Raw genomic sequence first — 62,385 nt, forward strand, 5'->3', positions numbered from 1 at the left:
AGCTCCATGTGGACAAAAGCCTAAGAAATAGTTAGCGCACATAACCCCTTTAACATGGCTATACTTGCAGTTTGGACCTGTGGGAGATGATGATGATGACAAATGAGATATACAGTATTAGTCATTTGACTTCTAAACCCTTGGCTTGGTTATGTTCAGGTTGGTTAGTTTTAGAATCCCATGAAAACAAACAACCAAACAAAAAAAAAATAATTGTACAATTGTTTTAAATGCACATCTTAATTTTGATCCCAGTACCAGACAAGAACAACACTTAGGCAGGTTCATGTGGGGTGTGTGTGTGTGTGTGTGTGTGTGTGTGTGTGTGTGTGTGTGTGTATTATGGATTTACCATGGATGCAGAATCCTCTGCTGTACCATTGGCATTCTCCAGCTTCCCTTACAGACGTGCTGTATTGACTAGGTCCCTGCTGGTCGTCTAAAACAGGGACTCCCAAACTTTTTCCTAACAAGAGCCCCCAAATGAATATGCATTAGCTATTAGATCACACAATGATATGCTATCAGGCAACCCTACATTCTCTCACTGTGCTGACCTCTAGTGTGATAAGCTCTGAAATAATAGTGAGATAGTGGACCGCTGGAGCTCCCCAGACCCCACTGCTCTGACATAGGCTACTAATGATGATACAGTCTACATTTTCCCCGCACTAGATTTGAAAGTGGAATGAAATGGTCAGGACTGGATCTTTTCTTTGGAGGCCCTATTTACCTTTTTCTGATGGTTCTGCTCCTGCACAACACTGGGAACCTGGACATATCATCTCCCCCTTTAACCTATGGGTGGAAAATAACTTCAAGCTCAACACATATGCCCCTGAAATGTATGGGGTCTGTTGGTCAAGACTGCAGGCAGCATTTAGCAACCTCCAAATAGGCTACAGACATCCAGCAGTTGACGCTCGGTGAAAGAGGATTTGCACGAGCCCCTTCAAGATTCATCATTTTAAAATCTTACTTTTTCTTATTCTTTCTTTGCGTTCCATGCGCCGAGTTGGCGTTGTCTCCTTTGTCGTCAAACAACTTGCTGAAAACGAGTTGAATATCACGAACACAGATGGGCTGAGTGAATGTAATTATTGTAGTTACTTGGAAGCGACGCTAGAGGTCGACACTAGAACGTCACATGTCCCCTAAATTCTCTCTTCGCTGTTGTGTTATTCTTCCGCCAAGCAATTCTTGAACAGTAGCTAAACAATGTGGTTGCTAAGTGACACGTAAGCGCTGGTAACCTCCTTGGTATGAGTGGCCATGTTAGTTTAGTATTGACGTTTAAATAAACGGTACGCGGTCAAAGGTGTGTGTTTATTGGGTAATTTAACAGCTTCGAATGTGACTCAGCCAATCAGAAGCGATGAGCAGGACTACTCCGTTTTAAATAATCCATACAAATCTTGTGCGAGTGAGAAAATTACTTGAGTTAATCTTAAAATGTACCACTCAATTTAATATTTCATATAGGCCTAGTTTAGGGCAGTCTAAAATATTTGTGCTTGTTCTGAATTGCACTGACTTACAATGAGGATGAGGAAAAACACTGTAAACACACTAAATGTTATACTGTTCAAAAAATATCTAAACCCCTACTATTAAAAACAAAAAACACCACCTCACTGACAGTGAACTCTTCACATTTTGTCTAGTTTGCATTTGCTCATGAATTTTTGTGCCTGAGCAATAGATCTTGATGCTCTTCATAATAATAAATGCGCTATAATGCCTTCTACTCACACAACCTCACACTGTCCCGGGCACTCCACACTGCCACAAAGCAGGCATTGTGTGTGACAATGCTGACACAGACCCACTGGACAGCGCCTGGGTTCATGGTTCAGTCACATCAGGTGATCAGAGAGGGATGGTAATGGAGAAAATGTCAGCTCATGTTCAGGTGGCCATCAACTGCAAAAATTGGACTTGTACTGCTGTGATCTCTTCCATCTGTACCACGATTTCAGTGTTGTCATCTGAGCTTATGATTTATGCACCCGGTTTAATGCACATGGCCTCATCTTTATGCAGCCCAACAAAGCTAAATGGATGTTATATAGGGTGCCTTCATTCCCTGTCATATTTGTACTGTTATAATAGCAATGTCATGTCATGCCAACACACGTCATGTAAGCGGAGTGTGTTTGTGTGCTTTATACATCTTAATTTTTTAATAGCTAAGATTCTAAAGCTTTCAAAATCTTAACAAAATCAATGCCAGGCTTGCAGGGCTGTAATTATATGAGGCCTCACAAGACACATCTTGCCCATGATGAGGAATGTGTCAAAAATAACAAGGTTTTGATTTTCATTTGAGGTTTATTTATCTAGAATAGCAATCTAAGTTGATGTTGATTACTGACAAGCTGTGGATGGCTTGGTGGATCTCTTTCAACAGCTCTTTCAGTAAAGAAAATACTTGGGTCTAACTCAAGGTAACATTTCCTGTGTGTAAATCTGTCTTTTTTTTTGGAAGTAGAATGTGAATGAACTTGCGAAAGTGCTTTGTCAATGAGGCACCTCCTGTGGTGACAGACTTAACACAATAAGGAGATGAAATAAAAACACAGCACAGCCACAATTAAAGATTACCAGTTTTCTCTTTTATTGAAAAATATAGCTGTTATTTCAAAGAAAGGAAAGTGAGGGAGGTAAATATATATTAATATACAGTAAAACCAGAGAAATAAGAGAAAGAAAAGAAAATAGCACATACTTGGCATAACACTATAGCCACCGAATAGGAAAAAAAAAACACATTCTACGGCTGAACTTTGAGCCAGTTGTTTTTCCCAAGCCTTATCTTTTTTTACCACTCACCCAGCCACAGGCGTCAGGGCACTGAAAACTTTTTAGCAGACCTGGGGCAAATAGTACTTGCAAATTCCTTTAAAAGGTTTATTTTGGCCTACTTAGGGTGGAGTTTCCCACAGCAACACAATAAGCGCCAGAAACTTTAGACAAACACAAGAAAGTATTTCAAAGTCTATTTAGTATACTTTTCTATGACTGCCAACTTTCCTGACTATGTAAATTGTCCGGATGCCATAAACTCCACCCACCTGGCAACCCATGAGGATAAAAACAAATGCTAAGAATTACTTTCAAATACTATTTGACCGAAGTGTGCTACTTAGTGTTAAAGCCGCTGACCTTCTTGTGGTTCTTACACTAGCTCCACTAAGCCATAATGCTGATAACAAAGATTGTTCACTGTAATCATGGATGGCACAAATTATATTTACATTACTTAATTAAAACAACGGCAGATAGGAGTGTTCTCGTTCTTTTTAAGTGTCCATTTCTTGGTTATGAACATGAGGGACTGAGGGATTGCAGCTGCCCAAACAATCCACAATCCACTAACATGTTTTACAATGGAGCGAAAGAGTAGACACACAGATCAAATTTGGCCCATTTACATCAAAAATGTGAAAGAGGTCCGAGGCATGAAATCATACTGCAGCCCATACAAAAGTCAAAAATAAACAAAAATCCAATATCCTGCTAATGTTACCCAATAATATGGTTGTAACATACTTGGCAATTTCCACCAGACCCTTTTAGATTTCTGAACCGATCTTTCTTGCAACCTGTTCATGTAGACATGGTTCTAAAACACTGCATTAACACAAGGCTGAATGACATCACACCCTAGTGCGATGCCTCACCACACTGAGCCATGTGCCCTCCCCCTGCATCAGTGCCAAAAACAGCAAACTAATTCAACGCTCCCGTGTGTCACATATATGGCAAATATCATTTTCGCACACTAAAGAAAAAGGCCATACATTAATCAAGGATCCAGAAAGGAGTGTGAAAGTCTTTGTGACTAAATATAACTGATAGCAGTCTGGAGGAGCCTAGTAAATGAGTCAGTGGGAGCTCTCTGCATTGTAAAACCAACTGAACAACAAAACAGCCACAGAGAAACAGCCCACCTGCCTGTTCCCGCTCCTAACCCTGCCGCTCATGGAATAGTTCCAGCTGGTTAGAGGCCAGTCAGCCAGTACATTTAATGAATAAGAAGACTGGGAAAGGCCAGATGATTGGTTGATTCAATAATGTGTTCTTACAGGGTGATTCGGGTTACGAAGAGGAGGTGCACATTATCACTCATGGGGCCTGTTCACGAAACATCTTCTACTCTCATAGCCCCGGGACATCTTTGAAGTCCATCTAAAAGAGGCATATGGGTGAACGCTAATCCCACCTACTCCAGGTTTTTACATTCTTGCCCATTCCTTTTAGACAAGCGTGCACAGACGTCTAGAGAGAAGAGATGTTTTCGGATAGAGCCATATAACTACCGTTTTCCCTATACCCACCAACTCCCTTTCAGACATTTCTTCTGTCTCTCTGCTGACCTGCTGATCCTACCAACCTCAGTGATGTAGAATGAGATGTGACAACACAGAAATACACATCAGTTGTACAGTCATGTTTAGCCACAATCACAAACTCTGTCCTAGTCAGTTTTAAAACACTAGTTTAAAAAAAAGTATAGGACATGGAACACATACAAAAGGCCTCTTTTTTCCAATAATTCACATTTTTGTACACAGGTAAATTAAAAAGCATTGACTAACAGTGAGTGATTTTGTAAGAGAGACAGTAATTTGGAGTCGTTGTCAACTAATACAGCCACACCATAACAGTGCTAGCAGGAGTGACGCGACTTAGACAAGCATTGTGTCTATTTGAGTCCATTAACCAAGTGCCATGTAGCCAATTCAAGGTACCTAAGCAAAAAAGCTGGCTCACTGAGTAGTACCATAACTAATTATCATATTAACCATATCAAAAAATCCTCCAATCGAAAACTGTGCAGACATAACAGTGTGCATACATGAAGTATGATCTGTCCCTTATGAAAACTAACAAATAAAAGGTTTATGAGCTATCTGTGAATGTAAAGAATGAACGAGTGACCCTGCCAGAGATAGAAAGTGGCAAAATTATAAACTACCCAATTCAAATATAATGGGCCACTGTACACCAACTCCCCAATAATGTATGTACACAAATTAAAGTAAAAATAGGAGAAATTACCCCATAAAAGCAGAAATGGACAAACTTAACACCTATCTTATCTATTTAGTGTCTATGCCAAAACATTGTCATTGGCAATTGAAGCTCCATGGTCACTAGTACTCCCACGCACTGGGATTCAATTCTAACTCAGTTTCACTTCTTTTCCTTTCCCTCTTCCTTCCTCAGAATCTGTAGTAAACATCCAGTTTAGTGAGTGACCTCACATGTCCTCCTCCTCCTGACCTTACGCATCACACTCTCCGAGTGATCTCCATGTGATTGACAGTAGTGGTACAGTTCTCTAACCCCATGATCACCTCTTGCTTCTATTTCTAAAGAATGTGACGCTCATAACCACTGGCTTGGTGGTTTTCCCTCCTCCTTAATGCACCGTTCAGAAGGCCAGGATTTGAACATGAGGGCAAGTATGTGAGTAAGTGAGTTTGATATTCCAAAAAACAAAAAATACAAAATGCAGCAAAACCAAGACTTTTAGGAGTGTCAATTTGTTGCTGTGTGTAAAAAAAAAAACGTGAATGAGCCAGTAATTCAATTCTTCGGTCCATCTCTCAGCTTCTCTCAGTGGTCAACACTGGAATTCTGTTATGGGCTAGAATAAATGGACTCATGGGACTCACATCTTTATATCCATTCAATCTGGAACTCTAGCACACACACACAGCTCACAACTCCTGGCCACGGTAGGGTGAATAAGGCTTAATTGCAGGATTTTATTTATGATGCAGTAGGTATAGTTGAACAAAGTGCGAAGAGATTGAGATAGATCCATAAGTAGTGTAATGGGGGATGTGGCCCTCCCGTTTCACCCTGCCTCCAAATCCCTTCCCTCCCCTTCCCAGCTTGTGATAGCTTTCCAACTCATAGACAATATTTGTCTCCCTCGGTGTCCTCCAAGACTGTTCATGGTAGCGATACCAGGTTACACTCGAATCTCATCATCATCCTCATCCATGAAGGAGAAATCTCTGTCGTCCTCCCCTCGTGGCGAGCTGTACTTTGCACTGTCTGTGTCCCCGTCATGCAGATGGTTGTGAGGTTTCTCCTCCAGGGTGGCAGAGCCGGAGCTGGACACAGAGCAGCTGTCCAGGTGATGGTGGTTGTTCCTGGTGCGCAGCTCTGGGGTGTAGGGATCAACCATGGCCTTCTGCTGGTACATGCTGCGAGGGGGCCTCACCGGGGCCTGCTCCTCTTCCTCCATGGGGGGACTGAGGGAGGGCGACCCGCGGCCCTCGCTGCCCTTGCCTTCCTCATAGCCTAGGTCATCCTCCTCCCAGCCTTTCTTTTCCATCACACTCAGGATATCCCCCAGCATGGAGGGCCCCAAGTCAATGTGGAAGGACATGATCGACTCTGCGTGCTTCATGCCGCTTCCCTTGGGCATCGATGGAGGCAAATCTGTCAGCTCGCCAAAATTATGCTCCTCAAACTCCACATCCAGAGTTGCCATAGCTGCTGCTCCATTTACCGGCTTGCTGTCAATCTCTGACAGCTTCTTCATGGGGCTGGAGGAGACACTCTTCGGTAGCTGGTTGCCCCTGTTACTGTCGTCATCGTTTAGGTAAGGGAGGGATATGGCGTTTTTCACATAGTTGGATGAGCCACCAGAGGGCCCCATCATATTGGTGTCATACTTGTCCCCCCGGTTGACTGACTGGGAGCGTTTGCTGCTTCTGAAGGTGCGGGACAGCAGCCCTGGTTTGGGTCCCGGGGAGCCTTCCTTGGTTTCTGGCTCCCTAGGAGGTTCTCCTGACCGGGTGCTGAGAAAAGAAGTGTCCCCAAAGGCGTCTCCTCCCCGGCCCACGTGCATGGTGTGGCGGAAGTCCCCCAACGGAGCGCTGATCATCTCTGCAGTCAGGTCGGCCCGAGACCGCCGCTTAGACTGGTTAGAGTTGGACACCAGCTGCTTCAGGATAGGCATGATGGCAGTCTCTTACTTATAATCCACAGACAGAAATGAAACTGGTTCACAAGTTGATGCAGTGAGAGTTCAGTTGAGTTCCTTCCAGAGTTCAATGGAAACTGTGTGGGATGTTGTCAAAGCAAGTATAATTCCAGGTGTTTGATGTGTGCAGCCATTATGGTCCTCCAGAACAGCATCAGGCTCAGGTTCCAGCTCACTCTTGGATCAGCCTGTGGAGAAGAAGAATTGAGAGAATTTATGCCACATCATTATGTAAACCAAGCCCAACACTGAAACTTGGCAGGCAATGTGGAAACTAACAACTAATAACATCAGACAGGATATCTGATGTGCTAAATTATTCCGCAGGAGTTGTAACACCACTTTAACTGCTTCTCCAGTGAGCTACAGCTATTCACTTCTCATCCCTTTCTCTCCTGTCCTGATCTGCATCAACTATGGAAACTTTTGTTGCCAGGGCTTTGAAACGAAGCCTCACTTGAGCGGTTCCAAACTCTAGCAATAGCTTTTTAGATTCTGAGGTCTGTAAGGGTGTTATGTAATAGTGTTGAAAAGCTTTCTGGGATAAAGTTGACAGCACTTTCACTTTACTTCAACCCACTAATAATAACCCCAGTGAAATTTGTCATTGCAATACATCATACCATTCAAATGTTTTGGTCCAATAGCACTTCTGATACATTTTTGAACTCTTTCTAAAACTGCTGATAGGCTGTTACTGTGCTCCGATTTTGGAGGGGCTGCAGTGTCTGCTGTCACTGCTGTGCTTTAGTTCCCATTTGGGCCCCTGGCTGTTATATAACCAGCAAGACACAGGATACTGTGAGCCCAAACAGTTCAAGCTGCGAGGAATAAAAGAATGAAGAAAAAAGAATGAAGTGGAACAGCATTTCTTCAGCTTGGATCAACTTACAGCACAGCTCAGAAGTCCAGAGCTGCTACATTCTGCTCTAAACCTTCTATCATCAAGAGATCAAATGTCTCTACAGCTAGCGCTTCCTATTTTTCTCTCCATTTATGCCTCCATCTCTTCAGCCTTGAAGGCGATGTTTAAAGGCATCCAAGAGAATATCTTGTTCTATCTATCACAGTCTCATTATATCTCTTTTCTATTGAACACACATCCATGGATAACTCCAAATACAGTTGTACCTCAGCTCTAGTGATAGCACAGTGACAGATTACTGTGCGAGGCTGCTTTAATGTGAGGAACCCAGTGATAACGCTACACTAGGTGTGCATGATTTACTGCATGACTGATCTTGATTTCACCCAAGTCACTTTGATCTTCAACCTGCCGCAATGATCTATGACTCAGTAAGCTGATGATATGGGTCAGTTCAGCTGGGGCCAAACTGTCCTCAAGCCACCACTGACCCCGGCCTTGAAACATGATCTCAACACAGAGTGGCGTGGAGAAGCAGTTTAAACGCCCACGAGTAGGCCAGCCACAATCCACTAGGTGCATGTGTAAATGACATCAACAAGGGTTTCAATTGTTGCAGCCAGACAGCTATCCCATCATTGTCAGTGTTTTCAAACTGGAGCTGAAGCCCACGCTCTAGGCCTGTATGCATGCCCCCTGAATGAATGAGGCTTCAGGCAACAATATTCCAAAGAAACGTCACCCGTGAAAACATTTGCATCGCTGACAAGAGCCCATTCAATTGGAGAGGCAACTGTAGCACCAGAGAGAACAGAGGGGGTTTTGATAGATGATAAGCTAAAGCTGTTTTTTTTTTTTTACTCTTCTTTCAAAAGACGGATCATCCCTGTAGAGAACTGAACTCTCTCCATTGCCAAGGTTTTATCTTCTTTGTTCAGCAATTTCATACAAGCTTTCTTCAGTGTTTCTGGCTATCCTAATGGGGGAGTTGCGTTGCCCCCTCAACAAAAAAGACTATTTACACAAAAGAAGAACTAACATAGAGTAAATGCATTAACAATAGTACTTTAACAGGAGCTATTAAGGGTTCAAGTTTACACCCAGGCCCACAATAACTGGAAAGGGCTATCCGTTACCAAAGCACTTCATAGAAGCAACTGAATGCCAGCAAATTATGTCATTATAGCTCAGAGCAAACACTTATCAAGGAGGTCCCCCTAAGTAGACAGTGTTTAGATTAATCCAGGGTGATTTTCCATTAGCTAATATTAGCCAAACCCATAATTACATAACTTCCTTTGCTTGGCATTACAATCAGTAAAATGCTGGCACCTTCATTATGAGCTAATTTAGTGTAGAATACAATGTGTCACCTTTGTCCTTGGCTAAAATAACCAGCTTTCACACACAGAACTCAACGGCCAAACCTGCCTTTTTCTGTAATGTACTATCAACATCTTCCTTTTCAATCAGATTCAATATGTTAAGCGATCTTAGTCCAATTAAAATAAATATACCATCATCATCAGACATTTATAGTACCTGGCAACAAGGAGTCATGACATGTGGGGTAGATTTGTCAGCCTTTTGTCTAAATCAGGCTGTGACTGACCAGTCGAGACGACTCGTATGTTCCTCGCTGCTTCTAGCTCTCCATTTCTCTATGGCAACACACCACTGGCTACCCAGCGAGCTTCCTGTCTCTAAGCCGGAGAGAGAGGGCGTCCTTTATCCCCTACAGGGTGAGATCACCTCATTCAGATGGATTAACCCTTCCTCCTGGCCACATGGAGGGCAATAAGACAATCACCACAATGCCATAGTAGCAGGGGAATGCTTTTGATGTGCTTTGTCATTAGAAAACATTCAACTTCAGCATAAAAGACGTCGGTGGGTGCTCAAATATCAAAAGGTGCAAACCTCACACCTTGGGTCATTCTAGGAAATGGCCCATTTCATTTCTTATGGGGCCCCTTGGTGTTTGATGAGGAATAGTTTCAAACCCCCCAGGACCATCAAGACCCCATTATTGTGTGCATTACAAAAGAAGAAGAATAGCCCGCAGGCAGTGCTGTCATATTCAGTTCCAACCTTTCAGTCCTTTTTTAAAACACAAATCATGAAGAATGGCAGTGTCAAGTATATTCTACAGTTTCAAAACAACATTCCAGAGACCAGTGGTTTAAAGAGTCAGTTCTACTCTTGAGCCAAGGCACATAAAAATGCAGTTGTGTTCAGCGCTGTTTCACTTCAGCGTCTAGACAGCTACAAAAACACAAAATCAAAGCTCTGCCATTTATCTTTACTTAGACATTGTGCCTAAGTCAAAGTGGTCACCAGGGATTCCAGTCCCGCCTGTATGGCCCATAACGGGCTCTCAGTACAGAGCTGGGGGCAAAATTCCATCTCAGCACTCGTTCATGAGCTCCCAGAGCTGGACAGACAGGCAGGCCATACTATCCACAGCTATCAAAATCCAGACAAAAACACACACATAGTAAAGCATGTTGGTGTTACAGCTTGAATTATACACAGGGAGAAGTAATGAGCACTATATCACATGTTTGTAGTTGGGAATAGTTAGACTTTTTGCTTCAGCCAACGTGCCAGCCAGTGACGACGGCTTTATGTAACCGAGCACTGGAAGCGCCACATGACACCAGCTCAAACTGAGACAAGTGGCAACAGGGCCATGAATGATTAAGAGCATCTTATGTCGCCCACAGTCTCTGACTCGGGCAGAATGACATCACAACAACTGCCATGTTCGTCAACGTCAACTCTCACTCTTGTAATCCCATGGGTTGCATCATGCGCCACTCAATCCTCCAATATCCCACGCTACTTTCTCTCTCTCCTTCCAGCAGATGCACAGGCATACGGGGCCAGACTGCTGAGGCTATCCACTCTCAGCATACATACACTGACTGCACACATTTGCTGGTTTTATTTTAGATGCCATTTTAATTTTTCAACAGAAAGACAGAGAAAGAGTGTATCATTTATTCAAAAGGTGGAAGCTACCATGCAAGTATAATATGAAGCCAGTTATACAACAGTTGAAGAAATATAGCAATTGTCTGGTGGGTTGTATTGCTGCCTATTAGAAACTAGTTTGAATTGAATTTGTAAGAAAAATATGCTTCCTCATTTACTATTAATAGGCTTTGAACTTAAGTTAGAGCTCATTGTAGCTCCTTGTAAGCTTTTCTATGTTATTCCTTTATCATCAAAACAACCCTAACTGCACTAGTTTCCTGAAAACCTTAAGCTCCACTGGGCAACTTTGCACATTGGTGATTCCAACAAGAATTCAATACCTAGAAATAATGTAATGTGAAGTCAGTAAACTGCACACAGCATGCTCGTGTTTACCAACCCAGCCAGTCTGTGATCACTTTAAACCAAAGGATACCAAAGAGATGTGAGAGGCAAAAGATGTGATGTTGGTGAACTCAGCTTTCTCTCGAAAGAGCGCTGGCTTGCTGCTGTTTGTTTGTATTTCACTCTTAAGTTATGATTTGTCATTTTCTGTGGGCAGAGAAGTTTCCATACCCAACACCAGAATTTCATTTGGGCAACTAGGGCGCATCTAGGGGGGCCCAATTAGGAGGGATGGGATGCTCTTCTCTATTGCAGCAACACTTAGTGATTTTTAGGTCGATAGGATGGTTGTATTTTTACATAAAAATCTTGCCTAGTGCAGCTTTAAGTCCTCAGTTGTCCATTTTATCCAAAGATATCATGTGCAACACACAGGCTTCTCTGTCTGAGCAATAAGAAAACCTCTGCTTTGTTTAACCTTGAACTAGCTACAATCCCCTCCATTGTTCACACCGTTAACAATAGGACTGGGCTGTTCTATTGTTGGCAACATTGAGGTGCAAATGAAATTAGGAGTTACGGCATCAATAAGATTTCTAATCAATTAATCAATGGAGCTGCATAAGAATGGCAAGTTCTCAACTCTGACAAAGGAACTCGGCAAACTTCATTTGCCGCCACTTTGGGAGGCCCATGACCCTGAGCCCAAAAACCTGGTTCCCACGGGGTGAGAGGCACAAGAGCATTGAAATAACAATGCAGAAGGCCCAATATGTCCCTCAGTAGTATCATGAAGAAAAACACAATTAAACAACAAAATGCATTTATAGTGTTTATGTCTCTGCAAGTTATGCATGATCCATTGCTTAGGATGTATCATTATGAAATTAGTTGTGGAGGCAAAAAAGTGACTGTCACAGTGGCTCAAAGTAATGAGCTGCTTCATGCTTTCTTCTGGCCCAGTCTCAGAGTGCTCAGGGTCGATTCCCCATGAAATCCCTTACACAGTGCATCAAAGCAGCAGGGACGGAAAACAGAAAATGGCTTACAGTGGCACTAGAGCATGGCGTCGATGGCCATTATCACAATTAATTTTCTATATTTAGAGAAAATTCTACAAGGCTTGTCATATCCACATTTGCAACAGGCTGTAATTGTGAAGAATAAGGAAACCCAGAGGCCTCATCAACCTACATCCTGTAGCTGTCGCCTTGGTGTGAGCTTATTAGCAAAGCTCCCATCTCACCTCACTGTATGGTGCCAACTTATTTACCCATGCTCCTCAAAGTGCCTAGCAGTACAACATTTACTCATTTTCTTCAATTCACGTCTTAGCCTACAGCTAAAGAAATATCCAGTTTACATGGCGTGCAAGCTCATCCACATGCTTTGTCTACCATCTGAAACAGTGAATCTGAGGGATGTCAGTCGAAGATGTAAAGCAAGACAAGTGGCAGTTTGTAGCAGGTAGGACAATGAAAGTAATATGATATAATACTCTGGAACTGTGCACCAACCTGTCATTGTCAAATTTCTAAGTAATACATTGCATTAAACTGTCCATTGTTCTCTGTTAGTTACTACCTGCTACAGAAATAACCAGTTTTTCCTGTTTAACTTCATATCCGCTTGACTAGCCCTTGTATGACAAATGTCAGAAATATCTTGAACATCAGATGAAAGAAAGTGAAATATAAGAAGGAGATGGTGGACGGCCTCGTCACCACGTGTCCGGGAACACAACCACTGGGACACAGGTGTTACTCTAGCTATCAGCAAATATGATCCCTCAGTAAACAGATCCAGTGCATGTAAACACTGAGGGAGGGGAAGGGTAAATGCTGCATTGGGGGGGGGGGGGGGGGGGGGGGGGGGGGGGGGGTGTACAGTCACTTACGCAACACTGCCACAGCATGTATTTTGAGAGAGAAATTAACAAGATTAGCAACAACGGTTCCTACTTCGTTTTTGGAATTAGTAGATTGGACTATGGACTATAGCACTTTCTATACTGACTTGATGCAGCTGACCAAAGACAAACAGCTTAGATTACATGAAACTTTAATGGTTTGAGATAAGAATGAGAGAGAGAGAAACAAGTAATTACAACTGAACATGTTCAGAATAAAACTGAATTAACTAGAGGCACTGGAGCTGCCTAATGTCCCGCAATAAGAGACTTTAACAGATTTACAGGTTTACAGTAAATGTGCGAGTGTGCATCGCTAACTATTCACATTAGCATGTGTACAGATACAAGAACACACATACGGAAATGTCTCTAGATGTGCAAATATGCATGAGATTTACAGATGGCGGTAACAGCATGACCTGACACATGTAACATGGTGGGCGTGAACAGAGGTCAGGAGTGAGGTACTATCATTACTCTGGTCTGTGTAGTGAGTGCTTTATCCTCAGAAGAGGTTGACAACATGGTGAACACTCATCATGTTCACGTAAAAAGGCTTTGCCAGACAAGTTCGGACAGCTGAGCTGGGAAAATATACCCACCTCAGCAGGACTGCTGCCGGAGTACTACAGTAGGCCCTCTGTGTATGTGTGTGTGTGTGTATTTGTGTGTAAACTGGAGTGAACCAACCTCCAGGGCCCCAATGCCGCACAGGCAGAAACAAAACCACAGGAGGATTAAGGGCAACGCGTTCAACGTGAACAAATAAAGCCAGCATGCCTGAACCGGCCTCCGCACTGTGTGACGGGAGCTCAGGACCGCAAACACCACCCCTCCCCCGTCCCAAAAAACACAAACAAACCCTAACCCCCACCACCCATCCATCCCTCCTCTGTCATGGTCCAAATCCATCTTATATTCCACTGGTGTGTTGCACAAGCCCCTGTTAGCTGGGCGCGGCTTTGCCACTGCTGACCCCGTAACACCTATGTAACACACTCACCATGTGATCATGTGGACTGATGTTTTTTAATCTTTACAAATCCTAACGTCCCTCAGCAGAGGAGAGGCTTCCAAGTGATTTTTTTCCTCTGTTTCCAGCCTGTCATCATGCTGGCCCTTTATAAAGCTGTTACTCCTGCATGGTTGGACAAAGCGTGTGGTCAGATACCGGGTGGGCTGCCATGCTGCGCTTCAGCCGAGAGGGAGAAGAGGAATCCTGGCTAAGAACCAATTAGATGGATGATGAACATGTTTCTTACTTGTTGAATCTGCCTTCGCACATGACAAGTCTCCCGAGGGCTTGCCTTGGAAAAAAAAGGTTCCCCTCCCCTAGATCTATGAATAATATCCTGTGTGAAAATGTTGTGGCCTCTTCTTCCCCTTAAAGGGCCGATAGAGAGGAACCTGGAACCTTGCCAGGGAGGGAGGGGCACAACCTTTTCGCTTGTGGAGCAACATTACCACAGGGACTTTTGAAAAGGAAAAGCACAGACGGGGGTACTGAAGAGAAACACGCCCTCAGAGGAGTGGTGGAGGGTGGCACCGCTTTGGATTCACTCCCTGGTTATTCATGCCAACACGGTGACAGAAGTTCTTTCACAGAGTCCTGCTGCATGAAATGTACCCAAAGTCTCATTAGGCCTACAGAGTAAGGACAGAGGGGGAACTGTACTGTGATGTCTGTGTGTGTGCGCGTGCATTTGAGTGCATGTCCAATTAATCACTGAAGCCCTCTCTCCATCAGCCTCTGACGAACAGACAGCACTCTCGCCTAGTATCAAAGAGCAGAACCTGAGCCAAGAAGTTGAATCAACACTCCATCAGCTGCTGGACAGTAGAGCAAAGCAGAGTTTCTATTGAGGATTGCATTAAATAAGAGAGTCAGTACAAAACACTCTATTGGATAAGAGATGCCCACACAGCCAATATCATACTTCTTCATTCTAGTTAATAAGTGCAATAGTACGATGACAGTGTACAAAATTTGCCCGATCCCAGGAGTTCATTTACCGTAAAGGCTGTTGGTTTTCCCCCCAAAAGAGGGAGTGAGAGGCGGGCCCATGGAGAACATTCAGTGTGACTCAGAATGAGGCCTTGGGAAAAAAATGTGCCAAATCACCAGAAAGATAGGCGATATGCAGATAACAGTGTGGCAAACAGGGAAAAGCTAACACAGCAGTTGCTGCACACAAACACACGTGTGCACATGCAAACACGCAACCTCCGGGCTCCACGCGGAGAGGGCATTCACTGACACATACACACATGCACACACACGCTGCGGTGAAATCAGTTGGAGGCTTTTCACTGCGACTGGAAGATAAGTGTCTGTGTGGACCGTTTCTGCAATGTGTCAACTTCTCAACAGCTCCTGCTCTTTTATCAGTAGTTCCACTGAAGCCAAACACACTGGCTAGAGAGCGGCTATAAAGGCCCGGGGTACTGAGCCCTTACTGACAAGATGAGATAATAAACCCCATGATGCTAACTTTAACGACACCAAAGGCAGTCAACAAAACACTCACAGACAAAAGATCTACCGTCTAACAAAGAGCACACGGCCCAACAAACATGACCACTTCAACCCTATAATACCAACTCACACCAGTTGACGAGCTGAAAAGCTGAGAAAATAGGGCAGCGATAAAAGCTGACACGCGTACACAGCTCCTGTCCCCCGTAACACGCATTGTTTACGTAATTGCATCCTCGCTAAATGTACCTGCATCCACTAGGGGTCTGGTAAGTGCTGGGTGTGAGGAAGACACTGTGAGCGAGTGTGTGTGCGTGCATGGCCTCTCCGCAGTGACTCTTAGGGAATGTCCAGCTAAGCAGACGAGGATCAGTTACATCGCAGCTCACCTACACACACGGCAGGCTGTCACTTCGCCCGGATAGAGACAGAGTGGAGACGGGACGTTTGGCAGGAGGGGAGCCTGTTGTAATTGGATATAAGTGGTACCTCAAAATGATTCCCAACATTGTTCCAGCCAAGTCAATCAGTATATGCGCTATAATGTAATGTAGGCTAAACATAAGCATGAGCACAATTTTATGGAAATCTTCAGGGTAGCCTGGTTTGACAGCAGCATGCAAATGAGCTCTAACTGATATTACCAAAAGCATGGGAAGCAGATTACATCTCAGACTCACATCAGACTAAACCATATATAATACAAAGCTCTTTTAAAAGCTGTGGGTCTGTTGCCTAGATCCAATCCGATGATAAACATGCCCAATGTTTGAGAGCTTTCGGGAATCAAAGAGCTGCATCATAACCTGATTTAGACAGGAAAGTCCCTCTTAGAAGTCCGTGTCATCTCACCACCATCCAGGCATCGTCCTTTTGGTTTCCTTGAAGTCAGCTTTCTGTTATGGTTTACTATTTGGCATTGAAGTAGCAACTTAGATTTCTTCTTTCTTCTTTCCGTTTGCAAAGGGAGCGCATGCAGATGGCCTTCTGCTGTGGCTGTGTTTACATGTATGCAGTGTGTGTGTGTGTGTGTGTATGTGTTCTTGTGTGTGCGAGGGGACCAATAAGCTCAAAGTCCATTAACGGCTCTTCACTCAAACCGCCTTGCGTTGCCGACAGACGGGCGTGTTTGGGTTCAAGGGTCATCAGGGAGATTTGGCCCTGTTCCCCGAGTGTGTGTTCAGAGTCACATTTGGATACATCGGGCTTCTCTCTCATGGCTCAAACACACATACACATACACACACACACCCTGTCTGTTCCTAACAGCCAGACAAAAAGTCACCATAACTAAGCAACCTACATGTCACAATGAGCACAATGGAGAAGAAATAACAACAAACAAAGCAAAGCCTCTGATGTTAAGTAAGATAGGAGCCAAACCCTTCTGGCACACCCAAACCACATGCAAAAGGACAAGTACACATGCATTGCACACGCACACGCACACACACACAACAGGCCTGAGAACTGACCCACATGATATATAAGGACACCCGCTATTCACACCGATTCACAGTCACTTAATACAAAGAGACAAAGGGCTGCGATATTTATCTAAGTATCTAAGTATTGTTACCATTGACCATGTTCCATTCCCAGCACTAGACTGCTGGCCTGGGTCTGTCCTCCAGAGGCTGGAGCAGGATGCTGTAAATCCAGCCTTTATTCATAAAGAAGCCAGTAATTCTCACAGGATTAGAAGAACAGACAAAAAACCAAGATAGTAAGCTATAGTTTTGTGTTTCTGTTTCCCATCTCATGAACACCACTAGATTCCCCAGCTTGAATTTGTCCTCTAATGGGCACGGAGGTGACCGAGCCAGCATTCCTCCTTTGTCTTTTCAGCGGCAGTACGCTTGAGAGAGACCACCTGTTTCTGTGTCCATACAGAGCCGCAGAACAATGAAGGCTCACTGAACTGTGAACGGGCCAAAGCCCCGACCTGAGCGGCCAGCTGCACTCCGCCAGTCATGTGTGTTTTCAATACATATGACCCAGCCGGTGTCCGGTCCTCACATATTGCACAACCAAGCAAGCGGCAAGGCCCTGCTGTCAAAGCAATAGTGTGTCAGTGACTGTGGGTGGAGGGGGAGAGCTTAATGCAATCATACTTAGTTAATGCTTAACCACGTTTTCCACAGCCGCCTGCATTAGTGCTGTCACAGATGACAGAGAAGCTATTGAACTTTGATGTTGGATTTCAATAGAAATCTACAACAAAACCTAGCAGGTCCACTGACTCTTATATTATGTTTCACTTACACAGGTAAGGCTACACTGTTGAGACAATAAATCTGCCGTAATTATACATCTACTGCTGGGTTATTATCAATTCATTTGAAATGGTGTGAGCACTGCAGTTGCTCTGGTTTAATTACACGGGGAGATGACAATTTATTCTGCTTATAAAAGCAAAAATGTGAGGCTTTCTAAGGGAGCGCTCTTTCTACACAATGTTGTTCTGTTAGTGCCACTTATGTCAGCATACTGCCAAGTCCTCACCAGCATGTTGAAATCACAATGGAGCTATGACACACGTTTCAAAATATGTTTGTGTGTTCTGGTTACACAGAAGAAAGGATTCTGAGGATCTGCAGGGGAGGTGTGTCAGCTGATGGAGGACAAAATGTTGTTCTCCGGCGGTGAATTTCGGTCCAACAGAAACCGCTGATGATGTTTCGGAATGCGAGACCAACCCACGGAGCTGCCTCCCGTCCGGCTTCAGCTTCACTGCAGTTGGCTCATCTCCGACATGATAATAAGGTATTATCTCAACCGGTTTCACAGCTTTTAACAATACCCCGCAGCCATAAGCAATGAAGGGTGCTGAGAGAGTGCAAATTACATACTATAAGTGTACACTAACTCTTTGATTGTGATTATTTGTTCTGAGCAACAAGTTTTTTAAGGTGAATCATATGTTCTGGAGTTCTGCAGTCAGTCAAATAACCACTGGTCTCGTCAAGCAGGGGATGAGAATGTTTCAGTGTGGAGCATCGTTACACCACACAGGAACATGAGGCTTCCTGCTGAACCGGTTATTTACCACCACACATTACACTGACAGTAACCAAAACAAGCACATATCTGAGCAATACAGTGCCAGGTGCGTACAGGTCATCGCTAAAAAAAGGACGACTAGAGGAAGCGGCCCTTTTCGGGGAAGAGCCATGATATACAGTTGTCAACGGGACAGTTCAGGGCATGAGGGGCCATTGAAGCAGACTCTGCTAAGGTTTCACTTTGGGTAATAGAGTTACAGCCTAGCGACAATTGGACATGGAATGTCGATGGGTTTGCATTGGGGTTAGCTGCAAAGTCAACTGACAAAGTCTAGACCTCTTCCGAGTTTCATTCCAAAATTAGATATTCACTATTTGAAAAAACACAACACCTACTCTTACAACATGAATGATATCACAAAATGAAAACACATTAAGACACTTTTTTGAGAACAGTAAGGAACTTAATTCCTTGGTTGACTAAATGATAGCACTTTTACAGACTGGATCCTCTACATTTTAGAGATATTCAATGATGAACTTCAGATGATATTTTGTTTCCGAAATGGATACATAGCATTTTGGACTTGAACTCTTAACTTGTTTAAGTTCACAGTTAATTTTCTTCTGTGAAAAGGCTGAAGACAGTGAAGTAATGCTGCCTTTTGCTTTCCATGCAAAGAGGGTTCAAAGAATAAAGTCAAACATCCTCAGCATGATTGCTCTTCAGTTCAAAAACCTCTGTGCTTTCTTTTCAGGCTTGGTGGATCCTGTAATTGTCTGAGACAAAACAAGCCTCCGCAGGGAGTTCACCGTGAGCCTCAGTGCTGTCCAACATCAACAGCTGAAAAAGTGAGGCCTCCTTCAACCGGTGAAGTGATTAATACTTCACAGAAATCTATTATGCACACAGATATAGCCTTCACTCACTACTTCCACAGAATAGTGTTCAGCTTTGGTACTCTGGAGTCACTCAGTGGACTCTTGTATGTATTTATGATGTATGACAAGTGGACTCAGAGGCTGCCATTTTGAATTCTGACCAATGCAATTAAGACTTATCTTAATCTTATCTTAACCAAAATATGACCCTATAGCTTTGGGCAATGTCACCCTCTTTGTGTTATTTCTCAAAACAACACAATCAATTTTTCTTCAATTATCAATTATTGTCCACAGCTCAAATTCTTTCTATTATGGCTTTTATTATGGTTATGGCTGACCCTCTGTGCAGGTAAACCTAAACATGTTATCAATAAATGGTGCAAAGTGAGTTCTCATGTGCTGTTATTTTTGCTCAATTCTGTGACCTTTTCTGCGGGCCAAGTAATAGTAACAAGGCCCTTCAGAGACCAAATGTCAAGACATTCTCCCATCATTCCATCTCAGTCTCCTATGGAGCCTGGGATAAAGGTGGGTGGACTGCCAAGTCCGCAAACAATTTCCATAGGCATTTCCTCAAGCATGGGAAGCATGGGCAAATAAAACAGTCATAATATAGTCTATCTCATCTGACTCTAGTTAACTGATTCAGTCATTCACTGATGTGTACACAAACATAAACTCCATGCTTTTACAGTTATAAAGCGTCTCTCCACAGAAAAAAAAAATGTTGATTCACTGTTGATTCACCGGGGAGTTAATTGCCATCCAATGAAAACTCACTGCATGCAAAATTGCCTGAAGTCAGCGCTTTTATGAGAAACAGGCTGCAAATGAGTGGGAGGGACCCCCCCTCACCCCCCCTCACCCCACCGCCGCACTCCCCTCTCTCCGATGCAGACTGTGAGGAAATGACCTCAGAGCAGTCAGAGGCGGGCAGGTAGCCAGCGTCTTCACTGCAGCAGGATCCTCCAGAGCGAACTGAAATAGCCTCCGCCGTGAGCCCCGAGAAACAGTGTCAGAGATGAGACACGCTCTCCCTGCCCTCCCCGCCTCTGGAGGACACAATGGATCTTGATGGAGAGATAACCGTCTGGCAGCTCTGGGGAGCCCGAGACAATAAACTGAAGGAGCTGAAAGGTCTGGAGCGAGTGTGTGTGCCAACGCAGCGCATCGTCATAGGAAAGATGCAGGAAAGCAGGGGGGGGGGGGGGAGGCCAGAGAAGTCCAAAGAGAGAGAGAGGGTGTGTGAGTATGTGTCAATGCACTCCCACTCCATCAGACCAGCTGTTAGGCATGCTAATGGTCAGGCAGAGTCTGACCTTGGCCTAAATCTCTCTAGTCACTGTGACTGCAATAGCACTTTGTTCCCATTGCCTCCTTTCTCCTTATCTTATTAGAGCTACCAGTGCCGCATGGGGTAAAATGTTTCATCTAGCAAAAAGACAAATACTGACCTTGGGGCTTTTAGGGTTTGGTTGTGAGATGGTGTGTGTGTGTGTGTGTGTGTGTGTGTGTGTGGGTGTGGGTATGTATGTGTGTGTTGTGTGTTGTGTGTGTGTGATTCCCCATGGTGTCAGAGGGCAGGAGTCAGACAAAGACAAAGCCAAGCCCATTAGTCAAGATGTCCACACACTTTTGTCCAGAGTAACGGTTTTTACAGGAAGGGAGGGTTGATTACTGCACATAGAGGAGTGTGAGGGATAAAACTGAGCTGTAGACTTTATGGTCAGTGGAGTTAAAGTGAAACGCACACTTCTGCCTTCAATTAGAGCATGATTAATGAAGCCGGGAAGGTATTAGCTAAGATGGTAATGCTACAGTAAATCACCCAGTTCATCAGACATGATGACCACAAGAGCCAAGTGCCAAGTTTGTAAACACAAACAGGAACAATGACTTAATGAAGCGGAAAAACTGCCAATTTGAGGGAGGGGGAGGGTAGCAGTAGTTTGTTAAGCTTTTGATAAATGTCCAAACATATTAAAATACCATGTGTGCTTTTGTTTCCCCATTGCAGAGTATTGTTACGTAACTCTCATTGAGGAGCACTGATGCTTCTAAGTCCCATCTGGCCCACTCTGATTAAACCGTACACATCAGACTGTCCCATAGCTGGAGACAGTTATTCAGGACACCTATTTTGGACTCTGCAACCTGGAACCCCATTCTGGTGATCTAAAAGCTATATTAGTGGCTCCAGAGGTCTGGCGACCCCCAGGGGTCCTTAATGAGGGTTTCAGGGCGTCCCAGTAAAATGAGGAACAGTTTAATTTCACTATTGTTTCACTCCATAGAAGTTAGCATAATGGGAGAATGTATCATCTCATAACAATTCCATACTAACTCATACCTGACAGAATAAACTCTTCTCAGGCGAGCTCCCTTGGGACAAAATCTGATCAAATGGAGTCTGTGGTCTAATATTTGAAGGTCCATGGCATGAAAAACTTTGGGGGCCCCTGCGCTATTTCATGGCCCATATAAGACAGATTGGGTGGCTGCTTCAAAACTGGTGATTTTTTCTCATAGCAGACCAAATAGTAAAGTTCCCCCAGTGGCCCAGCGTTTATAAGACGAGGAATCAGCGTGAGTTAAATTTCCACATAACTCTCTATCTCCCAGATCTGGCAATCCAGGGATTTCCAAACTAGTTTGTAACAAAGAATCGCGCGCGTCGGCCAATATTTTAACCTTATCACTTTTAACCTGTTCAGGCAAGTCGAAGTTCAGTTGACATTGATGTGGTGACAAAGCAACTTCGATGATGATAGGGTCTTTTTCGTTTTTTATCCTAGGACTGGGTGATGGGGAGGGGAGAGGGGTCGTTGTTGTGCGGGCTGTTCTTGCTCCATATGGGACAGCCGACAGCCCGACTGAGACTGGCAGGCGCTGATTGTCCACAAGCAGATTTGACATTCAAATGAGATGCAGATTTTACACACTTGGCTATACTTCACCCTAGCTCTGTTTCCTGACTTCACAGAGTAGGACTTTTACAAAATTGCACCTGAAAGTTGCCTACAGCGAAATAATTATCCAAACTCGTCATATAATTAAATAAGTCTAACGCAAATAGGACAATACAATATCACATTTCATTTTCAGACTTAAAACAATGATCATTCATGGAGAAATGTTACCTTGCTGGTCCTTGCGATGGGGAAGTTTCAGGATATATTATTCCAATCGAGTTTCCCAAAGGCGCAGAACAAAACCGAAAGCCGCTGAAGTGAAGCCCGTCCGCTGAGACACTACGAGTTCATTTGGGTTAAACTTCACTCCGGAGCTGAAGAATCGCTGCCGGACGGTCCCGTGTTGGTGCGCAGTCCTCCTGCGTCCGTTCAGTTTGCAGCGCGGCGGCGCACAAAGCGGCCCTCCCCCTCCCCCCTCCCCCCTCCCCTCCTCTGCCTGAGATCACCACCTCCTGCCGCGGCTTAAAGGGCCAGAGCCGTATTTACCGCCGATAGTGACTCCTCACACAACAGGCAGCACTTCAGCTTGGGGCAGCGATAGCCTAGACTAGAGGTTAGACCGGATTTGAATGTAAAACACCCTCCTCCTCCCTCATCAACTACCGCCGAGGTGCCCTTGAGCAAAGCACTTAACACCCAGCTGCTGCAGTGGCGCTGCTTAGTGGCCTGCAGAGGAAGGCTGTGGTTGTGCTGGGCAGTCGTATGTGAATGTGTGTGTGAGGCAAGTTGGTGCTGGTATCAAAAAACATGCATCTTCCCCTGGATAAATAAATGTTACAAAACAATGTACAAAAAGGAAATTAGTCTTTTCATATACTCTTCATTTCCCTCCTATTCCTCTTCATCTTCATCCTCCTCCTCCTCCTCATCATCAACTACTCCTCCGACCATAAAGTACAAGTGCTTGATGCAGGATGTGTGTCTGTGTATGTCATCCTTTGTCCACTCCACAGTGCATGAATTGAGTTCAGATGGTTTATGTTAAGGCACAAGAACAGAAAAGACAGAAAATATTTCTCATTTATTTGCATTTTTATTTTTGAAAATAGCGTCTTTGTCATCATCAGATTGCCTCACTGCCATGTCCAGAACCACTAAAGCACTATAGAGCAGCTTCAACTGTGTTTTTGTTTTTTTCCCTCCAAATATGGTGAATAATATAGGCCTATTTGATCACACAGAATACATCCATATGGCACTAAAACACTCAATATATTACAATATGACCTACAGCAGAAAAGTCACACATTGTCACTTTGTAGGTCCATCATCGTCCAGCACTGGCGGCAGTGGAATAAGATGAATGTTCAAATGAATCAGTGCAAAAACATACAGCAGTATTTAGAATAAATTGATTAATTTAGAATTTCACCTCCATGGAGTTTGCTGGACTTTGACTGGATTGTTTATGCTGTGTTTCATATTTTGAAGCGATATGAACTCTGATTTCTTTTCATCATTTCTCCTGGAATAACTGATTACAATATAAATTTTGTATTCTTCCTTGTTTTGTATAAAAATATATATCAAGTTCCTTCCTTTAAATGATAGATATGGTAATTCTTTTTTCTTTTTTGTTGGTCAGTTTTGGGTTTTCATTTGACTATAGTTTAGATTTTAGTGCTAAAGGTACAAGTTAATAAGGTAATTACTGGAAAATATCACTGAAAATATGTGAGAAATGATAACTACTCCCACTCTTTCCCAAAACCACACACACACACACACACACACACACACACACGCACACACGCACACACGCACACACTTACATGCTGAAAGTGTAACTTCATGTAATTTTCTTTTATATGGCCTGATACAGCACATTCTGTCTTGGGCCTATTACACTGGCAAAAAATCAGGAATGTGTGGTCTGAACATGAACTTTAGATACCATGAAATTCAGAAGTAATGTCAGAAGTAATTTTCTAGCTTTGTAGCAAAGGGTAAATATACTGCACTGTACCTCATTATGCTAATTAAGGGCCCAGACATATTGATCTCTATCACTAACTCATGCCATCCATGAAATGTTTTGATCTACAGTAATTAGGGTGATCTTAGTGCCCTTTACTCAAATTATTGTTGACAACCTCCAGATTAAATTAAATAGTGGCCTTTAATTTCAGAGAGATCAGAGATAAATTTACAACCTCTGATGCGTAACACATTCAGATCAGGTAGAAATGGGCTCATGTCTGGCAGTATAATATAGTTACAACACGGTCACCTGGTCCTCATGTGTGAACTTTAACACTTGTTATGTCACTGACGCCCCCCTGTCTGTTACAGCCTGATTCGACCACCTGAAAATGTCATCAAGGTCCTAAACATTATATAATGGACCAATTAGTGGCGCAGAATTTTAGGGCCAGCTCATTTTGGGTCCTTCAGAACTTCAATAAGGCCGTATAGGAATACAAAACTTTGACGGCACATTACCCCGCAACAGGCCCCTTGTTAAATGATTACTTCCTTGTGTGCCTTTGTACCATTTGTTATATAATGCCCATAGCTTGTGTTGTGATACAGAAACATGAAGAGAATGGGGGGCAGAGAGGCCCTCTTTTCCAAATGGAAAAATATCAACTGGACTGACCCACATATGGACAACTGCTACTTCAAAAGGACCATAATGAATGTACTAAATATGACTTCGTTCAATTATTTCAGTGACCTACAGTATATGCCCCAATTATTCAGCTCACTTGGAAAGTGCAGCTTGAACCACACTACACACCCTGGAAACTAGTGTCCGTCCAAACTCGGGCTCCAAGAGGGGTGAGGCCCCATCATGGCTTGGAGCTGAGAGAAGGAAAGCTGGCTGGGGTAAAGAGCCTTACCAAACTGGTTACCCATGGCTAGACAGACACGAACAGCATCAGTACCACGTGCTTTCCCACAATGCACAGTAAGCTTCAACCCAGTTTTAGCTCCCACCAAAATAATGCCTCTAAATGGCATAATGCATTCATGAACTGCAGGCAGGGAACGGTCCCTTTCCCGAATTAGTTTCCTTTCTCCAACTGCCAGCATATCCTCTTCAAATCCCCAAACCGCCCTTAGTGAGGCCCACCACCAACCAAATGAGGCAATTAAATGCAGGGTTTCAAAGCCCTTTGAACTACACCTTCTGTCAGGATCTTTTAATGTTCTAACTGTGGGTTCTCAGAGCTCACTGAGGCTATTTAGCACCTTGGGATCTCTCTTTTAACGGAGACCACCAGCTCCCTCTTTACTCTGTCATTCTCTCCTTCTTCAGAGAGAGAGAGAGGGGGAGACAGAGAGAGAGAGAGGGAAACATTTGAGCAATTGAAACGCCTTCTGTCTGTCATTCTCTCGGAGGGAAATTTCCCCTGTGTTTTTCAAAAAAGGGATTAGCGCGATGGGTGCACTTGTTCCAATTCCCTGTCCTGTCTTACCCAATCCAATCGCTTCCCTACCCTCACGCCTGTGTGTTTAGTAGGTTAGCCCTGGATCAAGTTGACTGTGATCCAATTAGCATCTAACACCATCTGATATCGTCTCTGAACAACATGGTGCTGAGCGTCATTGTAAATATGTGTTAGGACAGTCCTAGTATTGGGACATCTCTGACACTTTGCTGATGATATCATTCCCTATTGCATACAGATAGGACTCAATGTGCAATCTGATGGGTTTTAACAGGGTCAGTTGAGCCAGTGTGGTTGGCGGAAAGAGACCAGGGAACAAATGATGAGCTACTGAACGATTTAGTTTCATTCATGCCTGCTGTGTCATTTTTGACATCAATGAGCGCTGTCACTTGTGATAATCCCTCCATCTACACAATAAAAACTGTAGGAGGGCCAGAGCCCGGGCCAGCCTACTGTAGGTGGTCTGCGGTTCTTTGTTTGGCCTTGTTTGTTGGATGAAGAGAAAAGTGTGTGAGGAGGGCAAGGTAGAGAGAGAAAGAGGGAGCGCTGAAGAAAGGCGGAAAAACATGGAGAAACACAAGACATAATTCTTTTTCCCATCACCACCGAGAACACATAGGCCGCAAAATAAGGGGGATGCAATGTTCCGTGTGCCTTCACTTTGATGGAGTAGGTGTCTGTCCAGGAGCAGAGAGGACGATGGAAAGGTCAGGAGGGGACAGCTGCAGCCAGATAACAGGATTTCACAGCGCCGGCACTGATCCGATTTATTGCTGCCCATTAACACTGATGGGAAAGCTGATGGACACCAGGTTAGGTGGAATTCCACCACCTAATGGGCCATCGTCACCTCATGTGTATCGGTACACAAAACAAACACACACACACGCACGCACACGCAAGCACAAACACACACACACACACACACAGAGACTACAAGGAATCAGATCCTTAGCCACAGCCACACAATAACTTTGTCCTTTTTAGTGTTTTGTTTTGTTTTTATAATTTATATTACATATGTTTATAAAAGTATAGGGCTTTTTGTGCCCATTTGGTTCTGGTGCAAGTTCACCAAAAGGTTCAGAGAAACCAATCTTTAATGTGGCCAACACTTTCTCCTATATGTTGCTATGTGGTATCCCTTACAAAAAAGTCATGTCCCACATCAGTTCAAAGCATGTGCTTTTTGGACACATTTTGGTTTTCATATGAGAGCAATTTTTTTCCATGTTGTATTCTGACATAACGTTTTTACATCAGATGTGAACATTTGAATTCATAGGTGAAAAGTTTTTTTTTTCTTTTTTTTTGCACGTTTTCACCTGCTATTATTTATGGCAATATTTGTTTTGCAGGTGAACATATAATTTCACAAGCAAAGAGACAATTCACAGGTGAAAACATGGCAAATTTCTGGTTACTAGAAGGGCACTTGGAGAGCGCAGACCTCCGCCAAAGTTTGTGCTATTTTTGCTTGTTCGTGAGTTGGATCCGGATCTGCTCCGAAATGTAATGGGTTTTTCCTTGGCCCATGCTACACCCTTTCACGAAGTTTCATGAAAATCGGGCCAGTAGTTATTCCGTAATCCTGCTATCAGACAAACAAACAGACAAACAAACAAACAGCACCGAAAACATAACCTCCTTGGCGGAGGTAACCAGCATGTGTCCAAAAAGCACATCTGTTTTGAATTCACATGTGGGTTTTCACATGTGACTTTTTGGAAGGTATTCCCTGTGTATCTTACACATTCACTGTTTACTGCATCAACTTAGACTAGGTTACCATGGTCACATGAATTCAATTTCAAGGCCATTCAGCATTCAACACCCCTCCCCATACCCATCCTTCACTCCTCCCCTCTCAGCACCTCCCTCCCTCCTCTTACCCCTCTGCTTCCACTCTTCCCCTCCTCCCACCTTCCCTTCACAAAACTGTACAGTTTGCCATTGAGTACCAGCAGCGCTGCCATTGAAAAATAATTTATTTTGGAAATGTACTGTGATCATATATTCATTCAGATTCTGCATGATAAGCTTTTTTTGCGTACAGTGAAATCACCCCACAGAGAAAAAAGCAGATGAGAATATTTTTTTTTTTTAACTATGAAAACTGGGAATACACCACTGAGTCTTCACTATAGCGTTATGAGTGTGCCTTGCAGTGGGGCAGCACAGTGCCAACCTGCTGCGGCGTTATTCCAGGCAAGGTTTACAGTTGCTGCAGGACAGTCTCACACAGTGAATGCTCTGTAAAGCTTACGCAAGAAGAAGTGTAATCACACACACACGCACGCGCTCGCATATACACACGCACACAGGCATTCTACAGTCTTGTTTTTGGGACAGTACAGTTACACCTGCGTTGTAGAGAGTGGTTCATTACACAAGGGGAGAGGTGAGGCAATTCCATGACATCATCTCTTGGCGCTGGCTCAACGCTGCCCCGTGACGGCGGTCAGTGACAGAGAACAGTTGTACCAGCAGAGGAAAAAAAAATCTTTTCTCTGTTTCTTATCAAAAGGGGCCCTCCATACAGTTTGAGCAGAACCAGCAGCTGTGCCCGCATGTGACAGCCCCAGACCACTTCAGACGCAGCCTGTTTTGACTTCCACTCTCGAGTTGGATTTCAAAGCGCGACGTCACCGATGCAGTGGGCATGTGCAGAGTGAGAGGGATGTGTGTGCGTGTGTGTGTGTGTGTGTGTATTGGATACAGCAAAGGGTGGAAAAAATACGGGTGGTATATGCAAATGAATTCACAGCCCATATCTGTCAAGATTAAAAGGAGGCTCTCTTAGCGCCAGGCCAGCTGTTACGATGCCATAGTCACGGACAGCATCAGCAGTTCTGTCACAAACAGCGCCGGGTTTCATAAATATACGTTCCTCTATCAAGGCATCTCTGATCCACTGTAACACACTCACAAGGACTTAAACACTTTCACAGATATACACTTTGTTTCATATCTCCTCAGGATCCTTTGGGCACAGCACAGAGGCATTGACATTTGACCCGCTATGCCCAAACGCTGTCAGACTATGTGTTTGTGTGCTATTGGCCAGTGAGCCGTTTCCATGGAAATTAATGATTGTTTCTCCAATGTCCCCTGAAATGTCTCCGGACCAATCAAGGCAGGCCAACACATTGAAATTAGCTGGATTTGGCCTGAATTTCGCCTCCATGTCTGTCTTTCACAACTTCCTTTGTACATCCAGTTTATCTATCCATCCATCCATCTCTCCAACACTTGTCCTTTCACTTCCACAATATGGCTCCATCATATAGTTATATCAGTCTCCATCGATGCAATCACTGGAGATCCGAGTCTGGATCAGCTCCATTTTGTCCTCTAGGTATATATATAGATATATATATGTTTTCAAAGATTCTTGCGACTTTGTACAGAATCAAAGAGATTCTTAACTTTTTGAATGTGTGTACAGAAGTATAACAAAGAAAAAAGAAGAAATAAACAAAAAAAAGAAGTCATGCAAATCGATCAGAAGGCAAAACAAAAGTGAAAAGATGCTGTAGATGCTATCTCAGTAACTGGTGAGAGAAATTAAAGTCTACACAGGCACACACACACACATTAGAGGAAAAAAAGCACAACAAAAACTATCATACTTTTATCCCGGATGTATACAGAATGACTTAAAACAAAACCAGACGTAAAAAAAGAAAGAAAAAAAAAACCTTGAGAAAAAATGAAAACAGCAGTCATGGAAAGAAAGAAAGAAAGGAAGAAAGAATCAACTGACTTATTTGGGTTGACTGTATGTTATGTAATGCCACGTTCTCCTTCAACAAGATTCGGGTAAATATTTTCAGAAATTTCTATGTCCTTCTCAACATTTTCACACAAAGGAGGAGAAGCCAGCGATGGGGGCCCGTGAGCCGGGGGCTAGGCTGCTGGGGGGCCTGTACAGGGTGCTGTGCTGGCTGGGGGGGTTGGAGCTCTGCTGGGACGGGGTGGGAGTCCGGCTACCTTTGGGCCTGAACAGACTGCCTTGGCCCTGGGGCTGACCCTGGGGCTGCTGGGGCTGGGGGCTGGGCGAGCTGAGCTGGGGCGGCAGCGGGGGCAGAGGGGGCAGGGGAGGCGGGGCGCAGTGCTCCGGCTCGCCCGACTCGGACTCGGTGTAGCTGTAGGCCTGCGCCCGGGATATGCCCTTCTGCTGGCGGCGCCAGGAGTTGTAGTACGTGGGGTCGCTTATGTAGTGGTTGACGAAGGAGTGGGTCTTCTGACGGTTGGGGTCCACCTCGTACTCGCTGTCGCTGCCCTGTTGAGACGGAGAGAGGAGACACAAGTGTGTGGAGTTAGCGTGGGTTAAATTCTGCGGTGCGATTAGGTGGGGCGGTTAGAGATGCGGAGAGGCTTTTAAATGCAAATGGACATGAGGTTATTGAGTTATTGTAGAGTTTCAGAGAAAAGTCACCAAAAGTCATTCGCCCTCACCCCTGTATGAACAACACACACATGCGCACACATGCACGCGCGCCTACACGCACACACACACACACACACACGCACCTTCACAGCACAGCACGTGAACACAAATGGACACCAAAAAACATGAAGAGATGGTTAAAGCATGATTACAAAAGGATGACTTGTTACTGGAGCGTGCATTGTAAACGGACCATCAACACAAGACGGCAAAGGTCAATTTGTCTTCAGGTCTTCGACTTAATCTACCAATCAGTCACTGGATCCAGCTATAGGTTCTGGATGGAAGATCTATGTATCCACTATACACAACACACCAGCAAGACAGGGCAGGGTGTTGTATAACACAGTATGCCACAGGAACCTACAATAGGAATCTGAGGGAGAGGATTGGATGGGGGACTAGCAGTAGGAACCAGTCACCTATCTGGCTACAAACACTCAAGCAGGCAGCCACAGGAACCTCACCAAATGCAGTGGAAGTGTACGTAGGCCACCTGTCCCATACGAAAACACCAGCGCCTCCTATGGGTGAACAAAACAATGGGGTTTAAAGCACCATAAAAGAGATATGACAGATGGCCAAGACTGCAATGATCCCAATGAGCCACAGTGATGATGATGATACTGTAAATATATATATGTATACATATATTTTTTGATCCTGCATTGGATCCACAGATATTGAAAGTGCGCTTTTAGGCGGTCATAGTTAAAGAGCCTAAGCCCACTCTAACAGAGACCACAGTCATTTCCCTTCATGCCTTATTGCACAACACAGTCAGTTTGAATTCCATCCAAGCCGTCTGCAGAGAAATGACAATCATCCTCAGCACATTCTAGTAACTGACCCTCCACCTTGCTGCGGGCCGAGTTAGATACTCTTTTGTACTCATGTCCTGCAACATTCCAGCTGTCACACAATTAGCAACTTGATCATTTAACACTCAGTGGGGATTGCTCATGGTCATCTAATTGCCATGAAAGGAAGCTGCCAATTGACCAGTCACAGCCTGTGATTAATGACCCGGCCACCACAAACTAAGACAGTCAGTCCTAATGCATAGTCATTGCCAATTTACCAAAGAGGCAGCTTGGGATATGCATTAAGTATCTTACAAAAGATACAAAGGCCCATTCTTTTCAGGACAGTTTTGGATTTCAGGTACACCACAGAGATGGTGGTGATAATTTTGAGTGTTTCAAGGTTCTTTTCTCTCTCACCCCCCATATTATCACGTTCCCTCTTTTCACATGCGGCTATGGGTGCTGGCATGTAGACTGACACACTCCAGAACGCTGCTCTCTTGCTGGCTATTGCACAGCACATATGTGATACATATGGCTATAGGATCAGATTCCCCTTTCTCCTCCCTCCCGCCTCTCAACATGCAACGTGTTTCCTATATGCTAAACCCCTATATGAGGTTGTTTTTTTAAACATATGTCAGCAGAGTTAACAAATGTCAAAGTAGACAATGCTCGTGATGAATTATAGGAAAGATAGGTCACGCTTCTTTGATTCTCTCTGATTCCTAACCAAAGGAAACCCCCCCCCCCTCTCTCTTCCTTCCCCATAAATGAATCAAAAGCAGACATTGTGCAAAGCAATCCCACTGCCAATTTGGCCCTCAACAGTCTGAAGTTGATTTAAGTTGCTTGGCAATAACTGTCATGTAGATGATCATGCTTTATATTTATATGTTTCTCTGAAGTGTTCCTCCCAGTAAAGGCACTTCAGACTGTGAGGGGCATCAATGACTGTGTGTGTGTCCATTTGTAATATTGTTGCCCCATTGTGAGCACTTGAGACCTACCAGTGTTGAAAGGCATTCCAGTCATGCCAGTGCATTTAGAACACAAAAAGACAATAACAAGAGCCACTCACTGTGGTCCAACAAGACATTTTGAGCCACTTCAAGTGGCATTACCTCATTCTGAAGGAATTAATACTGCCTCAAAAGATGAAGCACCAGTCCAGCTCTGTGTGTGTGTGTGTGTGTGTGTGTGCGTGTGTGTGTACGTGCCCATGTGTGGCAGTGGGAAAGAGCGGGCGTAGTCCAAGTGTTGACACAGTGGATTGCATCCTACTCCGGCCCACCCCAGCTCAGCCATGGAGTGTGTGAAACAGATGTTGCTTCTCTTGAAACGTTCTAGCGACAAGTATACACCACTCCAATCTTGCCTCCCATTACTCTCGGTCCATTGCCAGTCCTTGTCAGAAAAAACTCAAGGGTCCTACTGAGGAACCTACACTGGAAAAAGAGATGCGTGAAAATATGCCTTTGGGGCAGTATAGCCTGTGAAACAGCTCCTCACTTCAAGACATTACAAGCTAATTAGTAGAGCTGAATGCTGTGAAAGAAACAGGCTTTAGGCATGAAATGCAGCTCCGCACCTAAGCCTCAAGGGAACCCCCACCCTATTTAAGCGAGGATAAGTGTGAGACACACACATACCAGCCAACTGATGTCGATTACTAAATATTTCTTTTCATCACTAGGACTTTAAATTACACAGAGAGAGAGGGATTAATCACTGAATCCTCTTGACAGTATTTTTTTTTTTTAAAAAAGCTGATATTCAGGATCTCTGCAATATGGTTTTCATGTTGACAGCAGCATTTGGTTTCTGCACCAGTATGATAAAGTTATCCTGTCTTTTCTTGTCTACAATTGTGCTAACAACGTAAAAGGGAGAACAATGTGGGAGAAAAACACTGGAAAACAGAAAAAAATCAGACAAGGGAAGTACATCAAATACAGGTCAAAATCACTTGACCTATTTGTCGGAGATAAATTGCTCATTATGATGATAAATTTGCACTTGCTTACAAAAGCAGAGAAGACGGGTGTCGAGGCACAGAGACAAACTAATTCGAAGAATTTCAACCTTTGACCTCGGTGGTTAGAGTTTAGCAGAAATGGCATAAGCTGTCATCTCTGATAGGGCTTTACTCATCAGGCGCTGCACTGGAACACAAGCTATGGCCTCACATCTTCAAATTTGTGACGTGCTTGTTCTCTCTTTCTTTTATCTGCCTTCATGTTGTTCTGCAAAGCACCTTGTGATGAGCTTGTTTAGTTAAAAATGCTTTGTGACTGAATCTGACTTTGACTTGACTAGGCTTTATGAGATGGCGTGAGACAGAGACAACCTACTCATGGCTAGCTGGGCCCCCATCCCCCCCGCGGTACATGCATACCCCAATACCAGAGAGTGGGCCAGTCCTTTGTCCTTCAGTTATGGATTATTACAGGGACGTGGGGGAGAAAAGGGGGGCTGTGCTATTTCACTCTCATTGATGTAGTGAAAACAGCGGGGGGTCCCCAGAGACAAAGACAAGGACAACGTATGGGGGGGTGGGAGGGGGTTTGGAGGGTGTGTGTGTGTGTGTGTGTGTGGGGGTGCTCTGTCAGATAGAGTCTTTAATCATGATGACATCCCTTAACTGCAGATTAGAAAGTCCTGACATATTTACAGTACATACATTTGTGTCTGTGTCAATTTATGGGGAGGGGAAAAAAAAGATGAGAGAGGAGAAAAAATGGAACTGGGAGGATGTAAACATGCTTATGGAAGCACACTGAGATGCCTGCTGCGTCTGAGTCGAGCTGTATATCATCATAACAGACAGGGATATAGGCCTCCTTAGCAGCTCCAATCCCCTTTCACCAGCACCAGAGTGTTTTCGCTTCATGAGAACAATATTAATCAAAGGGATTTGGGATTTTTCACTGTCCTGTTGTGTGATGTCAGGCCTTAGTGCTGTCCCAGTCTGGCAGACATATTTTCGAGCAAAACTCCCAGTTTTAGGTCATTCAGTCTTATCATTGTGATCCATTGTCAGTTTAATTCTTGATAAGAATATAGTTTATGGGACGAATCTAATCTTTATCACATATCATCCTCTCTTTCTCACCCACTGTCCCTGTCTCTCTCCACTATCCTCTGTCTCATAAAACACAGATGCCAAAAAATTATGAAAAAAAAAGAATCTAGTTTATTCACAGTCTCATATTTCTCTTCTATTCTGGGCTGTGACATCATGCTGCAGACCGGGCCAGTCAAAACAAAGTGGTGCGTTGTCACTAGAGACAATCCAAACATTACAGTTCTCTGTTGAGCCTCAGCCAAAAGAGCTACAGTAGCCAGCAAGACAAGGAAGGGTGGAGAAAGAGAGACAGATAGACACAGAGAGAAAGAGGGAGAGCGTGTGTGAGAGAAAGCAGACATATTTATTTCTCTCCCACGGAATACCATTCTGTACAGAGAAGAATCTACAGTCCATCTCTCAGTGACTCAGAGATGAGATCATTTGTCTTTTACCGGTTTCAGCCTTAAGTGTCACACAAAGGCAGTGCCACAGAAACAACCTTGGGAGATGAGAAAGCTTATACTCCTCGGTAAAAGCCAGTAAAGTCTCTACCTGCAGAGAGGCAGTGGTGCATTAACGGTGGCCTCGTTGCTTTGCCAAGCCCATATTAGCTTCCTCCAAATCCCCTCTTGAGGAGGAGGACAATAGTCAACTTATACCTGCCGGTGGAGCCTCCGGGGTTTACAGAAGACAGACGGCACAAAGTCACACTGATAGCTCAGAGTTATCCGCTCAATAAAACTTCAAAGGACATTCCTGGGTTTTTCGAAGGCACCACTCGGTGTTGATATGGTGTCCTGTCAGGGGCATGGCAGAGGAACCCCGGGGGAACAGGCACGGCTCTGTGTCTTTTAGCCCATCAAAGCCGACGCCAGTCCCCCAAATCTGCAGTGTGGTAGCAGAGGTTGTCATCTCAGGCTGAGGGGGCAGACACCGCATTCGGGCCATGTTTGACAATATGCAAGTGTGAACGGTAGATATGTCAGACGGGCGATGAAACGTCAAAATGCTTCATTTCGGAGGATGTTGTCGTGCTGGGAAAGATCCTGTCCATAGCGATTCATTGTTGGGAGATTTTCATTTGATCTGGAAAGGGGGCTTAGGTCCTGATAAGGCCAGGTGGGGAGAGATTTCTGGCTGTGGAATTCACACTAGGGACGCATTTAGCTGAGAGATATTCCCAGATCATTCGGGAAAGGCCTGGAGTAACGAATTCCAAGATGAAAGAAAACACTGAAGGAAGCCTGAAACCCGGGGAATTCAGGACCGCTTCCCCCTGACTCTTTCATCTGACTAGGATCAAAACCAGACTGCGGACCGTAAGCCTTTTCACCAAAACCACAGAGTGCCGGGGAGGGAGGCGACATAAACAAAAACAGAAACAACACAAACGCAAAGACATCGGGAAGGAAAGGCAGATAAAAGAAAAAAAGGAAAGGAAAAAACACAACATGAAAAAGAAAGGAAAAAGTTTGGAAATTAGAGACGTGGGTGGCCGACAGACCGATCAATGGAAGGAGAGAGAGAGAGAGAGAGAGAGAGAGAGAGAGAGAGAGAGAGAGAGAGAGAGAGAGAGAGAGGTGCAGCTCATTGATTACAGTCACTTATTCGGCCAGAGCTTTCTGGTTCAGCACACGCCAAGACAGCAGACTGAGGCTACTGGTCAAAGGCATTCTGGGAAATGGCTGTCAAAGGAGAAGAGAATAGTGGAGGTAATGGATCCCTTTAGGCCACCATCTATTAGTCCTGCCAGTGTGTGCTTTGCTTGAATGCGGACGATACCTTAAACCTTCTAAAGCTTCAATGCAAACCTAGATTTTGGACCACATTCTGCTCCAAAGAGGCTGTCCAACCCAAGAACAGAGCAGGTGGAAATCCCAGATCCTGCTTTTTCTCACAGTTTCCACTGACTTTGGCTGACTTTTACTGAAAGTTTGGCTGGAAAGGCAACTTTAATACTTAACAAGTCCCAAAATAACACCTCGCTGAGTGCGTCGGCCCTCACTGTCTTACATAATAAGAGCTGTGGCTGAGTGCAGTGGCCTGGATCAGAGGTGGATGTATGCAGAGTGACATTCTCCACAGGTCACCGCCTGGCCTAAACGCCGCTTTGCCTCCGGTGCGCTGACACAAGTGATTAATCTCTCATCTCTCCACCTGCCCTGCTGTAGCTATATCTTACGAACGCTGCAGGCCGTATACATTAATGTGAATGGCATACAGAAGACACCATGTGGACAGGGTAAATCAACGCAAAACACTGTACAGGTTGAATTCGATGAGATGACAGTGTGTCGAGGGCAACACAGACAGGTACAGACGTATAATAACAAATAGACACTTTATACAGACAGGTGCTGCACATTTTTATATTGACAGAGAGTATAGGGGACAATATAGTGTACAAGTGTTGCTGTTGCACCTGTGAGTCTGAGATCTCGGAGGGTTTCTCCGTCAGGCTGCTGCTCTCGGCGGGGATCAGGTCGTTGTACTTGGTGCTGACGTCCTCGTCTGAATAGTGGAGGCTGCCTGGACTGGGCCTGGGAGGAGACCTGGGGACACAAGGATCAAAATCATTCAACTGATTTGTGTCCTTCACCATGTGGAGGAAGAAATGGAAAAGTACCTATACTAAGCGACGTTCCTATATGCCCACTTATTATGTAACCTTTTGACCCATATTTACACCATAAGTACCCCTAACCCTAAAACTCAAGAATACTGAATCTGCTTCACCATTATACCATTAAACTCTAAAGTAACATCTTGTGTGTTTCTCACAGAACTGTGAGCCTAGACTGTGCAAATGCCCAAATCTAATAGATAACACTGGCTAAGTGGCCTTGACAAAATAATAGCTTGTTGTCTTGTAGAAGAAGCTGCTCACCTCTTATTACGCATCTCCTTAAAGTGCTAGAACTATAATTATGATTGGTTGTTCAGTCCTGTTCATATGAACTTATAGTTTTTGACCAATAGCTTTATTATATTCTATCTGTATTAACATAATCATGAATATTAAACACTATAAAACTCTGTGTAATCATACAGATTTTAAGTTCCTTGGCTCCCAACCTGCAGATTGAATAAACCTGTCAAACTGCCATTCTCATGTCCTGAGTTCTCTTCCATAACCACGCAATGTGGTTTCGAAACTTTTGTTGAACCCTATCCTAAATTGTATTAGCACTCTGTGATAGCCCTTTGAAAACCTTTTTTAAGTTCAAACATCCTTCTCCTTTCTCTATAGACTTTGCAGAATAAAATCCATCCCCCGTCTCTCAGCAGATACACACGCTGATAATCAAATTAAGTCAAGCAATGGCTCTAGGCACGATAACACTTTGAAACAGGGGGAAACTCTGTGCTCATTTTCCACTACACACTACAGTGAGTGGTTGTTTTCAAGTTCACATGTGCATGTGTATTCCTGTCAATGTGTGTGTGTGTGTGTGCATGTGTGTGTAGGAGGGCAACCTGATGAGAATCATGGGACACCCATGAGCTGACTGCCCACAGCCAGTCTCTCCTGGGATGAATAATTCCCTCTGATTCAGTCCTTGCTGTGGGCGGTGGAATGTCAAAGCACTGGGCCCTTGTGACTAAATTATAAATTGAACTCTTGTGGCGCTCAAGGGGTCATCAAACGAATGCGAGCTTTAGGCTTTGCTCTGGCAAAGGTTATCACAGCCTACATGAATCACGGCGCGGAGTTATACTATAACTGGCATGCTTCAGCGATCATGGGTACCAAGCAAATGTCTCATTCAGAGGTAAGTGCCGTAAGTTTCAAGGGTATAAATGATGGGTACTGATCGAAGGGAGGATCCTTGAAGGGAGTGTGGGATGAGAATAGGATGGAGGGGAGGTATTGAGTGTACCTATGCCAGCTGAAAGAAAGAGCACATGAGGCAAAATGAGGTCAGAGAAAGAGGAAAATACTGGAAAAAACATTCCCCAAAATGGTGTGCTCCATTGAGGGGTTCTTTAAACTAAATGTGAAAGAGAGAGAAACAGAGAGAGAAACAGAGAGAGAGAGAGAACGCTCTCGGTGCCTAAGCTCCTCCATACTTTCCACTGTCCCCAGTCCTGCTAAACAAACAGCCATCTGTTTTTGCTGATTGGTGCTGGTTTGGCCGAGAGCTCTGGGACATACTGACTCTCCTTGACTTTCCAGGCCACACTGTCAGCCTCCAGCCGCTGCCAATGGAGCTGCAGCGGCACACACAGCCGCTTTACAGCTCAAAAACCAGACATTTGCATAAGTATTTTCCAAATAAATATATTTTGAAAGCGTTTGAAAAAAAAAAAATTTGTGGGTAAATTTCAACAGTTTTCGTAGGTAGGGGGTGGTGTTTTGAGTGTGGTGTCGGCAAACCGGCTCAACCCCACTGGGAAATCAGGAAGCAAGCTGCAGTTCAATTACCTTCGATGAGTTATATTAAACTAGATTAGCGTTAATTCACTTAACCTGAGTGGAGGAGTGAAACGTGTACAATGGAGAGCTATTACTGTACAATGTATTAGAATTTGCATAAATTGTGTGGAATTTCTGTGTGCGTGTGTGCATGTTTGCATGAGTGTGTGACAGATAGAGGGAGAGCCTGAGTGCCTCTGTCTGTGTGGACATATTATCTGACCTTGCTGACAATCTAACATGAGGACACTCCATTACTGATGAAGGACAGAGGACTCTGATAAGAGATGCAGCCCTTTGATTCCCTCACTACTAAGGGCAAAAACGCTCTCATGCTGAGCAGGCTCAGATCTTTCTGTTTGCCATCACTATCTCCTGCTGTTACACATCACAGCCTGGACAGAGCGTCTGCATCACATCGACGTCAAACAGTAGTTGCCAATATTTTAACGTAATGTTTTAACCTGCATGGAGTATGGATGGGTTTTGATGCATCAGGGACAAATTACATAGCATCAAGGTTAGTTGTATCAAAGAAATTTAAATAATATTGACTTGAATTCTTTGCTTTGATCATGACAAGCATTTACAAGTACTCTTTGACCCAGGCCTGGTTAGTATTTTCCAACTACCTTCTATCATTCATGTTCCAACAACACTTACATAGTTGAGCGTACATATTTTTTATTGATATGACTTTCAAGTGGCCAGGTGAATTTCCCCCCAGAGATGTGAATAATTCTATTTTTCTAAGATACAGTCCAACTCATTAAACATCACCACAAAGTCTTAATCACGACCCTGAATTCATGTCGGGACTTATTTTACAAATCTGCGCGCTCCACACTCCACTGTAACCTTTACTAAGATGCATTCCTCAGCGGTCCTTGCAGCAAGCCTCCTTCTACCACAGCCTAACAAAGAGCTGGAGCCAACGTGAAGAAATGCTATTGTGAGCCCACTGGGAGATTATGATAAACTGCCTGTTTAAAAATACAGAGGAAGCTCAGCTCAACAGCGGTAACCCCCCACTTTCTCCCTTCTCCTTGACTCGCATACACTGTTGAGCGAGGCGTAAATAATTTATCAGCTCTCTCACATGAATGGGGAGGGGGTCAACTTGATCCTCTCATAGCTAAATCCAGGGGGTAAGTAATGAGAGGCAGGGGGTGAAATCAAATCTGCCCCCACTCTTTACCCAATATCAACCCCTTTCTCTTGTCTTCTCCCCACAATCGCCTGTAGGGACTCATTAACATGTCTGTAGCATTCAACAGCTTTGTCACTCAGAGTGTTTAAAACCATGTTCATCTAAACTCCATATCCTTCGCTGAGACATCCGCAAACCCAAAACCAATGTCTAAATACAGTATATGCGAGGTTGAAAACAAAGTGGATTGCAAACTACCGCAAAGCAATGCTCCAAAGCAACACAGAACTGAAACTGTTAATCCTACTCTCTTCACCATAACAGCAATAAAACATTTATCTGTCGGATCTTGAACTTCAGCCACAAAACTCATTTGGATCCTTTCTGTGTAATTCCAAGCAGAAGTTCACACAAGAGTGGCCCTGGATTGCTAATGTCTTACGTAATCAGTAAGAGCACATAATACCCAGATTGTCTGTTTAAACTTTTACAACAGAGCCAGTGGTGGAGAGCTGGAACATTTGATTTAAGCGTTAGTGCTACTATGTAAATGAACTGCAGCCTTTTAAAAGTAGTCAAAACAAGCAATCTTCAAGTACTGCAGCAAGAGTAGTTGTAATTAGTTACTAGTCGACTTGGGTCTGTGTAGTGGCAAATACTTCTTACCATTTGTTTTAACCTGCTTGTACCAGAGGGGTGGGTTTTACTGCATACTGACAATTCAAGTAGTGAGTTATCAATCACCAAAAGCAAACAAAAATTAATTTCAAAATATTTCCTGTCATTGTGATAACATTTTCTGTCACTCGCTGTACTGTCTCTTATTGTAAACCCTGCCCATCTGACCTCTAAGTAGGCTAAAACCAACCACAAATTTAGTATTTGCTATCTGACACATATCTGCTTACCACCAAACTCTAAACAGAATTAAAAGACTGTCATTAAGATATTCTGATCCTGTTGTAACGCAGAGGCCTTCATCCTGTCTTTTGTATTCTGATACCAGTGAATGGGATACGGCATTAATCTATAATCGGAGGCTCAGGTGTTGGGATCCCTACACCTCTACTGTGGGCCGAGTTCAAAGAGCGCTGATCCTGAAGGTACATCTGTGCATTCTTTCACTCCCTGCCTCCCCTTCAAGCCAGAGACGTGACGGGAAGCTGCCTGGAAGCTCCTCAAAGACCCAGACCATCTTTGATCCTCCCCCAAGGTCACACACTCACACACACACACACACACAAACACACACAAAAACACATTTCACACACATAGATCCACATGTACGCACACATATACACACACACAAAATGTAATGTAAAATACTTTTCACAAACAATATGCACACACATGCACACAGAGGAGGCTAATTCCTTTCGGCAAAGCATCAGAGTGCACCTGCCTCCACCTAATTATATCACCCAGTCAGTGCCACTGTGCACAATGATATCTCCATCCATATAACATACAGTAATGCCACGCTGATGACAAACCGACACACACTTTTCAACTCTCCTCAACCAAATGACTGCAGCTGTCTAGGTCTACACCTTACATAAACAGGTAATCCAGTGGGAAGTATAGGATCCTAAATGTGACTTCACATATGCGAGTCAGTCCCTGCAGTGTTGTGCCAGCCACAGTCCCAGCCCAGCCCAGGTGCCAGTCACAGTGATTGACTGAAGACAGGGTCAGGACCTCAGCATGCTGCACCTCTTACAGCTGGGGGCTCGCTGGAGTATGGAAGCTCATTAGGAGAGAGGCATTCTTTTTATATACTGCTTTTACAGTGGAAACAGTGGATTTAATAAGGCTGTCCAAGTTGTCAGGAGGAGAGCGGTTTTTCCACAGAGCTGAATACATTTTCAGGCATGAGGTAAAGTTCCCCCAGAAAACCTAATTATCTACCCAGATTGTTATTTGATTTACATTTCAAATGAAGCTATTTCTTGCATAAACAATATGAGCATATTAAAGCTTTTTTGCTTGCATAAACAATAGGAAAATATGAAATTATTTGGCTCCTAAGCTTGTTTTGTGTGTGTGCAGACCACTGACCTGGTGTAGACTCCGTTCTTGCGGCAGAAGGAGTTTTTGACAGACAGGCGCCTGTTGTTGAGCTCCAGGGCGGGGAAACGCCCCTCGTCCAGGCTGACCATGTCTCCGTGGGTCAGGGCGTTACAGTTGGAGTTGTTACCTGGACACACATAGAGAGACACTGTGTGACCACAGGCCAGAGGGACAGGCAGACTGTTAGTGGATGGAAGAATGAATGGAACTGATCAGTGAGTCAATGAGTGACTGAATGAGTGAATGAGTGTATGAATGAATGAATGACTGAATTGATTAATAGATAAAAAAAAAAAAAACAGATACATGAAAAAAATAATTCATGGATGGATAAAAATGAAAGGATTTTAAGAAAAAATGAAATGAAAATGAAATGAATGATGAACGAATGAATGAACGAATGAATGAATGAACGAACGAATGAATGAATGAACGAACGAATTAATGTACAGACCCATATTTCTGAAAGACCTAGGTTATTACATGTACACAGTCCCTACTGGCTCAGGTCACATTCATTACAGTGTGAATCTCTATGTAAACACTGACTGTGGATCACACTCGAATGGACAATAACACAACCTTTTCACCTCAACTCCCAAGTGTCCCTTACAATAGATCAATCTGCTAAACCCATGAACTGAGGGAGAGAGAAGAAGGCCTTCCATGCCGCTTTATAATAGATTCATGTTTGGATGGGCCATTGGCTGCTATGTTACAGGTTAAGAACACTTTCAACTATCCTAAGAATTATGAGGGAACATAGCGAGGCCAGCATTGCTCCAGGACTACTTGAGGTCAAGTGGTGGTTATGCAAACACACAGAAAAAGAGAAAGCAATGGGTAGCTCCATTGGCCTGGTCCAGACTCCTAGAGGGGGGATGTGGAGGCTATGAGAGTGTCTTTGTGTTGGAGTGAGAAGGAGCCTCTTGTTTTTCCTCTGTCAGTCAAAAAGATGGGCAGTGACCCGCAGGCTCGCCCTCCCCTCCCCTGCCTGGCAGCAACAACACCCGTGGCAGAAGTGCTGAGCTGAGGGAAATACCCGCTGATGTCAGAGCTGAGCAGAATGGACAAGTATGCCCCCTACTCCTGCTCCCCCTCCTCTCTCCTTCTGTCTTTCTCTTCTTTTCTCTGCCTCTGCTGCTCAGTCAATAATCTGATTCACTCCAAAACAGAATATACCCAAACAATGTTAACTCAAGTTCACTGCTCAGTATATTCATTATATTTCCTTAAATCACACTATTTTATAGGCAAGGTCGAAAAGTTAAGATTGTCAGCTCCTTCAATAATATTCAATTGCAAGTTTTTAACACAGTTATTTTTTTCAAACGGATGTCTCATCTTGGAATGAAATTTATGTACATGTTATTACTGTACCTTCAAATCCCTCTTTAGTGTATTTATGGTATTCTAGTGTACAGATATAGGCATTGCAGATGTCCCATTTTTTACATGCTTGCTGCACAGTTGCTCTCTTGCAATACTAATATATTAGATCAGTGTTGGCCAACCATGTGCCAAAGAGGGCCAAAAGTATGCTGGTTTTCCTTCCAAACAATCACTACACCGGGTGATTTCACTAATTAGATGCTCCCTGTGTGTGCTCGCTCTCTGCTGGAAGGTGTGCTAATGAGTGAAATCAGCTTTGGTTGAAGGAAAACCTGCAGAATCTTGGCCCTGACTGGCACATGATTGGACACCACTGTGTTAGATGCAAGGCAGGGTGGCCTCTACAAAAGCTACATGGCTCCATATCATTGTGCATGCGATCGTCTGCACTCACCTGATTCAGACTTCTTGGCATACTTCTTACTCTGTCCTCTAATAATGAGGATGAAAACCAGCAGCAGGATGAAGATCAGGCCCACCAGAGCCACCACCACCAGGAACCACCACTCTTCATAGAAAGGCGCCACCTTTTGGGCTGGAGGAGGAACAAAACTTTGGTTGGACAACAAATTCATTGTATCTGCAAAACTCAACCGGTCATATCTTCTGCTATGTCTAAATTACCTTGGGGAATTAAATTGGTTCTGGCAATAAATTTAATTTCAAGAGAGTATACTGGTATTTCATTATGTTTCAACAAATACATGACAGCTCACCAGATATAGACGGAGAGGGAAGACTCGGAGTGCCATAGCCATAGTCGTTCACCCCAATGACCCGGAAGTCATAACTGACCCCTTGTTTCAGTATATCCATGTTGAATGTGTGTGATGTCACTTCCTTGGGGATGTCCTTGATCAGGATATCCCACAGGCCCTCATCTATGTCGGAGTAAAGAAGGAAATTTTAAGTGAGTATGGGTCAGGCAGGACTATGATAAGTTGTAAAACATTTGAATAATGTCAATATGTCTTTGCTAACAGGCTGTTTTACAATGTTTGCTTGATGTAATGCCCCAGTCTGGTTGGCAGCATCCAGGGTAATTCATAATTCTCACAAATATTATACAATCCATCAATTTCACTGCTCCCATAAAATTTACAACAGCCAGATCTACATCATAAATAGTGGTGCAGCCATATTTCAAATGAAGCAATGTTAGATGTCTTGCTGTTTGCTTTGGAAAATCTGTCAGAGGCCATCCATTACACATGGGTGCTCATAAACTTCAGTACAAGTTTGGCCTAATGGAGTACACAAACATAAACAAGCACCGGAGTCTATCCTCAGTGCTGCTAAACTCCAGAGAAAGTTAGGAAAGTTGATGTAATTCAGTTTGAAGACTACACTAAGCCGGCCAGTTATTGGATACTGCGGAGAGTGTCATGGCCCTTGGCATCTGGATAAGAGGAGATGAAGGGGAATGATGGGGTCCGGGGTTGGTTTAACCATCTTCATCATCCATAGGGATTAGTTTAAGCTATACTTTACCACCGATCCTCCGTGCAAAACCTCCTTAAAATCTAGGACTAAGTAGCCCCAACCCCCCATTTCCACCCTGCAGTGGTGTAATCCATCGCTCCCTGTGAGTCTCCTACCATCCATCAACCCCTTAACCCTGCCAAGCACTGTCAATCACAGCTGAAACCAGATGCCATTTGTTTCAACTGCTGCACTGCAATCAATAGCCCATTAAAATACCAGTGACACACACTCTGGTGCAGCATCTGTTGACACTTTCCACCACTTTCCTTAATCAAATTAGCAACAAGGCAAACGTAAGACTAAGCTTACAGGTTCATGTGAATAGCTGTATTATTATGTGTCAGCGGAGGCACGCACCTGAGGGTCTAGCCTCGATGACGTAGCGCGTGATGGGGGAGCGTCCCGGGTCTCCACTGGCCCAGTGGATGGTGAGAGCTGAACCATAGCGTGTGATAAAGGGCTCTCCAGGGGGTCCTGGGGCTCCTGAGAAGGAATAGCAAGGTTAAAGGTTAGAGAAATAGGTCCACCAATGTCACATAAATGAAGCCACAAACAAAGAACCATATACAGTATATTGCATCTGTTGAGTTTTCAGTCGAATGACATAGATGTCATTGTTTACAGACTGTAAGCTGCAGTAAGGTGTACATTCCTTGTAAAAGTAGAGGTTGAATTCTTCAAGGTGATGTGTAACATTTATACTCACAACAGTTTGGATTTACTGCAATACTGCAAATATATTGGTTTCAAAAATGAAGACCCAATCAAGTATCTTACAATAAGTGTTGTGTCTTAGAATAGTGCCGATCTGCGACCAGTTTACCTCTCAAGTACTAATACATTTTACATAGTCATGTGGTTCTATGGCCAATTATTCTCAATCAGTACCATATTCTTACAGGATTTATGAACACGGAGGCAGATGAGTAAAAAAGCCATTCACAAACAAACATCTGCTGCCGTTACCTTCTCCTGGGCCGGTGGTGATGTTGGCCTCCACTTCAGGGCCGTAGATGAAGGTTTTGGCCCGGATGCGGAAGTTGTAGGTGACGCCGTCGGCCAGGTCTTTGATCTTCATCCAGAGCGGGCCGCTCCCCTTCACGTCCACCGTCACAATCTTACTGACGCCTGGGGGGGAGGGGGAGTGAAGACAGTCGGCACAGGCCACTGAGGACTCTGGACAAACACACCACATTTAGAGCGGGTCTTACACGTCAGGCCAGGCAACATGGGAGCGCACTCAGCACAGGCACACACACACACACACACACACACACACACACACACACACGCACCAGTAATGGAATTAGTAATGGGAAACACGTTTCAATTTTGCCATTCTCGTCATGTATTATGATGATAGCTGAAGACATGTCAGAAAGGTTTGCAATGATACATGAGCTATTTAGGGTCAAGGTGATGGTTAGCTGATTAGCTTAGGATAAATGCACATCACAAGGTTTTGACCAGATTAAGACCAATTTAGGTTGCCCTAAACAAAGAATATGGTCAAATTCCATATAGTACCCATAATCATCATCTGTAATCATCAATAATTAAGAGTAATTTCAATAGATCTTGCAGTGTGCATAATCCCTTTCCAGAAAAAAGCAGCCATTTTGAGCAGAGAGAGGTGTGATGGGTAAAGGACAGGGGCTTACCGTCTACTGGGGTGCAGGGCTCATAGACCAGACGGTAGCCCTCGATAATGCCGTTAGGGTAGGTGGGCTCGCCCCAGGACACATTGACCGAGGTGGTGGTCAGCTCACTGAAGTGGATGAAGCCGGGAGCACTGGGGGCTGGAATGCACACACAAAGGTCAGAGGTCAACAGACATATGGGGAACGGTCAATAAAACTAGGCAGACACAAGGGATTTTTTGTTTCAGCTGCTTTGATGGCATGCAAACGACCTGTCTTTGGCCATGTGGATGCACATACAGTATGTGCACATATGTGTGCGCACGTGCATGCAGTTTTGTTTCAGCATAAAAGTCTGTCAGTTTGTGAGACAGAAGGCACAGAACGTACCTATAATACAGCCTGGCTACAAATATCATAAGTCAGAGGGAAGCTTATAGCAAAGGCTCAGGGTTATAGATTTATTTTTGTGACTTTATAACCCTGGAGAGGTTTTAGATTTTAGGTTTTAGTGCCAGATGTCCTCAGGTCAGTTAGTTCTAGACCAGAGTTGAAAAATATTTACCAATCCTTCTCATGGTTTGCTAAGTCTACTTGTGGAACAAGATTGGTGGACTTATCCACATAGGACAATAAGTACCAGAAAGTTTTGACAATTGCAGGGAAGCATTTGTAAATCAATTTAGTGTAATTGTCTGAGATTGACAACTTATATGAGACTAGCTGACGTGTTTTGATTCGGTCAACACCACCCTTTTGGTACGTTAAAACAAATGCTAGGCATTATTTTGAAATACTGTTTGACCCAGGTCATACTAGTCCACAGTCATAATGGCCAGCCTCAGGCTCCAGGCCCCATTACAGTTGAATGAGCTTGTGACACCGCTGTGCTCGAAACACAGTTGGCCCTGTTGTCTTTAAACTGGTTGAGCAGGAGTTGAGACGCTTGCAGCACACAAAGCCTCTTTGTCTAATAAAAAAAAGATGGTCTAACTATCAGCGCAGTGCAACCCCCCCCCCCCCCCCCCGCCCCCCCCAACCCCATCCAGCTTGTCATCTGCTTCCTCTTCTCTATGGCAGTGGTCCATGAGACCAGCCAAGAAGTTGTGAGTGCATCCTTTCTCCTTCCTTTTACAACTCTGAGATATTAAAAACACCAAAACTGCAAAAAATGAAATCTTGCCTTTACGCAGGGGCTTTTGGGGATAAAACAACTTATTTGGAAATGAGTGTACACAGGAAAAAGGGGTGGATATGGGGAAGAATAATCTGGCAACTGTCCTCTAGTGCTATTCAAGTCCATGAGTTAGAGATAAAGAAAGAGAAAGAGAAAGAGAAAGAGAGAGAAAGAGAAAGAGAAAGAGAGAGAAAGAGAAAGAGAAAGAGAGATGGGGGGAGAGGGGGAGGTTGGCCAAGGAACCACGGGGGTTTAGCCATAGCGTGCCTGTGGACATAACATCTCCAAGGCTCACTCCAAAGTATTTTCATACCATCCGCTTTTCAAACAAAATAGGAGATTCAGCGGATGACTCCAGAATGAGCTCGCTGATTGGGAACTTATGCTCGGTGTGTGGTTCCGCTAACATTGTTTGGCATGCTGACAGCAACGATTAACATCATCTTCACATTAAAGCTTACAAAGAAACTCTTTCTGGGATGGAAACATCCCAGATTGTTTTTTTCTGATGGTTGACTCATTGAATTTTGTGAAACATCGCAGGGTCCTCCAATCTAACTTCACCACCACAAGCACATAAATCTGACAAATGATTGAATGTGACCATGCATGCACTAATTTGTCTATTTTAGTCATGCCATTGCTTCTGCATGAGAGTGTCACCCCCCTGACCCTGGTATTTTATTTTTTGTCCTCAGCTCTTCTTTCTTTACCTAGTACTAGAATATTAGTTAGATATATTTTTGGGTGCTGTGGTCATTACTTGTTTCTAATATTAACTAGGAATTGAAGCTTTTTCTACTGTTGCACAAAATTTAAGTCACTCTGGGCAAGAGCACTATCTGAACACCAAAATGTTTTAATGTAATATAAATGTGTATTGGTGTCTAGTGGAAAGCCCTACCAGCTTGCTGAGTGCGTCCCCTTGTTGGGGGGCTGCGGGGTCCATCCCCAGCAGCATTGAAGGGGGCCACGCTGATCATGTAGGTTGTGTAACCAGTCAGGTTCTTCAGCTTCACCCCTCCTTCAGGCATGAAGAGGGTCCGCAGCCTCTCCGTCTCATTCTTACGCTGGAACTCCCAAAAGTAAACCTACATGGACGAAGAAAAGCTTAAACACATACATATATCCAAAGTTGCTGTTCACGGAATTTGGCTATAACTCCGTTATCATCAAAACGCAGAACCCATTCCAAATCTCCCTTGAGGTGAAGATATGCAGTTTCCTTTTAAGCCCTGTGAATATGTCCTTGAGCAAGAGAACCTCATCATTGTAAGCCCCTCCGGATAACAGTGTCAGCTAAATGCCTAAAAAATGTAAAATGTAAAAATGTGCATTTAATTGTGTTCAACATCAAGTAAATGTAGTTTGTCTTGAACCACAACAACAAATACCATTTAAATATTTCAAAAAGGATGAAAAATACAGAACAGAGAATATCATTGAATCTCAGTTATTGGAAAGGGGGGCCATAAAACCTGTTGCTCTGCACCCATCAGTGTATTCAAGACATAGGATGTTACTAAGTGTGTGCAACAGAGTGAGTCTTACCTTGTAGCCCTGGATGTCTCCATTCTGAGCGTCCACAGGGGGAGGCTCCCATGTCACATCCAGCTGGGTCGCTGTTGCTGACTGAATGGCCACATTCTGGGGGGGTGCTGTGGGCACTGTGGTAGGCCATCACACAAATTAAGCTTACATTAATGGACCAGGAAATTTCTCTGCGTGAGACGAGTGTTAGTTTCTGATGTCACTGCTCTGTGTGTGGGCAGGTACCGCTACGGTTTAAAGCAGAGAACTGGAAAATGATCCTCATCCTAAGCTCTTCAACCTACACAATCAAAACCGTGATATTCAAGAAAGACAAATTACACCTGAATGCTTCTAAAGGGGACAGTTTCAATACACAGGTTGCCAAGAGTGGCTGTGCAAAAGCCTAATTTTCTTGCATTGAGGGTGGTCAAATACTTGAGCATTTTGTGACTGTGTTGAATGAAATGACAGGAAAAGCACCGTGGTTAAATGGTACCAGCATACATACCTGCCTCTCCCACAAACACCTCCTGTGGCGTGCTGGTTGGCCCCTCGCCCACTGCATTATACACACTCATGCGTATCTCATAGCGTTTGTGTTTGCTCAGCTCTACAGTAGGATGAAACAATTAGGAATGCATTATATTCACACAGAAGATTCTGCTTGTATTGTGAGCAAGACGTCTAAGACATTGTAATTCATATGAGGCTATAATTACAGGGTTGTTGAGTGCTGCAGTGCAGAGGTACAGGAGAAATATGTGGCCATCTGGTTTTGTCGTGCTTATCAAAATAAATTGACACGCACAAGCCAAACAGTATGTTGGACTAGGGAGGCTTGTGTACTCAGTGTCCCAAAATGTCTCTGTTCAGACTGCTTCTATTGGCTTTAGCAGAAGTCTCTGTGTGAACTCGCTGTGAGTGTAAGCAACCAAAGCTCAATTTAATTTGCTTAACTCAATTGACACTCTGCTTTTCCTGTATCACTCTTCAAGGCAGCTGGGTGCATGAGACATATGGTGAGATCCAACATACAGATGGCTTCATTAACTTAATTAGATTTTGGGTTGAATCAGTGAGTTAATATGAGTGTGCGTGAGCTTTTGTGTGTGTGGATGAGTGTATATATGCTCACATTCACACAAGAGGTTGTGTGAGAGTGTGTGCACGAGTCATGCATGCGTGTGCAAATGTGTTAATGGAGGCATCCGTGTGTGAGGTGTGTATTTGTCATGTGGTAAAACAGTGTGAAACAGAGACATAGGAAAACTTACTGTCCAGCTCGTACTGGGTCATAGTTGAATCGCTCAGATTCCGTATGCTGTAGGGAGCTGTTTGTGTGCGTGTGTGTGCGTGTGTGTGCGTATGTGTGTGTATGTGTGACAAGAAGTGAGGGGGTTGCAGGAAAGGAAAGCCATAAAAGAAGAGGGAAAAGAAGAGGGAGGTGGTGGAGAGACAATTCATTGTATTAGTGCCAATATTTAAGTAGTTGAGAAGAGCATCACTGCTGACATAAAAACCCCACACAATCAGAGTGATCATAGCTCTGAGAGAGACCCAGAATGACTCAACTGGGGTGAAATTATAGGCTAGGTTACACAGAGCAGCAGAAACAGAGTAGCTCCTGAGTAAACCTAATAACAGGCTGTGGCTGATAGCTACTAATCACAAGATGAAAGCTTTTGGCTGGGAAGTGTCAAGAGCAGCCAGGAAATCATGGGAGCAAAATGGGCCCATGTGGAAGTTCCTTAAAGCAAAAATTATGGCGCTGTTCACACCTGGAAAAATGAATTATGAAAAGTGATGGAGACCAACAGTGTGTATTCTTGGCTCAAACCAACGGAGCTATTACAAGTGGGATATTTTTTCCAAAATATATCATTATCAAATTAATTTAAATAACAGCCATTAGCAATACTCTGTGGAGCTTTGTGAGCTGCATTTTAATAACATGGTTTACAATATGGCACCAGTCAATTGTTTTGCTTGCATTGGAATGGGCTACCAAAGCCTTCATTATTTCTATTTAATATGAGTAAAATCTTAACGTAGCCTGTTTAATTATGAATATCTATAATTTGGTCATGTTAGCTGCAGTTGTTGTTCCTCACCGGTGAGCTCGGCCCAGGTAGTGGAGGGACTGTTGACGGTACGGACAGAGTAACTGCGGAGACGGTCATACAGGAGCTCCCGGTATCGGATCCGAAAACCCAGTAGGATTCCGTTAATCTTTTCTTCGGAGGGGGGCTGCAAGCATAAGGAGATAAGTTCATATCTAACACAGCGGATCTCAACTGAACTGAGCCCCAGAAACAGCTTAGAAATGCACCACCCATTCCTGTACCGTCTTAACCTTTGTTCCAGTCTAGTGCCTCTCTGCCTTTCAAGGTAATATGGCTTGCTAATGTCACCTTAAAAATGATTTCCCTTGTATGCTTCTCCAGTGTAATATTACATTTTATCACCATATTTTGTCTTTTGCTTGGCGACAATAGAGAGACGAATTGTAATTGAGAAAAAATCTCCACACAGACTGAGCTCATCCACAGGTGAGTCACACGGAGAAATCCCCCATGGTTAAACAAGAGACAACAGGCCTAGAGGGGAGAAACAGAAAGAGAACAAGTACCTCTCTATCCCTATAAACTCTACAAGAGTTCTCCATAAAACCGAGATTGTGGCTTGGGGCCTCCTATTTCCCCTTTATGACCTGTTAATTCAGGTGTGAGTGTGGGAGAGGGTGTGTGTGTGTGTGTGTGTGTGTGTGAGAGAGAGAGAGATTGAGAGAGTAGAGGGTGTGTGTGAAAGTGTGTTGCACCCAGTCTAAGTATACCCTATGTACTGTCTGGTCTCTCATTAGGGCCCACTTTCTAAGAGCTGCATGGGTTTCAATACACAGCGAATCAGATAAAGGCTGAGCCAATTACACTGTCTCTTCTTACCTGCCAGCGGATCAGCACTGATGTTGTTGTGTGTGGCGTGACAGAGAGAATTGTGGGTGCTTCGTCAGGCGCTGAGGAGATAAAAGTGAGATGAATTAGTGAAATTGAGCTGAAAATCTGCACGATTCAAGGAGCCAAATCGAGCCATGTGCAGTGGCATTCACGGGGCATAAACACAACAGAGCATAAAACGGCCGTTGATAGATGAGTCAAAAATAGCAGCTGGAAAGATCAGTGGCGGGAACGTGTCTTTAGTCGGTTAGCACAGGGGCAGACTTGGGCAGACTTTGCCAAGGTTTTAATGCTGCCCTCTTGTCTCATGGTAACTGCAGATGGTGTGCACATGACATCACCTGCTGCCTCTGCCAAAAGTGTCCACATCACAACAATAAGCTAACTCATCCTGACAGCCAATTTAGATGGGGCTTTTTACACCAGGGATTCAAAGGACACACAGTCTCTGTGTAAGGGAGTCTAGTTCACTATATCACTGCAGAATGAGGCCATAACTTTGGCTTTATTAGCGTGTTTATATTAGACCTATAAATGTTTATATACATATTTGAGACATTATGAGACATATACAGCTATTGCCCTTATAGAAATCCCAGTAGTTTTTATATGCTTGCTGCCCTGCTGCTGCACTGTTTCTCCAACCCAAAGAAGAAAGTAAAATTCTGCAATGCTAATCCACAATAGATGCAGTGTCAACAGCTAGCACTGTAAAAAGTGCATCTTTTCATCAAGCTCATCAAACCTTTACCCTGTGAATCAGAAAGTTGTCTCATACATCTGACATGACACTTACCGTCCTGTAGAGTAGTGATAGCTTCACTCTCCTCGCTATATTCACTGTCCCCTATGTCGTTGGTGGCCTTCACTCTGAACTGGTAGGAGGTGAAGGGCTTCAGCCTTGGAGGTGGAACAGGACAGAAAAACACATCAATCTTAACTATAAACCAATGCTGGGGATCGTTGTAAGCCAGAGACCCCAAAGGAGAAATTTAGTCTCAGTGTGGGACCTCCAAGCTCATTAAGTAAGCTACCAGAAACAGTTTTAAATCAATTTGGGTCCTTAACGATAGTTTAAGAAACCAGAAATTACTGTATCATTAAGTTTTCACAAGGTATGCTAATGGCATGTTATGATCTCTAGAAGTCTTTGCTGCATTTGCCTGCACATTGAAGTAAAGCTTTATTGAATATCTTAAACATTCTTTGAATAGCTTCTAGCATTGTTTATGTTCTGATCTATACTTTACGACACCCTGCAACATTATTCCCTAAAACCATTCTGTTGAATCGGCAACTACAACCAGGGGGGTATTTAAGCATATTTAGTGCTTAGTGGAGAGGGGATTAAGTGTTTGAATTAATATTACCCTTCACATCCACAGAATACAAGGGGAATGAAAAACATTTTGTGGTAACAAGGGGGGGAATTCAGGGTTTGCTCATTATGAATCAACCCCGGACTGTAACCAGCCTTTGCTAGGACGGGTACCCTACCTGTCCACGATGTAGCTGCTGGCCTCGTGGTTGACAGAGGCAGAGTGGACAGTCCAGTTGCTGTCTGGAAGCTCTCTGAGCTGGACAGTGTAGTAACGCACTGGGGACAGGCCGTCGCTGCCCGGCTCCCACGACAGCAACACCCAGCGAGCCTGCACCTCCTCCTGGGGCACCGTGGGACGGCTGGTGGGCTGGGGGCGAGCTGAGTGGAGGGAAGGGATATGTGGATAGATAGAGGGAGTGAGGGAGGAATGAGGGTAAGGAGGGAAGGAGGCAGTGGGATCGAGGGATTGAGGGAATGGCCGGGAAGGAGAGGAGACAAGGAGGGATGCAGGAATGGAAAAAGGTTAGAGCCCTTACAAATGGTAGTGGGGAAAAAAGATTAGAGGCTTGGCTCACTACACTGCAAAAACATCCATCTTAACGAGTCATTTAGTCTCATATTCAGCCTTGTTTTTCTTAAGCCAGGAGAAAAATTCTGCCAATGGAGTGAGATTACCACTTGTTTCCAATGTAGTTTCACTTGTTTCAGGAATCTTCTAGAAATGAGTGTCAATATCTTGACACAAGTCAGAATAAGCCAGATCACTGCACTACTATCAAGAAAACGACACTTGATTCTACAAAATTCTTGAAGCAAATTGATTTGCATTGGAAACAAATTAAATTACCTCACCACACTAGCAGATTTTTTCACTTATTTGAAGAAAATTACGACTTTAGGACTTTTAGACAAAATGAATTATTAAGATGGATATTTTTTGCAGTGTACAGTTTTCCTGGCTGAGACTGTTCTTTTATTATTGAAAGAAAAACATCTACTGGGTGTATAAATCAGAAAGGAGGGTCAATCTAAAAGAAAAAAACTAAACAAAAAACTAGAATAGAAACCTGATACTCTTGACTTTCTCACTTGCTCTCACATTTGCAGAGGCTATGTTGCATGGACGAGGGGAAAAAAAGTGCTATTTGGACAAATGAAAGGTAGCCGAGTAAATGAAAGTAGCAGAGTAAACAATCCACAACATGCCTTGAGGGAAGCAGATGGACTGACTCGTTCTCACAACTGCATCAGAGTGCTTCTGATAAACACCCACAGGGCACAGACACTCCTTCACAAAACACATCTGCTTACTGGACTGTTAACTGGAAATGAACTAAGTGTAGCGCCGGCTTAGCTCGGCTCTCTCCGAAGTTGTGTCAGCGCAGAGATCACACACCTGGCTCTGCCCGCAGCATATGTGTACAACTATTACAGCTGTGTTTTGGCTTTGGCTGTGCACTCTACACATCATGCTGCAATGCTATTATCGTAATCCAAAAAAGCCATTTCAGAGTGCTATTTTAGCATATTAACATTAGAGATAATGATTTTTGTTTTTGCATGCTCATTCCAATTATTGCTGTATACTCAGCTGCCACATATCCAACAACCAGCAAGTAAATATCCATCCCATAATGAAATAAACCACACATGGTTACCTCTTTTCTCAGTGGTGACCACCAGCGCCTCTGCGGCCTCGCCCCAGCCCTTCCGGGTCTGGGCCGTGATGCGGAACACGTAGACGGACTCGGGCTTGAGGCCGGTCACGGTGTACTGGCGAGCGCTGGGGTTCAGCACGTCCACCGTGGCTGTGTTGCTATTGGTGGAGTTGAGGCGGTACGTGATCTGATAGGCTGGAGGGGAGTTGAGGACACAGAGCAGTGCGGTCTGATTGGCAGTCAATGTCATAATGAGATCAGCGTGTTTCAGCTAAATCTGGGCTGAAAAGTGTATTTTAGGTATTTGAAGCACTTGTGGTTCATGTTGTTGGTCCAAGAATAAGTGGAGGTTTTCTTTCCAAGCGAGCAAACTGTGCAGCAGAAACCACTATGTCTCTCCTGACATCCTTATGGTTTCGCTGATTCCATTAGCTATACTGCTCCCGCATGCTACTATATGGGTCTGTCAATATGAAGCATTTCACAGATATATAAAATGTGTGCAGTTTAAAATAAACGAGCCGACAGAAGTATCATAAATCAAATACTCACAAGGAGCTGCAAGGAATCCCTAACTAGCTAACAAGAGTGTGAGGAATCCAACTCCCTCTACAGCACTAACTGGAAAAAAACAAGATCGCATTGCCTCCAATAGGTCTAAACTTTATCAGCATTTTGTTCATCAAGTTGAAAAAGTATTTGCGAAGCACGATAAGCACATAAGGAACTATGTCTGTGATAAGAGGCTCCATAAAATCAAAATAAAGAACACCTCAAATACAGTATTTTGGTAACTGTTTAGATTCCAGGTTATTTCCTAATAGGAAATGACTTTAGGGTCATAAATATTTCAAACATTTGAATCGCTGTACAACACCACCTGTCTGAAAAAGCCTAAGAGGAGCTTGCATATTGCAGTTGGTGTACTAACCAAGGATGATGCCGTTGGGCTGGGAGGGAGACTGCCAAATAAGCCGGACTGAGGTGGTCCGCACCTCAGGGAACAGGATGCCTACTGGAGGTCCTGGCACTGCAGGAAACAGATCCACATGATTTATAACACCTCAACAGCTCCAAACAGGCTACAAAAAGGTAGTATTTTATCAAACTTAAAATATATTCCTCACTTGGACTTACTCAACACTACAAATTCTGCTAAATAAATTTAATAAAAGCAAATAAATGAATCTGGTGCTGGGCAAAAGCGGAGTGAGGATTTTTCTTTATTAAGTTTGACATAACACAACTGCCATTGGAGATAATATCAAAGGGCCTCTCGTTAACAAGAACGTTTTCTCCCCAACACAGCACAACAGTCTGCCACTTTTCACCACCATAAAGGCCATGATACAATGGGGAAATAACAAATATTGACATCAGTGGGGATAGAGATTGTCAAATGGGACAAATCAGTGTGGATAGCTTTATGGGCTAGAGAGGAAAAAAAGACTTTTGATCATAATTGTTGGCAAGCTTGCCTGAGTAAGATGGAGCTAAAAATCCCTTTTATGTGTTGTTATTGGAGAAAATATTGTTGTTTCCCCCGCTGTCAGTTGTCATGTATGTTTTATACATCTTTCATGCATTTCTAACCTTCTAACCATACTATATAACGGTGATGCTGAATGTACTGCACGTGCGCCAAAATTGAAATATTGAATATTGAATATTGAAATGATTATAGATAGCTATAACCTCAAGCTTAAGCTCATGTCCCTACCATCGTCCAGAGTCCTCTCCAGGATGGGCGGAGAACTGGGCCGTCCGTCTCCGATCCGTGTGAAAGCCAGGACCTGGATCTCATACAGCACGTATTTCCCCAAGCCGGTCAGCTGGACACTGTGGCTGGCATTCCCCTCCACTGTCCAGAACTGGACTGCACTGTCTGAGTCCTTCTCTTTGTACACCACCTGATAAAGGGAGGGGACAAGCGATAAAGACAAGTGGGGGAAAAGGAACTTGGAAAGCTAGGAAGAAGTGGACATCCTATCTCTCTCCACTATCTAAAAAATAGCAGATAAAAAGCAGCCGAATTAGAGGTGCTACCCTGCTGCTCAGTAGATATATGGTGAATAACTTTGTGCAAGTGACTGCTACACAGACATACCTTGTAGCCCAGAATGAGTCCGTTTCTGTCTGGCTCTGGGACTTCAAACCAGCGCACCAGGATGCTGCTAGAGGTGGTGGCAAAGGCCGACACATTGGTGGGTCCACAGGAGGGAACTGAGAGAGGGAAGAGAGGAGAAAACACAAGTTTGCATGACGTTAGAGAGATGCAGTTTGAGTGATCTGCTGTGAGCAGCGTGTGCCTATGTGTGTGTGTGTGTGTGTGTGTGTGTGTGCATGTGTGTGCATGTATCTCCAGAGGTCCCGGTGAACCCTCCAGGCCTGCTGTGTTAGACAGAAATAAAAGACTCAAAGAACGGACCCTTTCCCTTCCTTGGCACTCATCCCTGGACATAATGCACTGATTCCTAAGAATTTGCTGGAGTGAGTGGAAAAAAAAAAGAGCGCAGGAATTCCACATTCTAGTCCATGTGTTCCCAATTTCCTCCGACTCCCTCCTGCACTCCCTGGAATCGCTCCATTCCTCCCTACCAAACGTCTGGTAGCCAAAGTGAGAGCGCAAGCAAGGAGAGAGGGAAAGAGAGAGGGAAGGAAGAAACGTCCTTGCCGAGACAGAGGTGGGTTGATAAAAGGACTCCAGCCAGGCATCGGAGTAGGGTGTGAACAGAATGCCAGAATCACATATGGTGGAATGTAAACCACATAACTGTATGCTTGTTACTTCCAATATGTGGAATAATGTAGACATGGCCGTTTCTTGGCCACCAGTTTTTGGGGTTATTTTGGGTTTTGTTTTTTTCCTTCCTCAAAATTAACATGACCAAACACATTCATCATCAGATTCTCTTGTATGCTGATGTACCGACGTTGTTGATCGCTGAACTCAACGAAAGTTACAATATGATTGGACAGTCAGATTGTCAAAATGGCCGTGAATGTACAGTAGATATTTCATACAGATAGCAAAAAACATCTGATCAGAAAAATAATCAGTGCTTTGGATGTTGGGTAAATATGTGAAAATGGTAGTTATGGGATTTATGCAGGTAGGTATGTGCTACTACAGGCTTTTTATAAGGTATAAGACAAATACTTTGCATGTTATCGTAAATATTTAAGTCTTGGCAAGAATTTGACACTATGGTATTGCATTAAGAGGACAGTATAAAGTCATATGAAAAAACTGAATTTTTGAACTAAAACAGCGTTTCGATACTCCCAAGAAGAACGACTTGCAGGTTGCTGTTAGTCTTTGATCATTGGTAGGAAGATCTGTACCAAACAATTTCACAAAGGGTGACAGATGAGGTCTCCATCTTACCAGACTCCCTGGTTCTGCCTCTGACCGGCTGGCTCCACGGCCCTGTCCCGATGCCGTTGATGGCCTGGACTCTGACCTCATACTCCGTCCACTCCTCCAGATCCTCAATGGTGAACTCTCTCTCCTGGCGGTCAGCGATGACGTGGGTCAGCGCCCGGCCCTGCGAGCCCGTCCGGGAGTACTGCACCCTGTAGCCCACCAGCTCCGGGTTCCCGTTGTACTCCCATTCCGGCAGAGGCTGAGCGGATGCATAACGAAAGAGGGGGTAGAGAGGGAGAGAGTGGGTATCAATAAGACAGAGATGAAAACTTTTTCAATTGTACAGCCAAACAGAGCTCAGACTCCATTGGTTAGGGAAGCATTTTCTAGCCTCTAGCATTAAATAACTTTAGCTACAAAAGTTTTACTGTGCAACATAGACACCACCAAGATCGTAAAATACTTATATAACGCAGCAACCATCAGTTATTAGGGTTTCAATCTCTATTTCTTTGGTTGAAAGTATAATCACTGATGATCATTGTGTTAATACCTTCAACTGTTTTAGGATCACACAATCTGAGCCCCTCCTTTTAGCAATATTATACTTTATATAGATTCAAAATGTAATGACTATTTCAGAGATATACTTGCACGTGAATTTTTCCTTCAACTGCTTCAAGCCCAGCAGAAAATAAGATTCCTACTTACCACCCATCGGAGCCAGAGGCTGGTCTCGCTGGCGGTGCGCAGGGTGACGTTGGCTGGGGCCATGTCCGGAGGAGCCTGCAGGGTCTGGATCTTCCTGGAGGGCTGGCTGGGAGGACTGGTGCCCACGATGTTCACTTGCCGCATACGGAGCCTGGTGGTTGGAATTAAACATCGCTGATATTATTATAATACTTCATGCAACCTGTGCAAAAGGGCTTGCTTCATTCCAACTGAAATCACAGCTCTGAATCTGCCGGCTGGAAATGAAAATCGCCAGCGTTTTTGTAACACTTATGCATGGTCTTACACCAAGATTTACTGCATTGAAACTGAGATCACAGCTATGGATATGCATATAAATGGAGTTCTGCGGATATGCCTATGCTGTGTGGGGGGCTTGTTTGTGTCTCAAGGGGAATATGCAAAAACAAATTTCTATGCAAAGTGACATTTAACTCTACTGAAATGTAAAGTGGCCGTGTTGATGAAAGAATGGTGAGGAGAACTATAGCTGGAGCGAGGCTTGAGGGATTGCCTTGCTGAAATGTTAATTGGCTATATTTAGTGTGATCATGTGCACAGTCACATTACACCAACAAGAAAGAGGTCATGCACGCACTGTAAACACAATATCATCACAATAACTATAGTAAGCTTGTATCCAAATCAGAAGAAAACGGAATAAGATAAGGTTCCTGGGATATAGTGAATCTAGTTGGGATACTGAGGCACGCTAACAACACCTTATCTTGTTTGCTGTTGTTTTATCATGATCTGCACAAGCTTAATTTCCATGTTATATGGAAGCTGCTTAAAATATTCTGTTCATTCCTGCGTACGGGGAAAACCATGAGCAGGGTTATCCCGAATAAAAGCTGCAGGTTAGCAGCAGACTTGTTATCAGCAATAATTTGGGTATATGTCTGTACATATAGTGCATATAAACACACTAATGGAAGCAGGCATACTGAAGTGGATGCAGTTCCCAGTAGGCTACCTGTAGAAGGTGTATGGGTTGAGACCTGGCACTTCCAAGGAGCGCGCCTCAGGTTCGTTGGACAGCTGGTGAACCATCACCCAGTCCTCATTTTCTCCTATCACACCCACCTGGGACCAAGGTGACACACAGCATGACAGATGAGCATCAGGGGGTTTATTTGTCACATAGTACCAACACTGCAAAAAAGTCACTTAACTCTCATATTCAGTCTTAAAATTGTATTTTTTTTTAAGTGGAAAATTCTGCTAATAAGGTGAGATAATTCCAATCGTTTCCAATTCAGTTTTACTTGTTTCAAGAATTTTCTATAATCGGATGGCATTATCTTGAAACAAGGCTTGAGATTTAACTCAACCAATAAGATTGAGCTTTAAATCTGTCTCACCTGGGCCTCCACCTGCCAGCGAGAGATGGAGGTCTTGCCATCATAGCCGGGTTTGAACTGCAGGGTGACAGAGCGTGGGCCGATGTTGGAGATAGCCATGTTGGTGGGAGGGCCAGGAAGCTCTGCGAAGAGAGAGAGAGAGAGAGAGGAAAAAGAGACAGGTAGAGAAAGATGGAGAGAAAAAAGATGACTGAGGTAGCAGATACTCTAGAACCTCTGACTTATGGTCAGATGTGCATTTTCAAGTTTCAAAGCTCAGTTTGTCATTGATATTTGTATTTTGTTTGCCCACATCTCTCACACTTTGATTCTTGGGTATAGAGGTTGCTTGGGAAAATGTATCTACTACAGCGCTCTCTAGTGTCGGTATAGATACTGCAGACAAAATAAGTTAACAGGGATCCCACTTAATTCTCTCCCTTGTGCTCCAAACTTCAGCTAAGACAGCACAAGCAGATTAGATTGGGGAAGATGCTTACACACAATACCCAGACAGAGACAATGCCATGAATGTCAATTACATTGCAGTTATCTGGAGATATGATTCAATCTGATATCCTACTGTTTACACTTGAACTGAGTAAACAATAAGAATGGATTACTCCCTGCAAATCCTGTAGGGAAAACAACTCTGAAAATGGCAAATTCAAAAAAACAATGGGAGGCCGTTTTTGTGTATGTGAGTGTGTGTGTGTCTCTGTCTAGGCAGGTATGTGTGAGAAAGCAAATGCAAAAAATATTTCATTCTTCATCTTCTTTCCCCATCGCTTCCCTCGAGGTAAACATTCAATTCACCATTACATATCCCCATTCCAATGCACAATATAGTTTACATAAATCCTAGTTATGAAGATATGAACGTCAAACCGTGACAGTGTGGACAGTGGCCTAATATTATCAAGATATAATCGCTCCCATGGGCACAGTAACCAATGTTCTATTCCAGATTGCTTAAATGCGGGTCTATTCAACCCTAATGAAATGCACAGATTATACGCCTCATAGTAAAATCCACACCTCTAAATCATTTGCATGACTGGTAATCCAACCATAAGCTTTTAGCAAGATCTCTGGGGTAGAGTTGCAGGCACATAGGCAGTATCTTTATACATACAGTGGGATTAATCACTATTTAGGGGACTATAACCCTGCTCTATAGCCTACTCTCAATATTACAACCTTTTATTTGACAGGTTTCACAGACATATAGGCTCTGAGTGCTGCTATAATAATTGACTGTGGCTATTGTATTTCTATTATGCAATTTAGCATTTGCTTTTAATATGAAATCGTTAAAAATCCTCATGGGGACTCTTATTTTTTGGGGCTGAACTGTGTATTGGTCTGCTTCAGTCGCCCTGCTGAATGTCTTGCTATTGGCTGGTTTGTAGTTTATGGTTCTGTCCCAGCTTCAACTGACTGGGGTCCGATTTCATTGTGTCTGGCGCCAGACAACACAGGGTGTGTTCACTAAGTTAGACATGAAACTGTAAATCTGCAGGTTCACAAAGGTGCACATTGACTGGAAGGGGAGGTTCAATATAAGCTAACACCCATTCAGTGGATGGGAATAGGGAAAGAGAGCAAAGCAAAGTTGCAAATAGAAATGCACAACATTGGATTGTGGAATGTTTTAGTGCAACATTTTGGTTCTGCTTGCTGCTCCAGATTTAGTCTAAATTACATTGCTCCACACATATTTAGAATGGATGAAATCCCCGGGTCTCTAATGAGGCAGTAATAGTAGGGTTTCTCTGAGCACCTGATGTTGAAAAATTGCCTGGCATGGCAAGTATGGTGCTTAATTAGCTCTAAATATTTTGTAGCGCGAGTTTAGCCTGTGGAGTTGGATAATGTGATTTTGCAAGCATTTGCATTTGTAGGTGCTATGTAAAGCTTATGCTCATACTTATGTCTTTGCTGCGGGTCAATATCTTTATAGCAGGTTAA

General features: G+C 43.8%; 2 protein-coding genes across 2 annotated transcripts; both read right to left on the reverse strand.

The window, feature by feature from the left end:
• Positions 1–2,608: 2,608 nt before the first annotated feature.
• Positions 2,609–22,813, reverse strand: cdc42ep4b (CDC42 effector protein (Rho GTPase binding) 4b). Its single transcript, XM_071530229.1, has 2 exons — positions 22,617–22,813; positions 2,609–7,197 (listed from the first exon to the last, which is right to left on the reverse strand). Exon 2 carries the CDS (start codon positions 6,983–6,985, stop codon positions 5,987–5,989), a length of 999 nt encoding a protein of 332 aa, XP_071386330.1. The 5' UTR covers positions 6,986–7,197; positions 22,617–22,813; the 3' UTR covers positions 2,609–5,986.
• Positions 22,814–29,708: 6,895 nt separating this feature from the next.
• On the reverse strand, positions 29,709–60,642 carry LOC139653253 (protein sidekick-2-like; the record flags this gene model as incomplete). The annotated part of the gene is made up of 26 exons (XM_071530228.1): positions 29,709–30,131; positions 30,767–30,823; positions 34,839–34,847; positions 36,598–36,727; positions 41,801–41,939; positions 43,599–43,739; positions 43,921–44,085; positions 45,047–45,172; positions 45,656–45,865; positions 46,351–46,488; positions 48,411–48,597; positions 49,058–49,173; positions 49,548–49,649; positions 50,314–50,370; positions 51,151–51,286; positions 51,982–52,052; positions 52,790–52,893; positions 53,491–53,692; positions 54,973–55,167; positions 55,904–56,002; positions 56,693–56,882; positions 57,080–57,195; positions 58,361–58,598; positions 59,051–59,201; positions 60,048–60,157; positions 60,436–60,642. Coding segments are annotated over 26 exons (3,819 nt in total), but the record flags the coding sequence as incomplete, so codon positions are not given.
• Positions 60,643–62,385: the final 1,743 nt, after the last annotated feature.

Source organism: Centroberyx affinis, unplaced genomic scaffold, assembly GCF_046629955.1.
Source record: "Centroberyx affinis isolate AG114_WGS23_722 - 3 ecotype Tasmania unplaced genomic scaffold, CSIRO-AGI_Caff_v1 ptg001905l_1, whole genome shotgun sequence".
Lineage (NCBI taxonomy): Eukaryota > Metazoa > Chordata > Actinopteri > Beryciformes > Berycidae > Centroberyx > Centroberyx affinis.

What these genes read in the sequence shown, in the direction of transcription:
- cdc42ep4b (XM_071530229.1), bottom strand. Translation starts at nt 6,985, where the DNA reads ATGCCTATCCTGAAGCAGCTGGTGTCCAACTCTAACCAGTCTAAGCGG.